General features: G+C 36.2%; 4 protein-coding genes across 5 annotated transcripts; 1 reads left to right on the top strand and 3 right to left on the bottom strand.

Moving 5' to 3' along the window:
- Positions 1–20,365: 20,365 nt before the first annotated feature.
- LOC107782162 (glycerophosphodiester phosphodiesterase GDPDL7-like) lies at positions 20,366–25,716 on the bottom strand. The gene is made up of 10 exons (XM_016603006.2): positions 25,575–25,716; positions 24,809–24,935; positions 24,427–24,723; positions 23,673–23,782; positions 23,062–23,569; positions 22,931–22,972; positions 22,095–22,370; positions 21,668–21,804; positions 21,078–21,564; positions 20,366–20,940 (listed from the first exon to the last, which is right to left on the bottom strand). Exons 2-10 carry the CDS (start codon positions 24,921–24,923, stop codon positions 20,588–20,590), a joined length of 2,325 nt encoding a protein of 774 aa, XP_016458492.1. The 5' UTR covers positions 24,924–24,935; positions 25,575–25,716; the 3' UTR covers positions 20,366–20,587.
- Positions 25,717–29,012: 3,296 nt separating this feature from the next.
- On the bottom strand, positions 29,013–45,154 carry LOC107759482 (formin-like protein 18). The gene is made up of 18 exons (XM_075236569.1): positions 44,875–45,154; positions 42,468–43,168; positions 41,634–41,855; positions 39,199–41,537; positions 38,961–39,093; positions 37,134–37,205; positions 35,916–36,014; positions 35,775–35,816; positions 35,578–35,658; positions 35,441–35,491; positions 35,238–35,319; positions 34,427–34,521; positions 33,313–33,384; positions 33,118–33,234; positions 30,352–30,420; positions 30,188–30,254; positions 29,437–29,780; positions 29,013–29,338 (listed from the first exon to the last, which is right to left on the bottom strand). Exons 1-17 carry the CDS (start codon positions 44,945–44,947, stop codon positions 29,641–29,643), a joined length of 4,455 nt encoding a protein of 1,484 aa, XP_075092670.1. The 5' UTR covers positions 44,948–45,154; the 3' UTR covers positions 29,013–29,338; positions 29,437–29,640.
- Positions 45,155–49,982: 4,828 nt separating this feature from the next.
- LOC107759483 (omega-6 fatty acid desaturase, chloroplastic-like) lies at positions 49,983–56,894 on the top strand. 2 transcript variants are annotated; one of them, XM_016577442.2, is made up of 10 exons: positions 49,983–50,317; positions 50,423–50,477; positions 52,013–52,257; positions 52,922–53,065; positions 53,179–53,330; positions 54,024–54,146; positions 54,238–54,415; positions 54,527–54,645; positions 55,614–55,728; positions 56,460–56,894. In XM_016577442.2, exons 1-10 carry the CDS (start codon positions 50,279–50,281, stop codon positions 56,619–56,621), a joined length of 1,332 nt encoding a protein of 443 aa, XP_016432928.1. In that variant the 5' UTR covers positions 49,983–50,278; the 3' UTR covers positions 56,622–56,894.
- A 1,693-nt stretch (positions 56,895–58,587) lies between these two features.
- On the bottom strand, positions 58,588–60,807 carry LOC107759484 (BTB/POZ domain-containing protein At2g24240-like). The gene has a single exon (XM_016577444.2). The coding sequence runs from the start codon at positions 60,235–60,237 to the stop codon at positions 58,912–58,914; it is 1,326 nt and encodes a 441-aa protein (XP_016432930.1). The 5' UTR covers positions 60,238–60,807; the 3' UTR covers positions 58,588–58,911.
- Between the last annotated feature and the right edge of the window lie 11,282 nt (positions 60,808–72,089).

Below are 72,089 nucleotides of genomic sequence, written 5' to 3'. Positions count from 1 at the left end.
ATAGATGCATCTATAGTTCGTGCCGCTCGACGTTCGACAGTGTACACATTATTCTGGATCGAGCCGTACGACCTTGACATAAATTGTGTGTGTTAATGCTTGAAGAGTGAACATACTTGATATTATTTTTCATGAATTGAGAGATTATAATTTATTTGTTTGTTTGGAAATTTATTTGGAATTAGTATGTGCTAATGGAAGACTCTTGGAGTTTATTATTAGTTAAAGGATTATTCAATCACTGTTGTCATTGTGTTAATATTATTATTCACATATTCTATGTCTATTTAGCATTTATGTATTTTATTGTTAGCCCATAGTAAGTGTCGATGTCGACCCCTCGTCACTACTTCTTCGAGGTTAGACTGGATACTTACTGAGTACATATTGTTAATGTACTCACGCTACACTTCTGCACTAATCGTGTAGGATCTGAGGTTGGTGCATCTGGCAGTCATTCCGGCACACACCCCGTTACCCCGAGGCCTAGTGGTGAGTTGCTCTTCTGAGTCCGTTCTGCAACACCTAGATTCTCTCTCTTTTGCATTTATTTTCTGTCTACTCTATTTCAGACAATAGTGTAGAGTTTTATATATTCTACTAGTTGCTCATACACTTGTGACACCAGGTCTTGGAACACATGCTAGTAAACTTTATGATTTTTGGGCGTTTATTTCACTGCATTTGCTCATACATTGGTTTTCGCCTTATTTTATTAAATCTTCTACTCGTTATTTTTTTAATAAATAAAATTCAACTACTTTGGAGTTATTAAAAAGGAACAATTACATGGTTAGATCACCGTTGGCTTGCCTAGCGGCGACGTTGGACGCAATAACGACCTATAGGAAAAATTGGATCATGACAAGCTTGGCCAAACAAGCTCTAAATCTAATACTCCAAAGGTAATTTTGGCCCTTTTCTGTCCTATCAATCGTTCTAGAGCTTAGCAATTATTTATTTAGTCAATAATAATATCACACTAAAAGGCGTTGTACACAAGTGGAGAAAAACAGAAATATAGTGCAACATCATCTAATGCCCAAATATACACCTTATGAGTTATTTGGTTGGGAAATAAGTTATCTCATCCTCCTATGTGAATAAAAAAAATATTACAATCTCGAAATAACTAATTCAGGAATTAGTTATACCACGATTTTATCCCAACCAAACGTGGAATAAACTTATTTTAAATTTAATCCTAAAATTAATCATTCCTTATCCTCGTACCAAACGAGACCTTATCGTACTTTGCCAGAACATATGGAGACGATGCATATATATTCTGACATTCTCATTAATTGCTTGTCTCTTCTCATATTTGAACTGAAAATGTGTCAAATAGTGAACAATCACAGCTTCAACTCAGAAATAAAGGATTTAGTCAATCATCCCAAAGGAAGATATCAATATTGTTAAAGCAAAATGCAAAATTTCCCAAGCCACGTGGTGTCACTACTACAAATTTAATTATAGAGGGACGTCATTCCGTAACAAGGCTTTACCCGCAACACATCGTCGATACAATGTTTGTAGGTAAATCGATCCTCAGTAAACTCAACCGATAGAGTCTCTCGATAAATATCGATAAACCCTATCGCACACGCATCAGTTAAATATCTGATACAATGTTTGGAGAAAATATATATGATGCACGTCTCTCAGTATATTATTAAATTATATAATATTAATAATATTAATATCGGGAGTTATTCGTCGGTTTTGTAAATGTATTAAATATAATAATTTAAAAATAATGATGGAGTCTCTCGATGTTTATAAACATATAAAAATTGAAAATTTTTATAGTTCGAGAGACATATGTCGATAAGTTAAATGAAATATAAAATATTACTTTGAACATACCGAGAAAATTTTTCGGTAGGCTGAAAATTTGGGTTGACAAATGAGCAATATTTTTGAGGGAGTCCATCGGTAAGTCCCTCGTTATTTCTGGTGTACATTTGACAGGCAATGCCTATTTTTGGTGCACCACCTGCCAAACAGAAGATTCGCTCCTCAATAGAGATAACAATCCAACCACAATATACAATAATTCACCCATTATAAAACTTCAGAACAATCCAAACTTCAAATTTATCCTATCAAACATCAAAAGAATCCAAGCAAACTTCAAAATTATCCAATCAAACATAATCAAAATCCAATCAAACTTCAAAATCATTCAAAACAATCATGTAATATTCAAAATTCAACATCAAACTAAAACACATCCAAAAAATTCAACCAGACTTCAAAATAAATCAAAACAAACGTGTAATATTCAATATTCAACAAATAACTAAAATGAAAATTGGCACCTAATACTCTTCCTCATCCTCTCCATCCTCTCCACCCTCCTTTCCATCCTCTTCATCATGTTCACCCTTTCTATCATTTTTATCCTCTTCATAAAAATACATTGGGCCTTGGGCCAAAGACCTGACAAGTCCGATTAAGTTCTTCACTTGAGCCTTGAGTTGTTCGATGTCATTCTTAGACTTGTCCACCTGTGACTCAAGTGTGGTCCTAAGTCGCTATTCCTGCATGCTTATTGCTCGAACCTCCGCGTAATTCCTAGCAAGTTCCTGAAGCACCCGTCGTATCTCCTCAAGTTGATCATTTGACAAGATGGCGGAAGTCTATACCTTGCAATCTACACTGGAGGCGGTGAAAGTTACACTCAGGGGAAAGGTCATACGCTCTCCCTTTATAAACGATGTCAATTGCATTCAACCAAAAAGTGTTACACCCTATATTTTCGTACGTAAAAGTGCGTCGTGAGCAAACTAATATTGGAAAAAAAATGAGATCATCTTTGAAAATATATAAAGTTATTTAATCATGTTACCTCGGAGGTTACAAATATTGAAGATCATGAACAACAAGTACCAAGAGGGTTGGAAGGTTCAGAAGCTAAAGGAATTGAAGAAAATAATATTTCGTCGAAAGTTGACAAGTTGAGAATGTTATAACATGTACTTTTGGGGTGAGACTAGGGTGCTTAATATGATAAAGAGGTTATGTTATGAGTTATTTTAGTCGTATGATAGTCGTGTGTTATGTTTTGAAGTCAAGCGAGTTATGGAACAAAAGTCGATGAAAGTCATCACAAGTTACGTTCATAAGTTTTACTGAAACTTTGGGTCAAATGTAACTGCTATTTTCTCCCAATATACTTAGAGTTGTGGGGTGTTCCACCCATCAAATTGAAGATCTATAAGTCTATTTTCTAACGCATTAAACCTTTTGTCAATACAATATCAGAGTATAGATATATGGGCATTTTTTTGAGACTGCACAGACTGCTAGGTGACAAGTAGGTGTGTCACCTACTTGCTTAAATGAGATTCCAAATATGGGCCAGTTCGGGTCGTCCAAAGAGGCCTTTTAAAGGCCTGTTTTCTTGATATATTAGACTGATAATAGGTCATAATAACTAGATATAAGCTCTGCAAAAATCCTCCCAATATTTGCCCACAAACCCCAATTGATTTTCTCTCCCTTTCAAGTTCTAATTGGAGGTAAACCCTAGAGTTTGAAGAACCAATATAGAATCTGAGTTATCCAACAAATAAGGTAAGTTTACTGCTCTCTTTCATCCATTTTTTTCTGCTTTAAATGCATAGTAAGTCGTTCTATATTTGTAATAACTCACGGGACGGTGATCGAAAGTCGTGAGTTCGAGTTATTCACTTGTAGCGAACTGTTTTGTGGATAGTTTTGTGTTGCTGTTAGGCTGCGTGTTTTACTACTATTTTGTTTAGTTTTTGAGGAAGGGTGTGGAGAAATACCACATAAATGCAGGGTGGTGGACTGGTCATTCGTTGTAACATTTTCGGGTTGTTTGACACTACTACAGTGGTCGTTTTGTGTATGAAAAGATTGGGGTGTGTTGTGCTATTTTGTAGTATTTTGTGGTGTATATAAGGTTGAAAAATAATGTATATATGTTGTTATTGTTGCGTTCTTGTGTTGTTGGTGCTATCTTGAATTTGGAGAAAGTAAGGATTATAGGGGAGATGCTGCCCGTTTTAATACAAAATAAGCTTATCGTTTGTTGTGCGATAGTTGTACCTTTCGTAACTTAATGATAGTGTTATTATCTTTATTGTAGATTAAGGTGCGAAGAGGCGAGTTCAATATAGTGATTGGAAAGATTGTGATAAGGTATGTCAAGGCTAAGCCCTTCCTTCATTTTGGCATGATATCGTAACTACATGTGTTTGATAACGAGGCATAAAGAGAAGTTCATACTCCCGAATTTATATACATTATCCTACTCTCATAAGTTACCGCATTCTACCTTATCGGGAATTTATATTCAATTGAGTATTGTCTTCTTCCAGTCAAGAGAGCAGAGGGTCTATATATATATACAGTATTACAGTATTTTCACCACCATCGAGCCATAATCGGTGGGAAGGCCCCTATTGGGCAACCTCTGATCAGATGATAAGTTATATACAGAGCCTACTGTGGTCGAGCGCCTATAAGCGAGCCCAGGATGGCCGAGATACAAAGCCTAGTATGGTCGAGCGCCTATGAGCGAGCCTACTACGACCGAGCAGTTATACGTACCGAGCCTTATAGGGCCAGACATTTATTTTACTTATTATATTGAAGGAGTTGAGTCAATATCAGCAGGTAAGTATATCTCCATATCATCTTTGACTCCCACTTACTTTCAGTTATATTATCAGTTCAGTTTCAGCTTTCAGTTATGTTATTGCCTTACATACTCGGTACATTATTTCGTACTGACGTTCCTTTTCTGGGGACGCTGCATTTCATGCGTGCAGGTTCAGATAGATAGACAGGTAGACCTCCTCAGTAGGTGTTTCCCGAGTTCAGCCTGATCGGTAAGCTCCACGTCCTTCGGAGTTGTTGGGTCTAGGGTTTCGTGTACATCTTTTGTATGTATGTATATATGTTATGGGTAGGTCGGGGCCCTGTCCGATCACAATACATCCATCAGTAGACGCTTGTAGACATATCATATCAGTTAATGCAGTATATTGGGCTTGTAGGCTTGGTATGTATATTTTGTTGGTCTGTCAGCTATAGTAGTTATGACGGCCTTGTCGGCCCAGCTTTATATTGATGTTTAGTCAGCTCTAGTTTTCGTTCAGTTTTATATTTTGCTTCGCAAATTGGCTTGCAATGTAGCCCTATGGCAAAATTATGATATTATATGTTCAGAGTCCCTTAGTCTCAAGTTGGTACGCTAGGTTAGGTGAGGCACCGAGTGCCGGTCTCGTCCCAGGTTCGGGGTGTGACAAAAAGTGTCCTACAAAAATTGTTTATAACAAGTCTACATTTAAAATAAAATTGAGTATATAAATAAATCGTGAGAAAGTACGGGAGAAAATATATTATTGATACGTTAACTATAATACAAGAACCCCTATTTATAACAATACACAATACCTACACTACTCCTATTCCATGTAGGACTATGCTTATTTACACAATAACTAACTAACTAACACTCCCCCTCACGCTGTTGCATACAAATTATATGTACTGAGCTTGTTATATATATAACCAATACGAGGACCGGTGAGGGACTTGGTGAGAATATCTGCAAGCTGATCATTCAACTTCACAAATATTGTAGCAATCTCTCCTGAGAGTATATTTTTCCTAACAAAGTGACAACCAATCTCAATGTATTTAGTTCTCTCATGGAACACCGAATTTGATACAATATGAAGGGCGGGCTGATTATCGCACACAAGTTCTATCCGACTGATTTCACCAAATTTTAACTCTTTGAGCAATTGTTTGATCCAGGCTAGCTCACATGTTGCCATAGTCATTGCTAGATATTCTTCTTCTGCATTAGACCGAGCAACTACATTTTGTTTCTTGCTCTCCAATACACCAAATTGCCTCCTACTAAAATACAATATCCAGACGTAGAACGTCTATCAAAAGGTAATCCTACCCAATCAGCATCTGAGTATCCAACGATCTGCTCATGACCTCGATTCTCAGACAATAACCCTTTTCCTGGAGCCGATTTTATATACCGAAGAATGTGGATAGTTGCATCCTAATGACTATCACAGAGAGAATCCATAAATTGACTTACAACACTCATATGAAAAGAAATATCGGGTCAAGTCAGTGTGAGATAATTTAATTTATCAACCAGCCGCCTATATCTTGCATGGTCATTAAGCAGCTCCCCCTGTCTTGGCAGAAGTTTAGAATTCAGATCCATCGGAGTGTCAACAGGTCTGCAACACATCATTCCTATCTCCTCAAGAATGTCTAAAGCATATTTTTTTGTGAAATAACAATACCTGAGCTAGACTGAGCAACCTAAATACCTAGAAAGTACTTTAATCTACCTAAATCCTTAGTTTGGAAGTGTTGGAAGAGATGTTGCTTCAGATTGGTAATACCATCCTGATCACTGCCAATAATAAAAATATCGTCAACATAGACCACCAGATAAATACAAAGACTTGAAGCAGAATGCCGATAAAACACAGAGTGATCAGTTTCACTACGAGTCATGCAATACTCCTAGATAACTGCGTTGAACTTACCAAACTAGGTTCGAGGAGACTACTTTAGACCATAAAGTAACCGGCGCAAGTGACATACAAGGACACGGGACTCCCCCTGAGCAAAAACACTAGGTGGTTGCTCCATATAAACTTCACCCTCAAGGTCACCATAAATAAAAATATTCTTAATGTCCAGCTGATAGAGAGGCCAATGGCGAACAACAACCATTGATAGAAAAAGGTGGACTGATGCTATTTTAGCCATGGGAGAGAAAGTATCACTGTAATCAAGCCCAAATATCTAAGTATATTCTTTGGCAACAAGACAGGCTTTAAGTCGATCAACCTGGCCATCCGGACCAACTTTGACTGCATAAATCCAATGACAACCAACAGTAGATTTACCAGAAGCAATAGAAACAAGCTCCAAAGTACCACTCGTATGTAAAGCAGACATCTCGTCAATCATAGCCTGTCGCCATTCTGGATGAGACAACCCTTCACCTGTAAACTTAGGGATGGAAACAGAGGTCAAAGAAAATATAAAAGCATAATGGGGGGATGAATAACAATGATAACTTAAACCAACATAATGGGGATTAGGATTAAGTGTGGTTTGTATACCTTTTCGAAGTGCAATCGGTGTACTAGAAAGAAACAAGTTCGCAGTAGGAGCAGGGTCAGGTGTAGGACGAGAATCAGCTGGGCCTGATGCTGGGCGCAGACGACGATGATAAGTCAAGAGTGGTGTTCTTGTGGTTGCGGATCTAGTAGGAGAAACACTAGACTCCTCAGCGGTAGGTATGGGTAAGACTTATATGGTTGAAGGTGAATGAGGAGATATAGTAGTAAACTCCTCAAAGGTCAGTATGAGTAAGACCTCAGATATATCATGATGGTCAGAAGAGGTAAAGAAAGGTTTAGACTCAAAAAATATGATGTCAACTGACATAAGGTACCTACGAAGATCGGATGAATAACAACGATATCCCTTCTGAACAGGAGAATAACCAAGGAAGACACACTTGAGAGCATGAGGAGTTAACTGATCTTTCTCAGTGGCTAAGTTATGAACGAAACATATGCTCCCAAAAACAAGAGGGGGAAGAGAGTATAAAGGTGACTGGGGAAATAATACTGAATACGGAATCTGATCCTAGATGGGAGATAAAGGCATCCGATTAATCAAATAACAAGTTGTGAGAACGGCATCGTCCCAAAAATGCAACGGAATACGAGATTCAATGAGAAGTATGCGAGCAGTCTCAATAAGGTGCCTATTCTTTCTCTCTGTGACCCAATTTTGTTGAGGGGTATAAGGATAAGATGTCTGATGAATAATTCCTTGCGAAGTCATAAACAGCTGAAACTGAAAGGATAAATATTCTAAGGCATTATCACTGCGAAAAGTGCCAATAGAAACACCAAAGTGTGAAGTACATCTTGAATAATCATCAATAAAACAAATAAAATAACAAAATACCAAGGTTGAACTGACTCTACTAGGACCCCATATATCATAATGAACTAAAGAGAAAACAAACTCTGTATGACTCTCAACACTACGCGGAAAGGAGGCTCGGGTATGTTTCCCAAGATGACACGACTCACAATCTAATGTAGACAAACTAGATAAACTAGGCACCATCCTCTGAAGCTTGGATAAACTCGGATATCCTAAACGTCTGTGAATTGGGTTTGGAGGATATGTAACTAGACATGTTGTGGAAGGATTAAGTGAGTTAAGGTAGTAGAGGCTTTCTGATTCACGCCTTATGTCAATCATCTGTCCTGTACCGCGGTCCTGCATAATAACATAATCATAAATAAAATATATACCAAAATGGAGGGCACGAGTCAAATGACTAATAGATGCAAGACTAGAAGGACAACTAGGGACATAAAGAACGGAATCTAGAGCGACAGAAGATAAGGGATTAGCTGGTCCAACTCCTTTTGCTTTAGTTTGACACCCATTGGCTAAAATAATAGTGGGAAGATACTGTGAATATACAATATTCAACAAAAGTGATTTATTATCAGAGATATGATCAAAAGCGCCTGAGTCCATAACCCAGGGTCCAAGAGTACTAAACTGGAAAACACAAGCAAAGGAATTACCAGCAATAGAAGTATCAGTCTGAGCAACCGAGGCTACTTGTGGAGATGTCTGCTTACTTGCTCGATACTAAAGGAACTCAATATATTCCCCTTCTGATAAACAAAATCCTTGGTTTACATGTAGTCTTGGTATGGCAACATAAGCATTTTTGGGTGGACGACCATGTAAGGAATAACACACTTCACGAGTATGTCCAAAATTTTGACAATAAGAACACTTGGGTCTAGATCTTCCAAAATGACCTCCTCTTCGTCTATTCTCCATAGTTTGAGATGTCCGATTGTCCACTGTTTGGGATGCGAGAACAGAGGAGTCAAGTATCTGTGATGAGATTACTGGGTGACTTGGTGTTGCAGCAAGGCAAAGTAATCGAGAGAATAATTCATCAACTATGGGAACAGTCGGACTAGCCAAAATCTGGTCGCGTACTGAATCAGGATCATTAGGGAGTCCATCGAGGGTAATAACTAGAAACATCTTATGTTGCTGCTCTTGTTGCTTTTCAACACTAGTAGAAACTGGCATCAGCTTCTCAAATTCCTCCATGATTGCCTGTACTTGTCACAAGTAAGTAGACATATCTAATTCGTATTTCTTTAAATTTATCATCCGTGATATCACATCATAAAAATGATATATGTCATTAGTGTATAAAGTGCGAGCCTTTTCCCAAACCAAATAATATGTCTGGAATGGACAAAATAAGGGCATCAACTTGGAATCAATAGATCGCCACATAATACTACATAACTGAGCATCGATCTTCACCCAAAGTGCTATGGCATTTTCATCTCCTTTGCTAGACTTTTTGATTAGATGATCTTGAATACCTTGACCTTTACACCACAATTGTACAGACGAATCCCAAGCTAAGTAATTTGAACTTCCCATTAAAGATTCCGAGGTAATCATAACACTAGAACTTTCAGAACCCGTATTTTTAGACCCAAAAATATCAAATCCCAAAGACATCGTTGGATTGAATAGAGGTCTAGCAAATTATTACCAAATAAGGAGAATCAATTGCAATCCACTGAAATAGACGAAGGAAACATTGTAGTCCCCAAAAAAATTTACTATAGCTACCAAAACAATCGGTGTAGTCGCCGGAAAAAACTCAAAGTGGTTGGAATAAAACGAAAATAGTAAGGGTGGGGTCAAAATTAGTAGACGACCCAATTGTCCTGAAGAAATCTTTTCTAAAAATGGTCGGAAGTGGTAGTAGGCGCATGAGCTCGCGCGCTCACCGGAACCCTTACTTCTGACGATGCGTGAGAATGCTGCTGCTAGAGATGTTCAGTGAGGTTTGGTCGCCATATGGTGACGGATCTTGTGGTAGTGTTAGATTTTGCACAACACTGATACTTGTTCCCTAGACGGGTTCACTTCTTCTTGGGTCTCCTCCACATTCTCATCAATATCAATTCTCACTTCTTCATTAGCTTGAACCACATTGCTTGGAATCTTATCTTCTTGAACCACTACATCACCATCCATAATTCTTCTTTGATTTGAGGTGGTTGCATCTCCACCTCTTCCACTCCTTGTTATTATGGCCATGGCATGTCCCGTATTGTTCCCACCCTTCGGGTTTACCACCGTATCACTAGGCAGTGACCCATTAGGACAAGTGTTTAAAGCTTGCAAGATTTGCCCCAATTGAACTTCCAAATTGCGGATTAAAGTGTTGTGAGAGGCTAATTGAGCATCGGAGTTGGCATTTTTCTCCATAATTTGTTTGAACATATTTTTGAAGAACTAGAACCTTGATACGGATAAGGAGGCGGGTTGTTTGGTTGTTGATACATCGGGGGCCTTTGAGAGCCCGGCCCTCGATTCCCTTGGTTACCGTTCCACACCCCTTGGTTGTTGCCTCCCCAATATCCTTGACTGTTGCCACCCCAATTGCCTTGATTGTTCCAATTGCCTTGATTATTGTTATTTTTCCAATTACTTTGATTGTTGGTACCACCACTCCAATTGCTTTGGTGGTTTTGATTGTTCCTATTTCCTTGATTTCCTTGAGACCGCCATTGTTGGTGATTCGGGCCTTGAGAGTTGTTCCTTTGCCCTTGGTAGTTATTCACATATTGAACCGGGTGACTCTTCCCAACGATGGATGGCGTGACAACCTTCTTAAGGGATCGAGTCAGATTTTGATGATTAGGTAGAAACAAGTAGTATTAATGAATAAATAAGGGTCAAGCATGCTTCGTTTGGTACCAACACACTTAACTACGCGCTTATGGTTAAAAATAAGTTTTTGTAAAGAAATAGCCCTAGTTAGTGACCTTGTGACTCTTGTGTTGATTTTGTGGCAATCATCGGGTGGTTTAGTTGAATCATTAGCGATTTTCAATCTTGAATACAGTTGTTGTGGGCCCTCGACTCGATTCTCTTTGTCAATCCGGTTGTGTGAGAGGTGAGGTATTTTGTTACAAGTCCAAGTACCCGTGCGAGTGGTCTAGAACTTGCCCCGAATGTGTTTCTAGGCGAAATTCTACGTTAGCCTCGCTTGAGAAGTGATTGTAGGCTTTCCTTGACCCGTTTTGAAACCTTTCATGGCCCACCAATGATATCATCCTTAGTAAACCCTTTTGAGCCTAAATACGTTTTATTCGATAACCACATTACAAGCCTTTACCCGTTTTATAGTGACTCTCTCTTGGCACCCGAACTTTCTTTAGCACTCGTGTGATTCAAATGGAAAAAACATAAGTTTGGGGGAGAGACGAGGGGTTTAAAGATGGTCTCAAGGAACAAAAATAGAAAAGAAATGAAGAAAATGAAAGGCAAAGAAAGAGAAAGGAAGAACAAAAGAAAAACACAAAAAGAAAGTGAATAATGTGAAAGGGTTGAAAAGATGCAAAAGAAAGCAAAAGTTCAAATCATGGAGATAACAAAGAAGGAAAGTATGAATAGCATGACAAAGAAAGAGTGATGTCAAGTCTCTCTAATCCCCCTAAGGGAATAAAAAATGACTCAAAGAGTCGGCAAAGTAAGAGCCAAAAAGAGAATATGAAGTGCTAAAGGAAAGATGAACCAATTCCATTCCGATATTTCCCTCCTTAGTCCAAAAGCCTTAATTACATGCCAAAAAAATCCCTACATGATTTCAAGCCAAGCGAGATTATATTAGATGTGATCCACATGAGGGGCAAGCATATGGTACTTAGAGCCGGGCTTGTGACATTCTTTTGAGAGCGATGAGCAAATCTTTCTCGAGTCATTGAATTGAATTCTTCATTCGTGAGTGAGATGAGCTTCCGGAGAGTATAGGAGGAGGAGTTTGGGTGTCATGCATGAAAGTGAGAGCTTCCTTGATAAACAAAGTCAACCCTTGATACTCAAGTGTCACATTAGAGCCATTTGTGTTTTAACATTCAAATCATAAGCTTGATAATTATTCATGAGCGTGTGGGTAATTGTTGGTCCCAATTGATTTGTGTTTGATTCAACTTAGGCCAACTAAAATAGCCATTTTCTAATGGAGGTGGGAAATTGCCTTAATTGCTTGAGGACAAGCAAAAGCTTAAGTTTGAGGGAGTTGATAAGTAGGGATTTTGACCGCTTATTTGCTCTCTTTTACTTACGTTTAGCTCAAAAATGCTTAAAAGTATTCCCGAGAACTAATGAAATGTGATTTCTTGCAGGAATATTGGGAAACGAGCCAAAGAAGTAAAAATCAACACAAAAATGAGTAAAAATTGGACAAGAACCAAAACAAAGCAAAAAGGCTACAATGCGGCCGCACAATACTGTGTGCGGCCGCAAACTCTGAAGATGCACTGATAGAATTTCTTCACAGAGTGCGGACCGTACAATTATTGTGCGGCTGCAGAAGACTAGGTTCAGAGACTGTAGTTTGGGAGCTTGAAGATGTGCGGACGGCACTATTATTGTGCGGCCGCAGGATGCCAAAATGCGGCCGCACTCATAAAAGTGTGGTCTGCAGAATGAAACCTAGACCCGGTCCAAGAGCAAGAGTGCGGCCGCACTCAGAAATGTGCAGTCCGCACAATTAGAGGAAGTGCGGCCGCATCTCACTTTTATGCGACCGTAGAAGTCAACCTGGCTAGTCAATCTCAAAGTGCGGACCGCATACATATTCGTGCGGCCGCACAACCTTCGCAGGGGCAATTTTATCAGATATTTTCAACTGGGTATAAATAGATCTTTTTGTCATTTTTAGGTTAAGTTTGGTGCACCTGAACACAGAGAGCTGTTTTTATTTACTGTATTAGGTAACTTTGTATTAGTGTAGCATTTAAACATTAGATTTTCTTTCCTTAATCAATTATTATGCATTTTATCTTAGTTTATTCTTTAATTTCTTCATTTTTCATGAGTAGCTAAACCCTTAGCTAGGGTTGTGACCCAATCCTAGTATGTGTACTTAATTGATGATTGATTTAGGGCTTATTTATGATTGTGTATATGATATTTAGCCTAGTTCTTGCTTGAATTTGAGAATTGATGGTTGCAAATGTTGATTCATGCCTAATTGACTTAGTCTTTACTTGAGGAAGTGAGACTAAGTCTAGGAAAACTTGGCTAACAAGAATTTGGGGTGAACTCAAGAAATTGATAGCCCTAATTAAAGGGTCGAATCTAGAGATAGTAAGACCCGACTTGAGCATTTATCACTTGATTCGTGAGATACCCATTTGAACTTGAGAAAGCCAAATTGGGCAAAATCACTCAAACTACCGAGAGGTATAGAGTGAGTAATTGAGTATGATTGCTATATTGTATCCCGATCAACCAAACATGCCCTAAAGCTCTAAATCCGTTAGGTAAATAACTAGGCGGAAGTCGCAACTCTAGACCTTTTATAACTTGAAAAACAACCAAAACCAAAAACATTGTCTCTTAGCTTTACAATTACAAGCATTAGCGTAAAAGTAGAAGTAGAAATAACAATTGAAAATGTGGAAGTGTAATCTTAGGCACGTCATACATTCACACTAGGTATATACCTAATCCCACATCAAGCTCCCTGTGGAATCGACCCCGATTCGCGTTGGGTTTTTATTATTGCATCGACCGCCTCGCAACCTAAATTAGTGTGTGACTTGTCTATTTTTTCTTCTGGGTTACTATCTCGTCATTCATAGCATGTCGCCATCCTAGATGAGACAACGCTTCACCTGTAGCTTAGGGATGGAAACAGAGGACAAAGAAGATATAAAAGCATAATGGGGGGGATAAAAGACGATGATAACGTAAACCGACATAATGGGGATTAGGATTAAGTGTGGTATGTATACCTTTTTGAAGTGCAATCGGTGTACTAGAAAGAGACAAGTTCGCAATAGTAGCAGGGTCGGGTGTAGGACGAGAATCAGCTGGACCTGATGCTGGGCGCGGACGACGATGATAAGCCAAGAGTGGTGTTCTCGAGGTTGGGGATCTAGGAAGAGAAACACTAGACTCCTCAACGGTTGGTATGGTAAGACTTATGTGGCTGAAGGTGAATGAGGAGCTATAGTAAACTCCTCAAAGGTCGGTATAGGTAAGACCTCAGATATATCATGGTGGTCATAAGAGGTAAAGAAAGTTTTAGACTCAAAAAATATGACGTCAACCGGCATAAGGTACCTACGAAGATAAGATGAATAACAACGATATCCCTTCTGAACACGAGAATAACCAAGGAAGACACACTTCAAATCATGAGGAGCTAACTTATCTTTCTCAGGGGCTAAGTTATGAACGAAATATATGCTCCCAAAAATAAGATGAGGAAGAGAGTATAAGGGTGACAGGGGAAACAATACTGAATACAGAATCTGATCCTGGATGGGAGATGGAGGCATCTGATTAATCAAATAACAAGCTGTGCGAGCAGTCTCAATAAGGTGCCTATTCTTTCTCTCTGCGACCCCATTTTGCTGGGGGTATAAGGACAAAATGTCTGATGAATAATTCCTTGCGAAGTCATAAACTGTTGAAACTAAGAGGATAAATATTCTAAGGTATTATCACTCCGAAAAGTGCCAATAGAAACACCAATTGATTTTTGATTTCAGCACAAAAATTGTAGAATATAGAAAATAACTCAAAATGATCTTTCATTAAGAAAAGCCAAGTACATCTTGAATAATCATCAATAAAACTAACAAAATAATGAAATCCCATGGTTGAACTAACTCTACTAGGACCCCATATATTAGAATGAACTAAAGAGAAAACAAACTTTGCATGACACTCAACACTACGCGGAAAAGAGGCCCGTGTATATTTTCCAAGATGACACGACTCACAATCTAATGTAGACAAACTAGATATACTAGGCACCATCTTCTGAAGTTTGGATAAACTCGGGTGTCCTAAACGTTTTTGATTCACGCTCTATGTCAATCGTCTGTCCTGTACTGCGGTCCTGCATAATAACAGAATCATCAATAAAATATATACCACAATGGAGGGCACGAGTCAAACGACTAACAGATGCAAGACTAAAAGGATAAGCAGGGACATAAAGAACGGAATCTAGAGTGACAGAAGATAAGGGATTAGCTGGTCCAACTCTTTTTGCTTTAGTTTGACACTCATTGGCTGAAATAACAGTGGGAAGAGACTGTGAATATACAATATTCGACAAAAGTGATTTATTATCAGAGAAATGATCAGAAGCGCCTGAGTCCATGACCCATGGTCCAAGATACTACACTGAAGGAATTACCAGCAATAGAAGTATCAGTCTGAGCAATCGAGGCTACTTGTGGAGATGTCTCCTTACTTGCTCGATACTAAAGGAACTCATTATATTCCCCTTCCGATAAACAAAATCCCTGGTTACATGTAGTCTTGGTCGGGCAACATAAGCATTTTTGGGTGGACGACCATGTAAGGAATAACACACTTCACGAGTGTGTCCAAATTTGTGACAATAAGAACACCAAATTTGTGACAATAAGAATACTTGGGTCTAGATCTTTCAAAACGACCTCCTCTTCGTCTATTCTCTATAGTTTGAGATGTCCGATTGTCCACTGTCTGGGATACGAGAACAGAGGAGTCAAGTGTCTGTGATGAGATCACTGGGTGACTTGGTGCTGTAGCAAGGCAAAGTAATCAAGAGAATAATTCATCAACTGTGGGGACAGTCGGACTAGCCAAAATCTGGTCGCGTACTGAATCAGGATCATTAGGAAGTCCAACGAGGGTAAGAACTAGAAACATCTTCTGTTGCTGCTCTTGTTGCTTTTTAACACTAGTAGAAATTGGCATCAGCTTCTCAAATTCCTCCATGGCTGCCTGTACTTGTCGCAAGTAAGTAGACATATCTAATTCATGTTTTTTTAAATTTGTCATACGCAATATCACATCATAAAAACGAGATATGTCATTAGTGCATACAGTGCGAGCCTTTTCCCAAACAAAATAATATGTCTGGAATGGAGAAAACAAGGGCATCAACTTGGAATCAATAGATCACCACATAGTACTACATAACTGAGCATCGATCTTCACCCAAAGTGCTATGGCTTTTTCATATCCTTTCCTAGACTTTTTGATTAGATGATCTTGAATACCTTGACCTTTACACCACAACTCGACAGACGAAACCCAAGCTAAGTAGTTTGAACTTCTCATTAAAGATTCTGAGGTAATGATAAGACTAGAACTTTCAGAACCCGTATTTTTAGATCCAAAAAAATCAAATCCCAAAGACATCGTTGGATTGAAGAGAGGTCTAGCAAATTATTATCAAATAAGGAGAATCAATGGTAATCCACTGAAACAGACGAAGGAAACAATATAGTCCCCGAAAATTTGCTGTAGCTACCGAAAAAATCAGTGTAGTCGCCGAAAAAAACTCAAAGTGGTCGGAATAAAACGAAAAAAATAAGGGTGGGGCCAGAATGAGTAGACGACCCAACTCTTCTGAAGAAACGTTTTCTAAAAATGGCCGAAAGTGATCGTACTCGCCGGCACATGAGCTCATGGGCTCGCTGGAACCCTAGCTTATGATGACGCATGAAAAGGATGTTGCCGCAGATGTTCACTGAGGTTTGGTCGGAGATGGTGACGGATCTTGTTGTAGTATTGGATTTTGCACAACACTGACAGAGAGCAAGATGACGCAAGACATCCTTGAAAAGTCGCCGAAAAATTGAGGCATGGTGACTTCTTGCTCTGTATTCTAGTTCCCGGATGTGTCTCACCACCACAGCTCTGATACCATGTGAAAAAAGTACGGGAGAAAATATATTATTAATATGTTAACAATAATACAAATACCCCTATTTACAACAATACACAATACCTACACTACTCATATTCCATATGGGACTATATTTATTTATACAACAACCAACTAATTAACACAAACAATATAAAAAATTTTTTAAGTAAATCTTGAGCTTACCCAGGTATCTCCGCATGTGGTTCGGCCCAAACTTTTTTGTCACTTTTAGTTTTCGTGTGGGTCTTCTTCAATACCTCATCACGAGTCTCTGGTCTCTTATGCACAACATCCTATAAATGAAATAAAAGGAGTTAATAAAATCAAGTAAAATAGAAAAAACAAGACTAAGATCTTTAAATAATTACAAAATTCCACCTAGCAGTCCCCATGGACACTGAACTACGTGTGCAACGAGGCACCCTGGTCAGAAATTCGAGCGGCCTTTCCCTGGGGGACCTTAAGAAAAAATGGCTCAGGAGCTCAATCTAACCAGGCTTCTCATGTTTTTGGCGAGCATCAGAGAATATGTCTGACAATCATTGACGGCTCCTCTTTGCAAAATTGATTCTAATAAAAGGATCCTCGACAGGGCTCCATGTACACTTTTTTTACAAATAAATGTATAGCGTTATTAGTTGATAAAAACAAAGTTAGGTAAATTCTCTTTGAGGAGATTTCTAACTTGGAAGTCAATCCTTTTGCCTTATAGTAATTATTAGGTATCTCTAGATTCAGGTTAAGTTATTTCATAAGCCCAATCATAAAGTTCGTGTCGACTTGAGAAACACTCGTATTTGATTTAATATTTAGTAGTTTAACCGCTACAAACAATTCAGAATGCGACATGCCTTAAATGAAGAAAGATAGAACATGCAGTAATGGTGAACTAGCAACATAAGATTGTTGGGATACATGAAAGGTGAAGAGGCACGCACCCCTATATCTAGACAACAAAGAAAAACAATCAGAGATAAAAATACAATCACCACCACCATTGAGAATAGAAAACAATTTAACTGCAAGGTTTGACTTGCCTTAACATATTGTTTGCAGTTTGTATCTTCTTCCTTTCTCAAAAGTTTTGGTTCTTGCCTGCCAAATAGAAGGGATTGAATAATGAAAACAAGAAAAGCAACTTTGCAAAGTCTTCAAAAATGTACGATCAAGTTAAAACTTACTTGTTTAACATGTTCAAACTTTACACGCCTTCTAAGAGAATCTGGGTTTGTTGGCTCCTCCTTCACTTTGCACTTGGTATTGTCTTCCTTTTTCAAATCATTTGGTTCTTGCCTGCCAAATAGAAGGGGCTGAATTTTAAAAAGCACCCAAGGTATGATGTAGTAGTCAATAGAAGAACAATGATATCTCAAGTTTAAATTTTATTGGTCGCAAATAATATTAAATAATTTCTTCCCGCATTGTCTGGTATCCAGACGTGCACAAGCTGACTCGGACACCACGGAGGAAGGTGGAGTTCAATAAAAAAGTTACTATACAAATAGAGCTTGTTTGGATTAGCTGATTGTAAATAGTTGATAAGCTTGAAGTGCTGAAAAATATTTTTAAGTGCTAAAAGTGATTTTTTGAATAAGCATTTACATGTTTGGATAGACGTGCTGAAACTAATAATAAATCGTTGATGTGTTTGGTGAAAAAAAGGCTTATAAGTTATTTTTTTGTTAAAATGACTCAAATACCCTTAAAAATTATAAATTAAAAAGTTTCTTTGTAAAAAAAAAAGATGAACAACGAATATGGAATGAAGAGAAAGTTAGAAAATTTATTTTAGGAAAAATATTTTGTGAATTAAAAATATCATTAAGGATAAACTACTAAAAGCCTTGGTCAAACTAAAAGTGCTTATAAACTAAAAAAATCATAAGTTGGGAATGACCAACTTATGACTTATGAGTACTTTTAGCTTTTAAATACTTTGAGTGTTTGTCAAACGCGTAGATAAGTCAAAAGGTGTTTATAAGCTTAGCCAAACACCCTCATAAACATGATAGGTATCGTACAATATATTTTTCCAACGCGATGAGTTATAATTAGTACCAATTAAAATTCTTTATAAGGAAATAAAATTGTTATTTTTATTATTGAAAGCATAAAAAGATTTAGGAAAATTAAAGTGGCAAATTCATAGTAGACTTCAAAATAGTTCATCCAAAATATTAAAGAATTAAAAGATTAATTCTCTCTTTCTTTAATCGGATGACCCGATCACAATTTCGTTCAAAATTAGAATATTGTAGATTAATGTAATTTTCGAAAAATATAAAAGACGACCTAAGACCTAAACACAGAGAACTGTAAACGTATCAAAGATACAACACATGACTCTCGATCCCATAAACTTGTATTTCATTGAAGTTCCTAGCTAGTAAAAAAAATGTTAGAATCACTTGAAGTACAAACTCATTTCCAGGGCCAGAGCTTCGGATTAGGCTTGCAATTAAAAAATATGTGGATTAGGCGTAAGAGTACAACGTGCAATATGTGGATTAGGCGTATATTATAGATTAATATTCTATCATAGACAAAAGTTTGATATTTAAGTAACGTAACCAACATATAAATTAGTGTATACATATGCACTTACAGTTACAGATACAGAAGGCGCAATCCATGTTGATGCTAGAAGAGCTATTCCGGCCGAGAAGCGTAAAAGGGCAATCACATATCTATTGAGTTTCCCTCGAGCATTTCTCGATAAAAACTTAGTTCTAAGTTGTCATTTTTTTGATGTCCCATCAGGTGTCCAATACTCACTTTAATGCTTTAATAAATCCTTCATTTGAATGAACGAAGGATTCACATTTCATTAAAAATTATATCATGACTTCCTGGTATTAGTTAGTCGAAAATTCTAAATATTACAAATTATCTAATATAAAATTATCTTTTGGAAGGAATAATGTTTTTAAAGGATTTTGAAGTCTATCAACATTTTGGAAAAAATTTCATCGATGACATTTAGCGTTTTGACATTCATACCGACTTAATTGGGAGCCTAAATTTAGTTATGTAAAGGGGAGTGTCATACCAAATATTCAACTCGACAGTTTTCTTGCTTTTTATGTTTCAATAACATATCATTTACATGTGAATATGAGCAATGCTGATCGTTGTAAATACTTCAGGTGTAGATGTTTTGCCTTTTCTTTAAAAAATTGTAGCCTTCTTCTTTTTATATCCGTATACATATAAAGAAGTTGTTGCCGAATGAAAGTAGTATTTTATAGAAGATGTATGAAAATTCGATCAGCATAAGTCTTCCTTAGGATGGCTAGTATATCATTGTCAATTTCATGGTGTAAAGCTGCAAAAAAAAATAGTAGTTATTTGTGATAGAGATACTTAATAGAAATCTAATATCAAAAAAGTTTTATTGATTTCATAGTTGGCACGTACATGAACCACTTATCTTATTCAAAACTATGACTCCTTTCATCTGTAAATTTGGCAAAACAATTAATTATATAAATATAATTGTATAACTAAATATAACACACACACACAAAAAAATAAACTGATTAGATTACATGATACCTAATTAAATTCGCTCGTTAAATCTTCTGGTTGTAACAAATCCAAGATGAAGACAATCAACTTGTTAGTGCGGAGCTATGTAGAGCCAACGGGTAAAATTACATTGTGAAAATAAGTCAAAGAGAATTTTTTCGGTTATATATAAGTTGTTGAATTCCTACTATATACTTATTCTACAAACAGAAACAAATCCTAAATTTTATAATATACTAGTCCGAGCATGGTTGCAAAGAAGAGAGCAGCACCATTAATTGTGGGAGCTGTTGCGCTACTCGCGGCTTGTGCAGGAGGAGGTGGAGATGAAGGTGAAGGAGCGTCGGACGTGTTGGCATTGGACGTGGAGTTGGAGGTAGAACCGCCGTCATCCTTGGCAATATCAGCTACAGGAGGCAATGGTGGAGTGACAAAGTTCTTAGTCTCAAAATGCACGGGCGGAGGCGGCTTGTACTCTGCTACTTCTTTTGGATCAAGCATAACTGCTATAACATCCCCTGGATTTAAGTCTTGTATCTTATACGCGTCCGGATTACCAGTGCACAAGTTTCCTGTTGCAACCAACATATGAAATGACTCAATTGTGTAATAAAGTACCCGACCTGGTGCATAAAACATCCCGCTTAGGGGTGTGACGTAGACAGTCTACCCTAATGCATACAGTTAGATCTAAGCATTGATTACTTACGGCTGTAAGCACTTGCAGTGCTTGGATACTGAGTGACAATTCCATCCGCGCCATAGTAAATAAGGTTATGGATCAGAAGATAAGGATCAGAGCCAAAATCCATGAAAATGTCTTGGAATTCATTTATAACATTTCCAGCGTAGACGCTAACATTAGCCCAATGCATACGGTCAATAAGGTTAGTGAGGTTGAAAGTCAAACCCTCCTGTCGAAATTCTGAATATATTGAATGCTTGTGTAAAAGTACTGCGTCCGCGTACTTCTTGACTTCCAATGCAGTCTCGTTCGTTACAAATCCCACTTGTTCCTTAATGTGAAGAACTTTTTGGTAAGTCGGGATAGTTTTGAATTTATCTAGCACTGAACTTTCACTTGACATGATCAGAACTTTCTGAGTCAAGTTCTTATCAAGTGTGGCATTGCTCAAAGCAGTTGTGACGGCGCCAACAATGTCAAGACCTTTGTTTGTTGCAAGGTAGGCAGCATTCTTGAAGACAAACCAAGTTCTCGTTGTTAATATCTCTCAAATTCTTGATATATGTCTAGACAAACACATGATCAAAATAATATAGAGTAGAAAACAAACTTACTTCAATGTTGATCAGAACGCCAGGAACTGCTTTTGCCTTGGCGAATTCCAAGAAATCAGAGAGTGTTACAAACTTGCCCACATTTTTGCGCGCTGGATCCCTTGCCAATTCTCCATTAAATCCACCGGACATTTGAGCTGCAACGGATCATATATACATACATATATTTCAGAAAATGAAATTCAAGCTAGGATTAATACTACAGCCAGACCTCTCTATAACAAACATCCTCTATAACAATACTTCACTATAACGACAAAGTTTTCTTTAGAACCAATTTTTCATGTTATGTTATAATAGTATGTTTTCTATAACATCATTTCACTCTAGCAGCCAAAAAATTTCAGAACAAAGGAGGCTGTTATAGAGAGGATTAACTATATTTGAAAAATTATTGTGTTGAGAGAGGTTGGTTGGTCGCGCTTACGTTTTAATGATTGAATTTCCTCCCACGTAAGGTCGAAAGAGAAAATTCCCATGGCCGATTGAATGGGATCGATCTTAGCTGCTCGACTCATGAAAGGTCCGGCTGCTGTAGTGGATGGCATGAGATCAATTGAAGGCAAACAAAGTGCAACTCCATCTTTTGTCATTTGAACAGAACAATCGATTATGTCAACACCATCTTCTACTGCTTTCTGATAGGCAAGATCTGTTGCTCCCGGATAATCTCCATTTGCTCCATTTGAAGAAATGATCAGAGCTGCCAATTTAAAATGCACAAATGAATTGAGATGTTATTTTTTCTTTTCTTATCTTAAAACAAAAAAAGTTATAGGAATACTAAGTACTACTCCCTCCGTCCCGAAGTTCGAGAGCCAAACTTCTTAACTTTGACCTTGAATCTAGACATAGAATTGTTTAGTTTTTTGAAACAAATTTACATATTTAGAAACTACATAAAAGTAATATAAGTCACAATAGTTAACTACAACAACAACAAAAACCCAGTGTAATCCCACAAGTGTAGTCTTGGGAGGGTAGTGTGTATACAAACCTTACCCCTACTTTCAAGAAGGCAGAGAGGTTATTTTCGGTAGACCTTCGACTTAGAAAAGGTAAAAGGAAGAGCAAAAACAAGCACACCAATCAGATAACCGAAAAGTCACAATAGATAACAATTTAAAATATTTAAAAAGCTTATGAAAAACTTCGGTCAGAAAAAAACTTGTTTACTCTCAAAATCTAAACTGCATCACATAAATTGGGACAAAGGGGTAGTTTTTTTCTGGTAGGAAAACGAACAGAGATAAATTTTCTTACTAGGGACTTTCCTGGAAGCGTTCCGACTTCCTGCCAAGCAAGCTGCAGTTCAGAAAGAGCAACTGTGAGCTACATGAATTGTATGTAATAAACTTATATTTCCTAATTAATCCTAAGAACAATATTCTCACCAATTGCCATAGATGCAGACATAGTGAAGTCCGTGATCACACCGTCAACAGCAAACAACGAGTTGTCCACGAATTGCAAATACTCTCTTTGTGGATCATAGGTATAATTGTAAGGCAAATAGTTGTCATTTGCAAATCCATATGAGAAAACTTCAAGGCCTAGTTTATGAGCATCGGTGACTAGATTAGTACTGGAGTCTAAATAGCGAGCTTTATTGACAGGCCATATGTACTCTCTAGGCACAACGATCCCCGCAGCAAAAGTCTTGATCATAGAGAGCTTTGTTAATAGTGAAGCATATGTTTCATTTGTTGTTGGTTCGACTGCATTTTTATCAGCAGGAAACTTGAACATCAACTTTGTTCTTAAACCGCGCACAACTGGTCCCACGCTTTTCAAGAAACCGATCTCTGGAGACGATATGTAGGAGATATCCTTCTTTATCTCCAAAAGTTGTTTAATATGATCCAATAAACTCAACTTGTGTTGGCTGTAGAATGTTGCGTACTAAACAATTCGATGAGAAAAAGTTAAGTTATTTTATCGATAATATGAATTTGCATTGTATCAAATATTTCAACGATGAACGAAAGAAGGTGAGTGATAGAACCTCGGCATTGAACCACACTAGAGACTTCATGTTATCTTCTAAAAATAAGTCTGTTGGAGTTGGTGGTGAAAAATCAAATAAATCTGTTCTGCTGAATATTGATTGTGTCACTGGAGATCAACAAGCCAACAATGAGAACAAAATCAGCTAAAAATATGCAGAGTTTAATAATGCAAAAGTCTCAATCACTAACTTTTACTTGATCTTATATCAGGGTTGTTCGATGAATTAGGAAAAAAACACCATGATTTTTTATTTGTCGCCCGATGAAATTCCAATGGATGTGCAGCCAGACCTCTCTGTAATGATCATCCTTTATAACAGCATTTCATTATAACGACTAAGTTTTCTTTGAAACGGATTTTTCATGTAATGTTATATACTTATACTATATATCTGTACAACAGTATTTCTCTATAGCATCCAAAAAGATTCTCGGATAAACATTGCCATTATAGACAGGTTTGACCATAGGCGGACCCAGGATTTGAAAGGTGGCGGGGAAACATGAGCGGACTGCTCAACCAGTGCCCTATTGGACTTTTGATCTTAAGGGTTAAAGACAAAACATATAATCGTTTTCAACATATATGCACATATATATTTAGAACTTTTTGCCAAGCTTAACGGAATCCAGTGACCCCTCTTCTATGTACATAGATCTGCCTCTGGGTTTGACAGTATCATTGTATATTAAAATAATTGTATGGCCATTTAATTTAGGTAACAAACAAGTCCATAAGTTGTGACTTACCTTGCAATTTACTATAAAGCTCATCAGCTGTAAAAACCAGTGCAAACCATCCTTGAATTTCTTTGCCATTAACAATGTATGTTTTTCTACGATTCGGAAAAGCATCAGCTGCATTTGTTGTATTCTGAAGGTTTAACTGTGACAAACAAAAGCCCTGTCCGTCGCGACTCATATGTAGATCACATAGCAAGACAGTACCGCGCTTTCCTAATACTTTTGCTTGAGAATATGCAATATCTGTTTGCGCGGGAAGAAGTCCTGAATATCCCCCATTCGCAACGACAATTGGCTCATCACCTGCAGAGATGGATCCAGGATTTTAATTCTATGGGTTCATGACTCGGGTTTCCCAACAATAAAATAAGTAAAGTAGTTGAATTACCATGTAAAGTTAACCATGTTCTCTTAGGAAGAGGAGGAGAAAGAGGCTTTCCACCTTTTGGTTGAGCTAAAGTGCAATGGATTAGCAAGGAAACTAATAAGATATGTCGAATCATTTTCTTCAAATCCTGTTTCCACACAGAATATAAATGTTTAACCAAATTTGAACCAATAAGCATCATCTTTAATTAGAACAAACACACACACACACACACACAACAACCAAAAAAAAAAAACTTTTACTATATGTTAAATTTTATATGTTTGAAATCCATCCCAAAATTATATAGGAAAAATAGCAGTCACGTGCACAAAGCGTCTTGTGTTCATGAAGGGTTCAGGTAAGGGTCGCACCCCGAGAAGGTGTGACGTAGGCAGCCTACCCTGATGCAAGCATCAGTGGCTGATTCCACGGGTCGAACTCGTGACTTATATGTCACACATAGACAACAGTCCATCCGGGAAAGGGCCGCAACCCAAGGAGGTGCAATATAGGCAGCCTACCCTAATGCAAGCATCACAGGCTGATTCCACGAACTCGAACATGTGACCTATAAGTCACACAGAACAACTTGACCGTTGCTCCAAAGCTCCCCTTCCTCAAAATTATATAAAACAGAAAATATCCATCATAAATGTAAATGTGCAAAGATATATATGCAATGACATGCATAAATTACATAAATGTAAATGTGAAAAGATGTACATGCAATGACATATATAATATCAAGAATTCAGAAGAAAGGAAGAAATCTAATAATACTCACTTGAATCTTGAGATCAGAAAAGGAAGAAAGAAGTATTCCCCCTTGAGTTTCAGAAGGAAATAATAAATAAATATAAAAAGAAAAAAAAAGGAAAAGAAAATATGAGGTAAGAAACTCTCAAGGGAATGGAGAAATGCAAGAAATGAGGGATGGAGAGTTTGAAAGAAAATAGAGAGAATATTAGAGGGTTTTAATTAATATTTTCTCTCGCAAATCTCGGATTAATATCTGGTTATTATTATTTTATTTTCCTCTTCAATTGGTTTTACTATTTTTTGTTCCTTTCTTTTAGCTTTTCGGTTGAGTTGATTTACCTAATTTATTTCCTTTTCCTATCTCCATACATTTGTTTGCACCAAAAAAAATTACTCTCATTTTGTGCTAGTATTTGCTCATGCATTACGTTTGGCTGGAGTTTATGAATCCTAGCATAAGGGGTATGAGGAATTAACTAACTAATTAATTAATTAATTAATTATGACAGACCTTTAATATTTATCTCACTATTCTGAACTACTATAGAATAACAATGTTTGATTGATATAACACTTTTCTCGCTCTTAATTTCTCCCTACTAATGACTTACACTACAAAAAAAATCAGACCTAACTACAAACTTTCTCGCTAATCTGTTACTAAATAGCTAGTAATTAACTTAATTTTTTGATAATTTTTTGCTAATCCGTCGCTAATTTGACCGTGTGAATTGCTATCCAAGACTAATATTTTGGGGCTAAAATAAAAATATAGTCTATTGGCAGAATCACTCACAGAACAAAAAATGCAATATTAGACCTTGAAAAGATGGCAAAGGGGGTTTCCTGAAAGTAGTTGTCTATAACGTCAAAGTATAAAGGTTATTAATATGCAGCATTAATTTATTTATAACTCAAAGATGTGAATCGCAGAATTTAATTTGGAAGCGTTATGACTTTTGGACTTCTCAAAATACAATGAAGGAAAATTTATCTATATATGGCGAAGTAACAGATTGTGCATTAAATATGGGTTCGGGTCGGATAATTTATCCGTTTTTTTTATTACTCGTTTTCGATCAAGTCCTGTGTCCGACCCGACCCGCCGTTTGTCACCCATATCCTTTAGGGGATTTTTTCCTTCATATACAATATTTAAAATTTATTTACCAAAATTGTCCTAGTTTTGTATATTACCCGCCCTAAACAAGGATTACTTACGAATTATATGCAATCCATTATTAGTGCCTTAAATTAGGAGATTTAGTTACACATTTTTCCTTTTTTTCCTCATATCCTCTTTCCCTATTTTCTGCCTCCTCTCTCCATATATAATTCATTATTAGTGCTTTAAATTAGGGTATTCAATTACACTATTTTCCTTTTTTCCTCCTCTCCTTTTTCCCATAGTGCCTTAAATATAGTATTTACATAAAATGAAAAGGAGGAAAGTATTATTTAAGAATCACTTCCTCTCTAAAGAAAAATCGGAAACATTGAATCTCTTAAAGGAAAGATTCCGAATGCCGAACGTCCTTACGGACATATTTTCACAGACAATCCAATTCAATTTCAAATTGGAGGATTAAGTATTTACTAATATTTTATATACAATATATATAAATATAATTGTGAGTGCTAAATATATTTCACATATATACTTCAACCAACATATATAATTTAATTTTCTATTTCAAATAGAAAACTTTAATTTGTCCACAATATTAATTATATCCTCTGTGCTAGCAAAAAATATAATAATATTTTATTTAAACTAATAATTTAATTTATTTGACTAATTAAATTCTTTAGTTTAATTATCAAAAGGAACTCTGAATGCCAGAATATTTAGTTTTGATACATCTATAACAATATATAAACTAAAAACAGATTTTATACGACTAATTATATAGTATACAATTTTTTTATAACTTATCTATAACTTTCATACATTATTTTTACCCGGTTAAATACAACTACAACATCGTACAACTTAAATACAATTTTCATACAAATTTTATACAATATATCTTTTGTATGTATTTTGTATATATTTTGTATGTGGTGCGTTCTTCTTCCTCTCGGAAATTTCAATCAAAAATTCCTTTCTTAATACAATTTTGATACATATCAACAACTTTATGTAAAAGGATAGTATTTGTAAATTAAATACAAATTGCATGCAATGATTCATACATTATACAACTATTTTTTCACTTTCATACAATATTCAAATAAAAAATATACATAAGTACAACAGAATATAATTTAAATACAATTTACATACAACTTTAATACAATTTTGTCAGTATATTGTATGTCATGTCTTCTTCTTCTTCGAGTTTCAATCTGAAATTCAACCAAAATCAAGTCTAATCTTCACCAAACACCCTCAAAATTGAGATATAAACTCCAAAGAATATTTCAATTGTTTGCAATAACACCAAATCCAAACAAACAATAGTTTTTGAAAACCAAAATTCGAATTCAAAACTTCAGAGCTTTTTAATGGCTGTCAATGGTGGAGAATCAAATACCTTCAAAATTTATTGATTGACAATTTCAATTCGAACACAAATTGTGCAACATGAAAAGGAAATTGCTATGTTAAAACTCTATATTGTAACAATTGAAATTCATCGATGAATTTCCTGGAAAAAAGAAGAAGATGAAAAGCAGAGAAAAACGAAGGAAGAAAATTGGGAAAAGATCAAAGGAGAGAAAGAGAGAGAAACGGAGAGAGAGAGAGAGAGAGTAGGAATGGAGATTCCCTGCTCAATTTCTAATATAAAAGGATACTCATTTAATACTATTTTGTATATAATTGGTAAATTGTATATGTCTATGTAATTAAGTTAAAACTTGATTAGGGATAATAAAGTTTCATATATAGTATAGGAATCCTTTTATTATTTAGTACTTAACATCATTTCCAACCAAGCTCCAAGCTTGTTTCCGATACACCATCGGCTCACTCGCTCCAAGAACTCCCCACCTTGCTCTTGGAGTGACTCGAACTCACAACCTATTGGTTGAAAGTGGAGGGTGCTCACCACTAGAGCAACCCACTCTTGTCCACTAGTGTATCCATTCTTCAAAAAACTACCAAATGCTCTAACTCTTCTTCTTTCCTTCTTCCCAAGAATATCTTTCATAATATTCCACAAAGACATTTGCTATGGCACATGAACATGATACAGCCAAAATCTATTACATAAGAGCTGTTTGATTCATAAACTCAAATCGTCATCAACGTACAATCTTGGAATATAATTACAAACTACTAATAAGCAATTACGCTCATTTGTTTAGGCTGTTAATGTATATAACGTATACCCTTTCAAAAGTCGGATACATCTCATCCTCGAGGCAGGAGCACAATAAAGAATTTGAAATATCCGAGTCTTGTATTTCAATAGAGCATAATCATCAGAATGATACACGAGGGAGAGACAGGCGTATACACAAACAAAATGTCAAAAAGTATATGACTTGACAAAAATAAGATGGCTATCAAGGAACTTAACATGAACAACTATTTATATTTTGAACAGGATGATGACCACAAAACTAAGATTGAGCTAAGATCATCAGCATGAAATACAGATAATAAAGAATGAAACTGAAAACAGAAAAGAAATGAAATAAACAACAATTTCTAGGTTAACCCCCCCCCCCCCCCCCAAAAAAAAAGGCATCTTCTACAAGAATTTCTACATTCTTTTCCTAGGTAAATATGTACATTTAGCCTACCGCCCCAAAGTAATTCCATCTGCAAGTTCTGAGATTCTGCAAGAAAGTTGAAACGAATTAAACCAGAAAAACCGGAGTTAGAAAGGGTCAAAAACAGAAAAGGAGCAGCAAGAGCATACTGTTCTGGGGATTACCTCTCTCAACAATAAAAGAGGAACACTGTGAGAAGCATTCAAACCTACACCAACGTATCTCCGGTTTTTCCACAGAAAATGTACATCGTCTGTATACCGTCAGATAACTGATTTCTGGCTCCCCAGGATCTTCAATCTCGGCCAAGCTTTGCCATGATGATGCTTTCATAGAAGAGTACATTATTTCAGACTATGCAGAATGGGTCAAGTTTTCTCTGAATGACTCGTCTTCTGTCTCTCCAATGCTTCCTTCTCTGCTTTCTTTCTTTCAAACTCAATCTGCTTGCGATTTTCCTCTAGGGCTTGATTGAACATCCTTCGGAAGTTTAGTAACGTTGAGATAACTAGGGGAAAAAATAAATGGAGTTAAGCTCACATGATAATAGGACACACTTTGCCTAGTCTGTTGTATCTATCACTGTAGAAGAGTATAATTCAAAAAAATTGAAGTTCTACAAACGAACAACACCACAAAGGCAGTGAAGAAAAGCATCAGATAGCTGTGATAATGGTGCAGAAATCTGAAGCACAGAGAAAACAGATTAAAGCTAGGAAGTGGACACGTCATTTAATCAACCGAGCTGTCTATCAGTAAGACAAATCAATTTTTTTCCTTAAAACAGGTTTGTATTAAGGAGAAATTGTTGTCGACAAATGAGAATTAGAGACAATTAACAAATGACCACTTAATCAACATCTTTATTGCATTCAACTTTTCTTAACATAAGGAGGATGACTGATAAAACGCTACCTTGTTCAAATGGGCAACGAGCTGGGTCTTCTCCAAAGTAAAGAATCAATGAATCAACATTTCTACCCTGTTGGGTACGGAGAGAAATCACGCCATTAAGAACATCTCAATGTTGGAATAGACACCAAAAGACCAGAAATGTTTCTCTTACAAATAACACCTACCACGCCGGAATAAAGCTGAGCCAGGGACCTCACTTCACCTTCAGCATGACAAAGGAACTCCTTCAAAGCCTGGCAAATGGGCAATTATACTAATCAATGAGAATATTCATCATCTATTTTCTGATTTCTATAGTTCTCCCGCCAGAACATGTACAAATAAAATGTTTCAAGATTTCTTTTTTATTTCCCTTGGCTATCCTAGTGAAAATAAAAGGAATAAGAAAAGTTAATAAGAGGATACCCATCCCCATGGCAAGGATGCGTGACTACTTTTCTCCTCGTCTTTACCAAGAAAGATGAAAACGGATGATCAAGTTACAATGCTTATACATGACATGCAATAAAGTTAAAGAAAGAACTTCCATATTTTCATCTCAAGACACGCAATTATCTTGGACCAATGAGGAAAAGAACCTAAACTATGCCTGTGACATCAATGACCTGGAATCGAAGTTCCAAGTCAATTAGGGCTTTCCACATCATACCCATTCACCATCAGAAGACTCCCTTGAAATACACCATGCTAGCAACGATACAGGTCTAGCACTGCGCCTTATGGGAGCAAAAGTAAATGGCTGGCTGTGTCAGGTCTTAACTTAAGCAAAAGATTGAGAAAAGGGAGGAGCTGGGACGAAAGAGGAGTAGAGAGCAAAGAAGGTCAGTGTCAAAACGTGATTTTTTCCCTTTCCTTTTTAACATGTAAACCTCTTCGAGAGGTGAAACAGACTCAGATTGAATACCGCACAAGTATATAGTAGCTATGGTGGTTTCTAGTTTCTACCGAGAGTTTGAATATTGCAACTAGACTTAGCTCCCAGAAGATTGCAACTTAAAACTCACTTCCGAACTCTTGACAATATGTTGGAATAAAATTTTCCTACGTAATTTGCCAGATGAATTCCATTACTCTAATTCATTAGCTTCCCACAAAATCAAAAACTAAATGGGGAGGGGGGAAACGACATCCCAAAGGTCCAACAACGACATACCCAGTATATCCCACAAGTGGGATAGTGTGTAAGCCCTTACAAATCCAGCAATATTGTGAAGTTCTGGCTGATAACTGTTGCATATATTGAATACCGCAAAATACAAACTGTTTTATGCTCTCAAGTAATTCCTCTTCACACCAAAAGATAAATAACACAAAAGAGAACTCTTGCATTCAGCAAATAGATTTTTCATATATTGCAAAGTCATTTTCATACATTGCAAAGTCAGACAATTCACTCTCTACTGATATTAACCAAGTGATGCAAAAAGCAGCTGTCCTGCAAATCCCTCTCTTTAGGGACCAAACCCATTTTTATCCCACTTGTCATCACTTGGAGAACCACTTAATGCATATTTTCTATTTGAATGAATAAAAGTGAAATAGAGCTTTCATCCTAGAAGAATATTTTCAGTTCTGAATTGTATATAGTGCAATCAAGGAGGATTCATCTATTTGAATTGCGCCAATACCCTACAACAATAACTACTTAGGAGCAACACCGCCGATGCCAACATCACGCTTATTTATTTTCATTTTTTATCTTTAGTGATGCAATGAGTAGCTAGCAGGAACGAAGACTGGTAAGAACGCACTGGAGAGAGGAGAATCAAGGAAAGAACAGACCAGTTGGCACTGCTTCTGGAGTGGAACATACAGCATGTTTGGCTATTTTCTTTAGTACAAGCATTTTCTTTGCACTGGTTTCGTATTCCTTTACTTTTTTTTTGGGGGGGGTTGAAGCTTCCTGCTTTTGTCTCAAAGCATTGAGACCTATGACAGAGTGAAAATTAATTTTGTTCTGTGTTCAATAAGTATTTGATGACAGAAAAATTAAGAGAAGGACACGCTGCATGGAGGGTCATTTTGAGTGAATGACTCGTCCAGAGGTTGAAGCGGCACATCTTTGCAGGAAAAGAGCTTGAATAAGCTTGTTTTCTAAGGAGTCGCCATTTTCTACCAGGAAGGCAGGAATCAGTGGCGTAGTTATCTTGTATCAAGGGTGGTCAACTGAAAACCCTTCGCCAAAAAATTGTGTTGCGTATATAGGACGAATATCACTTTATATGATCATATATTATATTTTGAATACCCTTAATATATGTGCAAGAGGCCGCCCAATGGTCGAGGGTGTTCAAAGTGAGGAGGAGTTCATGAGTTCAAATCCCTGTGCTAATATTTTTATCTGCCCTTTTGTTATCCAAAACTAAATAAAGACCACAGTGTTTGGTCTAATTGACTCTGCTTTTTTAATCTATTTTTTTCTAATAGATACCTCTTAAATAAAGCTTGAAATTTTTGTAAAAACAAGCAACCAATCTTGTAGTTTTTTATTATAAGTTTCTTATTAAACAAATCTTAAGGCTACAAACCCTCTTAACTCTCTCATTCCTTTGGTTTTATGCTTACTAGAATTTTTTTAATTGGCTTTTTTAGGTTAGGTTTAATTTATAAAATTATAGTTTTATTATAAGTATTTTATGATTTATTAGTTAAATGTTACTTAGTTTGATATAAAATTTTTGGTGCACCCACTCATAAAAAAAAAATTAATTTCTTTAAAGACTGAACACCCTTAGAAAGATTCCTGGCTATGCCACTACCAGGAATACTAAGTCATTTTAACCTCCAGCATATGTCTCACCAATTCTTATCCTATTTTCTGTTTCTCCTCTTGGCTGAGTGGGTAGAATCGCGCAGAAACGAGAAGAGATCAAAGAATCTGATGGTGTGTAGAAATCAGCATTATTTAGACCACAGTAGTCATAGATTACCTTACGAAAATTCTCAGACACAATTCCGTCATTTTCAGACATGGACAGTTCTTGTACAACTTTCTCCAGTCCTTTGCTAATAGCTTGCATTTCCTCTGCAAGGAATTTCAGTTGTATCTGCAGAAACCTTTTTAATCAGACAGCTGCCGGTCATATTTCTACAGTGAATTTGTAACTGGGTCCAAATAACCATACCTTTGCTGCAGGTTCCAAGCTAGACAGATCATTAGAAAAATCTAGCAGTTCAGGCAATTTGTCAGCAAGTACCTGGCAGAGAATTTCGTTAAGCATCTTGTAAAATATGCTGGTTGCTAGCATAAGGAGAAGTCCAAATCAAAGGCATTTTGCAAAAATTATAAATAGTTTAATACCAGCACAATGACATGAAAAAAGTGAATAACAAGACAATAGCTACCATTAGCAATTTATAAAGGAAAAGGTTCATACTGGTCAGAGTCTCAGTGCTAGAGGAGAATTTAACATCAATAGGATAAGAAATCTGAAAGTACCATGCGGCATGCAATTTTTGAGGATGGAGATAATTCTAAAAATTGATTTGACAAATGTGAGGAAGCTGATAGCAACACGAAAAGATCGAGTTTTGTGATTGAATGCATGTGGTGACGGCTGATTCATGTCTGTGCATCTAGTCGTTGCTTCTTCTTTTTTTCAAATAAGACCTCTATTCTGCATTTCAGTTAAGCTTAATATAATCAAGTGACAAATGCAAAAAAATCCGGTTAAAGAGATAATCCCTGATTTGAAAAGAATTGGGCTCCAACACACTTCAGACACTAATTCCTTTTTCTCAACCTGACCAGTTAGCGTTGAATTTATAGTTTGTTTTTACTAACTTCGGATATAGACACTTTTAGCTAGATAAATTACGATACAAAAGAAAGTCACAGACAATCCCTAGGATACAATTGAAAAGGACCTGATTACAGAAGGTGCAATCAGCTGATCTGACTGGGTAAATTTAGGCCACGGAAAAGAGAGATTTTAACTCATGCTCAGTAAAGATGATTCCTGCCTAAAGAGCAAAAATCCTTGAAAACTGGGTTTAGCTTAATGTGCATTCTACTAATCACTGTACAAGCATCACAGATTTCTATGTTAGCATTCCCTTTAAGAAATATTATGACTCAAATAGCAATGATTTATTTCAGAAATGGATGATTGGTTACTTGTTATTTTTCCCTCACAAGTTGGACAGCATTCCACTAAACTAAAGAGCATTAATGGCCGGCCACGGAAAACCATCATATCTGCCAAGCTCATCAAGAAGACTACCAAGCAAAGACCATACCTTGCAAAGATAATGCATGAGAGTCATCTTATTGTTCCGTGCACGTGTCTCTGTTAGTTTAAGGAGGCTATCCAATCTGAACCCAACAGCAGACCCTACACAAAAGCATCAAGAGACCATTAGATGAAAAAACAAATTGCTCAAAGAAGAAACTAATTTGTGAGAACTGCATTATCACAATGAAGCAGGGAATTGTTCAATAATTTCAAAACCAGAAAAGCCAATGAAGATGACAATTGCGGAGATCTATCATCTCGCAATAAAAGCTTTGAGAGATACCCAGTTTATTTATTTGACAAGTTTTCCTTATCTAGAGTTTAGATTCTACTGCTGAAGTTGTTCTCGACTTGGAAATATCTTAGTGGGAACAGATTTCCAAAATGCTCATAAATAGTTGGGAGTTCACAGATATAATCTTTGCTGTAACTCTGTAAATCCCCAAAAGAATTAAACCTAGTCAAATAACAGACATGCGGGCAGTGATTTCCACCCTACAGCGGTTTGATAAAAGCAGGTTAGATGGTTGTTAACAGGAACAAAATCAGCTAATCCTCTATAGATAGCTGGACCTGATTATTTGCTATGGTGCACTTTAATTTCTCAATTCCATACCCCCATAGATTGTGTAATTTCTTTTGTCACTTACCAAATAGGCCATTCCTTCTTTCCTTTGGTTTTTTTGTGTGTGTTGTTTGGGGGGGGGGGGGAGGGTTGAACTCTTCAACTCACTCCAACAGAGAAAAAAAGAGGTAACAGTGAAGAAATCAATAGCAAGATAAATGCTTGAACGGAAAGAGATTGTTAACCCAACCTCTGGCGGTTCCCTGGTTCAAAGCATTCCCGAGAGAGAGAATTGTCTGCATAATCCTTTTCAATTTTGATGAACCTTTGATCTGATTACAACATCAAAGGAAAGATGAAATCAAGGACAGTGTCAAGAAAGCAATCCATAGTCTTTTCTAAAAGGTGTAAAACATCAATAGTTAGAAAAAGAATAAACAAAAGAAAATGTGCCTGATCAGCTGCCGAATTCACAATATTCAGACTCTTCCTTAGCTCAGAAACCTGAAATTAAAGCAGAACAAATACGCCGTCAGCGAGCGAACCTTTACCAGTGCAGCAAGGAGGCAGCAGATGTGCCATCTTCTCACCTGAGATTCAAACTGAATCTTAAACGAAAAAACTCGCAGCTTGGACTCTATTCGTGGTACTTGCATCAACTCTAACATGAACTGTGACAACGAATAGGTCTTAGAATTAGATGTCATTACATAAATGGGCCAATCAACTCCATGCAGGAGAAAATGGGGCAGTAAACCAAAATAACGTTAATTCACAATGGACAGACCTGTTCACATCGACCCAACTTCTCCTTCTCTCCTTTATAACCCTGAAACAGATATGTTAAACAAAGCAACGTTGTTCACATGGTCCTATATACATCAAGTTATAAGTGTTCCCCCTTTTTTTTCTCAAACAGATCTTTCACCTTCAGAGTTTCCATCTCCTCCTTAGTCGGGCAAAACTTAATCAGATTCTCCACCTGATCCACATCTAATGCTGAATCTTCCAGTGCAAGCACTGAGCTCTGTTGAAATTATTAAAAGTGGTAGCTACCAATTAGAAGGATAATTCAACTTTTAACAAAACATTACACACACACATTGACATTTGTGTGTGTGTGTGAGAGAAAGAGAGTGAGTGAGTGAGAGAGTGTATAAATATAAAAATATGAGTGTACAACATTCATGGAAATAATCACGTTTCAGTATAATATATGCATGAGTATATGGTCCAGGGAACATCACAAAGAAAGATAACAGGAAGACGGGTGGAGGAGGTTAAAAGTCAGAAAAGCATCTGACATGCAAAAGGTGCACAAACAGGACCAGAATTTGTGATTACAAGATTCAACACTTGGAAGTACAAATACCTTTTATTTTCGGATAGGTGACACTAGAATAGTTTTGCTTTCTTTAAATATCAGATTATATTTAACTCAGCAGGGAACATTGGTTATATACAATAAAGTGTGGTCTTAGGATAGTAAAAAGCGTGAGTTTTTAACCAATACAATAAGCAGTAGAGAGTCCAAATCAATTGTAAGCCCCCATTTAAGCGTGAATATTGTTATTACAGAGGTTTATTCAGAAATTGAACATCTCGCGAGAAAATCACCAATAAGGTCCACAATGTGATTGTCAATCCTATTTCTGAGAGGTAGTTTAACACAATAATGGAGAAAATAGGAAGGGAGTGAAATTATAAAGATGAAAAGATCTTGGAACAATGGGAAAAGATTTACCGTAATTTCTTATTAGGAGCACAAAAATCAATCAAACACTGGCAGCCTATGTTGCTCGGACTCTCCAAAAATATCGATGGGTGCGTGTCGGATCCTTCAAAAAATAGTGTATTTTTGGAGGATCCGACACGGATGCGGCATCTATTTTGGAGAGTCCATGCAGCTATAAAATCATGGGACAAGTAACGTGCTTTAAATTTTAGAATTTGAAATATCAAGTGAATCATTGTGATAATAGTGCCACCCTATTGCAGGTATAAAGAGGTGGATAAATAAGTACTCAAGATAATATGGCAGAGATGAAGTTGAACATTTGGTACAACCAGCTATAGGTCAGAGATTATATTCTAGAATAACCAGATTATTCAAAGAGAAAGCCACTTGTATATGAGTACAGCTTACCAGCATGTCATGCAGTGGTATTTTCACCTTAGAAAGCATGATTTCACAATTATAAGCTCGTCTATGATCAACCTGCCAAAATAGAATTCAGGTAAAATCTCTCTTAAAACTTGGAAGAGCTGAAATAATGCCACAGTTCCATCTTTCCTCCACAGCTATATGTGAAGCGAGAAAAGGCAGTGGCTTCCACAAAGCTATACGAGTAACAGGTGCGGATGGGTTATATGAGATGTTACTCGTGAAAAGAAGGATTTTCACTGAATCCTTGACTAAGAAGAAAACTTAGATAATTTGTGGAAAACAGACTTGGGAAGCAGAATTAAAAGATATTGTTTGTCCAACTAGCATGGATATATAACTGTAAAAGATCCCAATCTACTGGCATAAGAAAAGGAATTTATTAACTAGGTTTTTTAAGGTACAGATACAATGTAAATATTTGTTAAAAGCAATAGCTTTCTTTTTAAATGATGGTGGTCTCCGGGCTAGCTTGCGCATACCTCGACTACCCCACGGGCTACCTGTGGATCTTCCACCAATACAGGTATCGGTTAACTCTATCCACCGAGGCTTAACAGATAGAAAGAAATCACCTACTGTTTTTTGCATCCGCTGGGATTTGAACCTGAGATAGTTCACCTCCCACTTCGTTGACCACTAAGCCACACCCTTGGATGCAACAATAGCATATATTTTACTGACCCTTGATTTAAATAATTTGATAAAATTACACAATCGATATCTAACGAACAAGCGGCCTCCATTATGAATATGAAATATTGACCCTTGATTCGAACAATGTGAATAAAAATCATAGAGTTATAATCCAATAACAGGGCTGCCTCAGTATGATGATTTAGGGAGTTCCTCTTTTCCAATAATTTTCTTTTAAAGAAAGGGCCTAACTGCCATAAGGTTTGGCATCCTAATGCAGCTACTATTCCTAGTGTCTTTAATTTTGTGTTAATTCAATAATTTTAGGCACAGTTCTAAATGAATAACAACATGCACATCACATAAACATCTAACAGCTTTCAGATTTGGCATTCTTGACAATCCAACCATGGTTCATTGTGGAACTAATATTTATGATAGTATGGAAAATTTAAGTATGATTTTAAGTTACCAGTATCACACTCCTATATAAATATTTATTTATTTTTTTGATGACCGAGAAATCCGTCTGGGGCCGATCCTTTGGACCAACCGCAGCCTTCGAAACTTGGTGGATAATGGGCCCGCCCCTCTACCCTTCTCCACTTAAATACCAGGCTTTGCTTTGCATGGTGTGGGGGCTTGAACCTGTGACCTAAGACACAAATCCACCACCCTTTGCCACTTGAGCTAGGCCCTGGGGGCGTGTCATGTTCTACTTCATACGCAATAATATCTGGAAAAAATATAGCCTAACTTTGATTTATTATAAAAATACATTGTGCTCCTCCTTTTACAAACTTAGGTTCTTAGGAATGAAACTCCACCGGATTTCAGCCAGCATTTCATACCAGAAACCCTTCCAGAAACAAATTTTCTTAAGCTGAAAACTAGCTGAACTAAAAAAGAACCACTTGAAAGAACAGAATAGTGTCAAGAAAGAGGATTGGGAACGAGATGCACTAAAGGAAAATAACGAAGTACAAGACCATGATCAGAAAGTGCATATATTAGAATCAGACTGTTCGTATTATTTAAGACTTTGAGAATTATGTCAAACAATGGAACACCAGGAACAGTGCAAATGACTTCAGCGACATAAAATGAATTCAGGGAAACTTTGCGGGTATATTTCTAAGGAACCTCAGATTGCATGCAGAAATAAATGATTACCAGCTGCACTTTCTCTGGCTTCTGCCCCATTGAGGTCCTCGAATTCCTTTTCCCTCCTGAACCACCTTGTCCTGAAGTTGGAACTGCAGCTGAAAACAGAGATTCAAGCTCTGATATATCAATCTCTGGTGCCCTATCAAACAGAAATCGAATGACATGAGACGTTGTATCTGAAAGAATCTAAAAACACAAAAATGATTGACTGATGGCTACTTTCACACTCAGAGTTAGCACCTACTTGGGAGCATCACTACATTTTTGAGCCTCCGCCCACAAGCTTCCTGAGACTGCTCTAGATATCTTTAACCAATGTAATGGCTTCAGTTTCTTCGATGACTGGCTTCTTGAATTCATGGTACGAGATAATGGTCCTCGGCCCTTTAGTCCAGGCGGAGGAGCAGAAGGTGGGGGCGGAGATGGAGAAGAAGGGAGATTACTACATTTTGATGCTGACTGTGTCAGACCAGAACCTGGTTTTAGATCTGCCTTAAGAGAAGGGACTGGAGGAGGGGGAGCGGAAGGAACATTCTGTGGAGAACCCAATGCAGGAGGAGGAGGAGGAGGAGGCACTGCAGATATATTCGCAGGCTTAGAAGCTGCAGCAGGCAACGGAGGGGGTGGTGGTGGAGAGGGTCCACCACTAAACGAGGAGCTCTCCTTCATAGGTTGCCCAGGAAGAGGTGGAGGGGGAGGTGGTCGTACTCCACTTTGGGAAACAACTTTTTCCTTCAAAGGTGGAGTGGGTGGAGGTGGAGGTTGAGGCGATCCACCAATAGAGGCAGAATTTGCGTTCAATATTGGGGTTGTAGTCAACTGGCATGGGGGTGGTGGCACTCCACCACTGAAAACTACTTTTTCCTTCAAAGGTGGCGTAGGTGGAGGTGGAGGCGGAGGCGGTCCAGTAATAGAGCCAGAATTTGCGTTTAATATTGGGGTTGTAGTCAATTGGCATGGAGTTGTAGGTGGAGGTGGAGGTGGAGGTGGAGGTGGTAGTGGCTTATCTCTAAAAGCTAAACTTTCCTTCAAAGTTGGAACTAGTTCAAGCAGCCCACTGGTACAGGCAGAATTCTTGTTCAATACTGGGGTGACAAGTAACGGGCATGGATCTCGAGGAGAAGGCGGTGGTGGAGGTGATGGAACACCTCTGAAAGCTGAATGTTCCTTCAAAGGTGGGGTAGGAGGAGCAGGTGGTAGAGGTGATCCACCAACAGAAGCAACATTATCATTCAATAGAGGGGTTGAATGTTGTAGAGGTGGCGGTGGTGGTGGCGGCTGTGAAACTTTACTCCTATGGATGACTGTTTGTTCTACAGGTTTGACAAAGGGAACGGCAGCTGATGGAGAAGAGGAACTAGGAGAAGGAGCTAGGGATGGAGGACAACTTCCAGAAGGATGAGGAGGTGGAATAGGTTCCCTTTTAGCAGCTTCATCAGCTGGCCGCTGTGTTGTTACAGGAAGTAGAGATGTATCAGGTTGAGGCATAGTAGGTCTGTCATCCTTCAATGATACAATTGGAGGACCTCTGGGTGGAGTAGCTTGGGATGCAGAAGGTACAATTCCTGTGACTAATTTATCCTTCACGGGAGGAGTGTGCGGTGCTGGTGCCACTGATGGAGGAGATAGAGATAATCCAGTACAATGAGGAGGTGGAGCAGATTCCCTTTTAGCAGCTTCATCAGCTGGCTGCTGCGCTGTTAGAGGAAGTAGAGATGTATCAGGTTGAGACATAGTAGGTCTTTCATCCTTGGAGGATTCAATTAGAGGGCCTTGGGTTCTGGGTGGAGTAGCCTGGGCAAAAGGTACAGTGGCAGTGACTATTTTATCTTTCACGGGAGGAGTAAGTGGAGATAGAGATAGTCCAGTACTAACACCCTGATCCTTTCCAGGTAAGGGTGAGGATGGAGGTGGAGTTGGAATACTGGTCTTAAACGGCGGAGTCTTGGTTTCAGGTAGGGTAGGAAAGGTATTCAGCTTACCACATTCTGGTATATGAGGATCCAACTCTTTTATAAGTGTAGGACGTTCTGACGTTGGCAGAACACGTGGAGATGGTTGTGATGACACAGAAGAAGCACTAGATTCTGTACTAAGGTCAGGAGGAGAAGGTTTTAAAAGAGGGATTGATGGCTGCAATTTTGACACCTTCATCTCACTTTTGGTCCCAATAAATTGAGATTCATCTTTCTGTTGGTCACTTTGGTGTACTTTGGAGGATAATTTGATGGATGACACCGACTGCTGCTCCAACATAAATGGTGACGAGCCCTTAGCAGTATTGTCCGGTGGTGCAGGTCCCTTCCTCTCTCCAGGCTTCTCCAAAGTTGCTTGATCGACGAGCATGCCAGTGTCTACAGACTGTGGAGGAGTAGATTCCAACTTTTCCTGGATCAGACCTGATGTGGTTATTTGTTGGATAACATTACGAGCAGCAGCTCCCTTCGGACTTACCCAATCTACACTGTTAAAGATCTCCTGAACTTTGGCAAATGCCTCCACTGGTAGGCCATCCTTCTCCTCAAAACAGGACAAATCTGCAGGAAGAACAGAAGCAGCAGTGTCCATCTCTGAGAAAAGAACCTACATCCAGAGCACAACTTTCATAAAATTACAATATGCTTCTAGCTGGAGAGTATCAACAAAACAAAAACATGCATTTTATACGAACAATGATACCTCTGCTCTGAAGTCTTTTGGAAATTGATCTTTAGCATCCCATAAAGTATCAAGTTCATCACGATTAAGTATCAAGATGTTTGACCTAACAAAAGCTGTATTAAACATGGTCCTAAACATCATCTGTTCCCGCTCCAGGTCATCGTGCAAACAAATACATTCCAATACAACATCTCCTTGAATATGGCAATTGATATCAATCTTAACTAATTCACATTCTGCCTGAAATGACATTATAAAGATGTCAGATTGATAGTCAGCTGTGTCCTAAGTAAGAAGTTACGCACAACAAGAATGGGAAAGAGGGGGAGAGGGAGAAAGCCCAGATATAACTTGTACATGCATTTTCGAGCATGTGCATATAAACATGGCCAAGTACAACCTAATTCAACTAGATTCTACTTGAGCAAAACCATAAGAAGAATGCAGGTCGAACAAAATGTCAGAAGCCTCATTAGAACAACTTGTTAAATAGTCCAATTCTCTATAAATCAAACATCTCAGGAAAAACCGTAAGAAGAATTGCTCCTCCGGGAAGATGTGAAGCTGTGGAAAAACAAATATTAGATAGCTGATCCGCTCCAAATCAAACATATTGATCTCATTGATAGACCATAAGTTGTAATATCAGAGATAAGTTCCCCATATGTTCCTTGCTTCATTTTCATATTATTTACACGTGTTTTTTTCAACTTTAGATGAAGTTGACAAGGTCTATATTCCTAGAAACAAGCATGTTTAATCAACAAAACAGAATAAAGATACCCTTCCTCAAAGTTAGCAGAAACCCTTAGTGAGTAACATATGTTTTTAGTATAGGATAAACTATATTACCTGCTTGTAGTGACGGACAACTTTATTTTTCTTTGGAGTTGAGAACAAAATTTTTGGCGATCGATCAGAAACTAGAAATGGATCCTGTCCATAGATACGAAATATAGGCCGGCAACCACCCTCGCCATCAAAATTAGGTATCGCCCTAATAATGATGCAATCCAAAGTGAGTGCTCTATCCAGTGGAGGCCACTGCATGTTCACATTCCTCCTCGCTACATACTGTAGGTATCTTAGCTGAGAAGGAATTGGATTCAGTGGCTGCAGCAAGTACAAAAGCTCACGAGGAGCCTGCTTATAAATCATGTCTAAAGTCTTCTGCTCTCCAGTGTAATGTTTCCTGTATATCAATAATGCAGCCAACATAAATGCCAAAACTGGCCAACCACCCCGTTCACAATGCATTAAAAGCACGTTTTGCTGCCCAAGTGAGAGCCAACTTTCACTGGATCTTAGAAAATGGTGTATCACCTCCATTGAAAGCAAGGGACAACCCTCATAGTGCCGAGGGTAGTCCATTATTGTCAGATCATACTCAGACAGAATATTTGCCATTGGGCTCTGTGATTCCCCTTCACGAAAATTAAAAACCAATATTGAAACGTCAGGGTAATGATCCCGAAGTTGACTAATCACACCTCCTACATAGCCTTTGTAATTTTCTTCCTCCCAAACATCAGTGGTGAAACAGCAATCAAACACTGCATATAAAGTAGAAGCAATTATTAGCGAAACTGATATACAACAGGCACTACCATTTTAAAGTCTCAAAGATTTTACTTTTATGCTGATAAAACAGATATGATATGAGTCAGCTGTAATAATGTCGGCCTCCTACATTATATCAAGCTCTAAACATAAACACATTTTCTCTTGCCATATTAGTGTTCCGTTTTTCTCCTTTTTTTAGAAAAAAATTTGGTTTCTGTTGTCGCAGTACTGTTTGAAACACTATAAGGAAGATTGCCAAGTTGTTTCCTGACAGCTTCTCATGTACTTATTTTTATGCATTACTTGTCCAGCACCACCACCCTTCGAACTAAATGTCCATACTTTGCAAAAGCACTATCCTGAGTTAGTAGCATAACATTAGAAATTCCATTTTTTTTTTATAAGTAACATCAGATATTTCATTAATTATACTAACAAACCACAAGCAGGCTTTGGATTGTCTTAACACATTTTTCTCCCTCTTATTTTTCCGATGTCTCAATGAGATCCCTATATAATACTTGAGTATGTTGGACGAAAGAGTTGAGCTGATTCCTCTGCCAGTTAAGCTGCTTATGCTTCAACTCAGCTCAGATAGCATGCCAAATATTGTCAAATTGACAGCACTCGATATCGTCATCACAACATTAACATAATTACATCACTTTCCTAGTCCCAAGAGTACAAAGGGCATTGAGTTGGCCCTTCAGCTTAGTTGAATTAAAATCTTAGACAGTTTCTTCATTGCAAGAAAACTTGCATTGTGCTATAACTCACCTCGTCCACTCCAACTTAACATTCCCGTATTGCAGTGATTCAAATTAAACTAGTAACATACACTAGAAATATTCTTAATCAATCAAAAAAAAAAAAAAAAAAGAGCCAGAGGCGGTTCTAGGATTTGAACTTTATGGTTTGACTTCGAAATTCTACCACAACCCACTTGATTTACTAAGTTCGGAATCTGTTCTTAATAATTATTTAGTGGATACCCATAACTAATGCACTAGGTCCGCCTCTAGCTAAAGTCTAGTCTTAATTGTATTAAAGGCCAAAATACCTTATTCCGCAATTTCAATAACAACAAAGCTCCTTTTCAGCTGGCACACGGTTCAAAACTCGGTGGATAATGAACCCACCCCTCTACGTATTGCAATACTTCAAATTAACTTAGTCGCATACATTAGAAACATTCTTAATCAAGCTACAAATAGTTAATCTACTGATCTAGTCTTAACTGTATTAAAGACCAAAATACCTTATTCCCGCAATTTCGATAACAATAAAGCTCCTTTTCAGCTGAAGCGCGGCTGGAAATTCGGTGGATAGTGAACTCGCCCCCCTACGTGTTGCATTACTTCAAATTAATTATTACCACACTGTATAAATATTCTTAATCAATTCCAAACTGCAGTCTAGTCTTAATTGTATTAAACGCCTAAATACCTAATTACTCAATTGCAATAACAATAAATATCCTGTTCTATATGTTTCCATTTCCGCATTATAATTACATATTTCACAAATTTAATTATGAACCAAAAAACTCAAAAACTGGTAAATTTTATACACATTCCAGCTCGATCTCAACAAAGCCACAAAATTTACAGAATTTCCCAGAACACACATTAATTAAAACAACACAGCTCCAGCAAAAAAACAAAAACATAAAAAATAAAAAAAAATAAGAACGTACCGTAAACTCTCTCGCAGATCTCCAATAGTCCATCAGGCGGCTTCCTATAAAACAATTTCCTTAGCAGTGCCATTGCCGCTTATTTTTCAATTCCAAAAAACCTATCTATATATGTATAATTTATATATATACAATATATGTGCGTATATATATATATATATATATATATATATATGTACGTATATGTGTGCGTATGTATATTTTTGTGAATCTCTCTCCTTGTGTGTATTTGAAATGAAAATTGTTGAAGAAGAAAAGTGAGGGAAAGGAAGAGAAGCTTAGAAGCTGAGAGATCGGCTAGCGAATAAACAGGAAGAAATCTGAAATCGACAGTGGACACGTCAGATTTTATTTAAAACGTGTACGTCGTGAATACATTTAGGACAAATTTAGAACTAAAGGCAAACGTAGACTTTGGGAAAGAAAAATTTTATCTCCTATTTCAGATATATATATATCATATTGGAAATTGGAAGTTTGTCATAAAATGGGAAATAATCTTTTTAAGTTTATCCATATTCGAAGTCTCTATTTTCTGTTTTTTTTTTTTTTTTTAATCGTGGGTTAGTATTCGTTTTGAGATCTATTAATTCGAATTCGTGTTTAAAGCTTCCATTTTTATATTCATTTAGTACTGGAACTATGGTTCCTACCTAATTTTAGGTATACTTTGTGACCATGAAACAATATTATCAATCTTCCAAAATGATTGATGTTCACTATTTCTTCTGTCCTAATTTATCTAATGCAATTTAAACTTTTAGAGTCAATTTTTTTTACTATAAATTTTTCATAACATTTTGAATTATTAATGATTTTAGTAGTTTTATATAAATTTTAATTCGAAATTTTCAAAGGCTTTATATTCGAATTTGTGATAAAAATTAAAAAAAAAATCTTGATATCCGAATTGTGCCACATAAGTTAGAACCGAATAAAAGCTAGTAATCAAATATCATTTGTTATTGCCTTTTGCTAATTAAGCTTTTTGGTATAAATTGATGTGACGGGGTGAATGGGAATGAAACAAATCTGTTTGCCTGGATTTTTTTTAATTTTATTTTTGAAGTGTGGGACATACTTTGGTGCCATATGCTAAACTTTTGGTACTAAAGTGGCAACACCACTAATATAGTGCATCAAGATAAATTGATTAACACGAAGGATTGTGTTGGGTCATATACCTCGTCTTTAATTAGATATTTCGGGTTTGAGTTCTCTAATTAAAAAAATCTTGATATGGAAGAACATCACCTCTTTTAATGGGCCTTCGTGACGTTAATCCAGAGGGCGAAGTGCTGCAATAGTCACTTTTAAAACCGCTATTTAAAATATATCCATAGTTTATAATATATTTAAAGATTAGCCAATTCACCCAAACTTTAGGATTAAGTATCCTGAATTTAGAAATTCAGTACTTAGTGTTCTGAATTTCTGAACCACTAATTTAAAGTTTAGGACATAAGATTCGAACTCTAGGACACAATTTTCGAACATTAGGACACGATGTCCTGAAATTTGAATTTTGAGGTTTAAACTCCAGGACGTCGTGTCCTGAAATTTGAGCGAAATTGATTAATCTTTAAATATATTGTAAACTGTGGATATATTTTTAAAAACATGCTTAAAAATGGCTACATGATGTCATTTTCACGAATCCATATTAGTGAGAATGGCGGAAACGAATATCAAATACTAATGAGAAACTAAGAAAAAAGAGATACATTAAGTAGGCGTTTGGACATAAGAATTGTAAAATTCGAAAAAATGGTGAAAAATTTGTTCAAGTGAAAATGGTATTTGAAATTTAGAGTTGTGTTTGAACATAAATTTCAGTTTGGGTTGTTTGTGAAGTTTTATGAGTGATTTAAGTGAAAATTTTGAAAAATAACTTTTTGGAGTTGGAGTTATTCAAATTTTTGAAATTTTTCAAAATGTATATTTAATTGAAAATTGAAAATTTTATGAACAAACGCTGATTTCGAAAAAAAATGATTTTTTTTTGAAAAAAACTTCAACCAAATTTTAGTCCAAACGGGCCTAGTAACTATTTGACACAATGACGTTACAACCTATGATACAATAATAGAGCATGACGAGTTTGTAAGGATATATTGAGGAATATTTTATTTTTGTTCACTTGTGTAAATACTAGAGTATTATCTTTTTCGAGCATTAATGAACTCTTTTGTATGCACTTCAATTATTCGATCACGTACTTGTAACCTTTTAGTTGTAAGGTAGTATGAGTAAATTTGTCCACCAAATATTCGGCAAATACAGAAAATCACCTAAAAGATTTTTTTTATTGAAATTTGAACCTTAATCCTCTATTATTTTTCATCCGACATCATTTATTACTAACCCACCTCCTTGGATCCAAAATCTAAAAATTTTACACTAGGAAATAGATACAAAATGAGCCTTTTCTTCCTATTTTCCCTTTCCTTGCGAGCTATTTCATGTCGTAGATTTATTTTCAAGGAATAGGGAACTTTTATTACCTCAAGCAAAGTTCCAATATTAACATTTTACATTATCATCTGTGTACACATTTAGGAAAGAAAACAAGCACTTACTAGCCTACTTTACCATTCATAATTGCCAAAAATGGTCCTAATTATGCAATCTTATAAGAATGAGAAAAGAATACTAATTATCAAATAATAAATACTTTCATTTGGGCACAAATAATAACGTATTAGTAGCATCACTGATTATTGCAACGTATAGTGATACCACTAGCATATTCTGGTTATTATTCATTTTTAGGGAACGAAACTAGACATATAGGGGTCATTTTGTCAACTTTTTCTAGATATTAACACAAAATATTTAATATTTTAAAGACTACATATGTATATATCACTTTTATACCTGTATGTGCTTTATACGGCTACAGGATTTCTTTAAAAAATATTCATAAGTAGATTTAGCCAAATGTAAAAGGTAAAATCACATTAGGATTACTAGAAGAAAAAGATTTTCAACTATTCAGCTTTTTAATATGGTTGATGCATAATTCTTATAATAAAAGGTTGGAGTATGATTGCGCTACTAGTTGGAACATAACATATCTAATTTTGAGAACATACCTATAAATATTCATTTCATATGAGTTATTTGAAGCAACCACTTCTAATAAAGTTGTTGGTCTTGTTGAGGGTAATCGCGCTTTGATAGATTTATTACTTCGAGTAGGACAAAATATGGACGCAAGATAGAAGTTGGATTTGTATTTTAAAAAAAAACATACTACCTCGAACTCAATCATTTGAGAGTTGTTTTTTTAGAAAATCGTAATTAAACAGTATTAGCAACAAGAATAGGGCATTGTAGGACACAATATCCCTCTCTTTTACCGAAGCTACTATAGGAGAAGCCATATTCAAAAGTAGGGCGTTGTTTGATTTTTTTAACCTAGAGAAAAAAGGGTTTGGCTTTTTACCAATAGCAAAAGGGAGTGTACTACGTACACAAGAATTGGTATAAGTAAAATTTTACAGTGGATGTAAAAGGCGATTTACACTTGTACTTCAAATATTTAAGTCAATAGGAACGATATTTTCCATGTTAAAGATAGAATACATTAAAGACTCAATATGAAATGATTATTTAAACATATAACACCGACACGTCCACAACTAGAGCTAGAGCCCTAACAATATTGAGCATTTCATAGTTTAGTGGTGTAAAACTTATTGTCAATTGAATGAGAATATCTAACAATTATAAATGTGTTGAGCACACGATAAATGTTTGTTTAATGAATCATGATTCTAATAATGTATCATGGAAACACCACCATAAAGTAACTCAAATTGATGTGTTAACTATTCAATTAAGGTTCAAATTTTAACAGAGTCGAAAGATGATACTAGGTAATTTTTTATTAACGTAAGTCTTTATAGATAAAATTATTTAGTGCTCGTACTAGTGAGAGACATCATAAATATCCGAAAAATTAATAGGTGTGTGCAAGTTGGCCGAAACGTCAATGTGTTAGCATAAACAAAGAGTCAAAATTTGGTAGACAAATAAACTCATGTTCCTAGCAATTTGGAGAAAGATAGAAAGTTGGGAAGATGACATAGAATATTATATCTTTGATTGACTCGTGTTAATCTGCACTTTTACAAATTTCTTATTTCTCATTATGATTAGAGGTTCTAATACGTTACAATTCCAAGTATGATAAGTATATAGTAACCAGAAAAAAAAGGTATATAATAAGATATATCAATAATTTCTTTTTTCAATACTTGTTTAAGAATATGAATTTGCAACAAATTAGTAGAAAAATATAGCTTGATAGTTTTTAAATTTTAACAATATTTACCTTGATAAAACTCTTAAATATTTCTTATAAAATACTTTTTAACACGGCAAATATGTTACTGCTAGATGTTACTACTAGTAATCCATTCGTTAGCATTTATCCGCATTCAAGAGTGTGGTCTACTAATTAGCAAAGTGAGTCATATGAAAAATTAGGTTAAAATCCTATCACAGACAACATTTTTTAGGTGATTGTCATATGCCTAATTGTTGGTGGGAGTAGTTTGCCCGATCTGAAGCTCGTGAAATAGGGCAAAGTGTACTAATAACCACTTTTAGGTATTTAAAACATGTCAAAATTTATAAAGTTTTTAAATTTAACTGTCTCTTCAAATTTCAAACTGTGCAATTTAAACTTTAAATTTTTGGGTGTGAGATTAGGTTATGATATTTTAAAATTTTTGGGTGTGAGTAGAAGGTCGAAATAAGAACGAGAAAGAGGAGGAGGAATAGTGTGACATTTGTCAAATCTTAGTTAAATATTATATAATTTTTAAAAAATTTAATATATTTTAAACCGGGCTTTTAAAATTAGCTACATGGTGCCAATTAAAAGGTGCTCTAAAAATTGGCAAATTGATCATATTTGTACGAGAAATAGTCAAGGTATATGCAAACTGGCCGACGCCACGTTTATAAAAAAAGAAAATATTAGTAATATTTGAACTTTTCAAAAAATTTGTGAACTCTAATGAACCAAGGAAATAGACAAATTACAAATTGACCACAAAAAGTCTGCAAGTATAGCAGCAAGGGGTCCGCAAAATCCTATCCACACTTGGTCCAAGCAGCCATTTTCCGTCCAATTGATTTGTTGTAAAACCTCATACCTCAAACTCAAACTGCTATAAATACCCCCATGTGAAATTTTTTATAGGCTACTACTGCAACACAAATAAAGTTCTTGATCTTTTCTCTACCCTTCACCCTTTATCTTCAAAGAACCAATTTTTTATTGGTTATTTTGGTAAGGGGTGAGGAAAAAAAAGGGCCTAAGAACCATATTAGCTAAGTGGGTTTTTGATTTTGTGAGTTCTTGAACTGCAAATTTGCACTATAATTAGCTATGGCTTGTAGTGTTGCAGACTCTGGTTTCTTATTCTTGGTACATTCCCATTTCTTTAATTCCTTTTTTCTTCCAATTGTTGCTATACTGTTGAATTTTAGTTGTAAGCTTTTTTTTTTTTTTTTTTTGTTTCTAATGTCTCAGGCCTCCAAGAAAAGACCAATTCATAGCACTAGAATTACCCAAGTTGCTTCTTCAGGTTTGTATATATATTGAGTTATATGCTTGACATTGTTTTATTGAGCATGTAATTTAAGAAAGAAAGACTTACTTTTGAAGTTTGTGGTTAGACATTTGTAAGGTTATAAATTATTTTATTAAGAGTAAATAAAAAGTCTAAAGTTTCTAAATATAGAAAATTGTCATTCTTTTTGGGACAGAGTAACGTCTTATTTTGGATGGTTGTTATGTATCGTTTCATAATGTATTGTATCGTATTGTACTGTATCGTTTTGATGTATACAATATTTGGATAGAATGTATTGTTTGCCGTCGTTGTATGATGTCATGCACCAATAATATGAAGAATAAAGCTGTAATATTACAAAGAAAAAGTACGAGGTAGAATTATTATATAAAAAGGTAAACTAAAGTATAAAATAGGATTATCTAATAATAAGGACAAAATGAGAGGAAAAAAATAAGGTAACGAGGCGACCACACCAAATCCGTCGTTACATAAAGTGACACTTTTAACATTGTATTTATAGTATCAGTACGATACAATACATTAGGTAACAATCATCCAAACAAGCTGTAAAAGATAAAGTGTGTTCTTGTGGATTGCCTTGTTGCTTCAACTGTGAAATTTATTGGGGTTGGGGTTGGGGTTGGGGGGGATGGTGTTTGTGTTTTACTGAGTTTCTTGAATTGAAGCGGGGATTTCTTGATTTGATAGTGGAACACATAAACAACAACTACACCTCGTTCCCAAACAAGTTGGGATCGGCAATATGAATCCTCATTCCTTTCATTTAGCTTAACTCATATCATAGTGGAAGACATAAATGTATTTTCTTTGAATCGTATTTTGCAAGGTTACTTATCGTTGGATTTAATTGTGTAATTGAACACTGAAAGTTAGTGGCTATACTCTGAGGGTTTTCATATGTGTATGTTTCCTCTATGGCTGTTTTTGCTATGAAGGAAAATGTTCTTCAGGAAGTATGTCATTTTCTGGCAACTCGAAATAATATTTTCCTTTGAAATATATTTTCCATTTAAAGGGGAAAAAGGACTTTCTTCACTTATGTTTTTATCCAATAGTCCGTTTGAAATAATTTCTTAACTTTAGAGAGTGTTGGATAGTGAGACAAAGTTTCTTCCGGTATGAAAATAGAATCACTAAAATAAAGGCCATATTTCTAATTTAAAATCTATTGACTTTCCTTATTTTTATTTTTTTTATAAACATCTTAACTAATTTGCTTGTTTTAATGAAACAGAAATGGACGCCACAGTATCAACCTAGAAATGTTAATGTTAACAAACATATTCATTATGTATCATGGTTCATCTTGATATTTCTGAAAAGATTTAAAGCAATTTCGCATTTAAGATTATGAATACTGAGATTCTCATGTATTGCGGTTTCAGGCCGAGTTTTAGTAACTACGCTGAAAACCATAACAATAACTAAATCCTTTGATCTCTGTTCTTGAAATTATTGAAGCCTTGCATGGATTCTGCGTTGTGTCTGACCAGCTTTCTGTACGATCTTATGTTTGTGCATAGGAACAGGAACATATTTTTTAAAGTGGGAAAGTCTACCTCAGATAAGATCCAAACAAAAAAGCTGCTTAATTTCTTTGAGAAAGACAAATGTTGTACGAGCTGTTGCAGTTCCGATAGCACCTTCTCCGTTAGACAGTGCAGAGGATAGGAAACAGTTAAGTGAAATGTATGGCTTTAGACAAATTGGAGAACCACTACCTCATAAAGTCACAATGAAAGATATTACTGAAACTCTCCCAAAGAAGGTACTATTATTTCCTCTGAAAAAGGCTTGTGAAAATTTACATATTGCGCTCATTTCCTTTAGAACCTGGTGATTGGCGTTAGTACATTAACTGCTCACACTTCTTTCTTATGAGATGTACTGTTTATGTAAAAGATTACACAAATGAGCATCCAGTCCCTTTTGAGCTAAGTTGCTCTGACTTGGGTGGGGTATCCTGTACGAGTGTGGATCTAGAGGTAAGATCCTTTATGATCTAAAATTTAAGATTCAGGGATAAACATCCGGGGAAGGATACGAGTGTGAGGATTCAGCTATATCTAAAAATAGAGTTATAAAAAGATGTCTAAATTATGAGACATTATATGGTTTACGTACATATAGCTTGTATAGTGAAGTAATTCAAGCTTTTATTCTCAATTTGTAGGTATCCATCTAAAAATCTACAATAGCTTTTGTCTTGAAAAATCAAAATGCGTAATCTTCTCTCTAATTTCTCCGTAGTTTATGGTCAAAGTACCCAATGTTGATTGACCAGATCGGGTATGTGTCCCACACCCATACTAGTGTCGGTGTTGTGTCGACACGGGTGCGGCACCGTAAATGAAGAGTCCGCACACTTTCATTGTTTGGTAACTTGCTATTGATGGCACAGTTTTCATTTTAGATTGTGTTTACTGCATCAGGTATTCGAGATTGACAACGGGAAGGCATTGAAGTCAGTTTTGATATCAGTAACTTCATATACTCTCGGGCTTTTCATGATTGCCAAAGCTCCATGGTATCTACTTCCACTGGCTTGGGCTTGGACAGGAACAGCAGTTACAGGGGTACGTTCTGTAAATCTTTGATTTGTTCTTGCCATTATTTATTTTTTATTTATATCGTTTGCTTAACCATAAAACTCCGACTCATCTTTCTTCTTTTGGTTTTATTTGTGAAGTTCTTTGTAATAGGACATGATTGCGCTCACAAATCCTTCTCAAAGAACAAATTCTTGGAAGATATAATTGGAACTCTGGCCTTTTTGCCGTTGATATATCCCTATGAGCCATGGCGGTTCAAGCATGATCGGCATCACGCAAAAACAAACATGTTCGTCAAATGACCCTTCTCCATTTATTTTTCTTCAAGTTAATTACATCTTTGTTTGTGTCATGAGCTGTGAAATGTCAACGTCTTATTCCATTGTGTTTAGCTGTTCCGGAGATAATTCTGCCTTGCTCCTTTAATACTTGCCAATATTGGAATTCAAGATTTATTTTCTACATTATGTGACCCAAAAACTTTTGCCAACTGATCCTACACAAGTCAGATAATAGGTGTAAATGTGGTTGACAGCTTCAAATAAATGGAAGTCAGCTTCATCGACGTTCAAATTTTGCCTTCGTGTCTAAAAGTGGTATAAAAGTAGTTGCCAATTTGTAGACTAATGTAGTATGCCAGTTCTTTCCAGTAATGGTAATTAAAAAACAACCACTTTAAGAAATCTTGTCTATCAATGAAAACTTCCCTTGCAATTGTTTAGTATATTAAGACTCTGGCACTCTGTACCCATTATTCATCCACTCACTCCTTTATTTCTGTAACGTAGTTTTTGTGTGGCTATAATAATTTCTCATTAAGGGTAAAATGGGTAACACGAAAAGTTTAAAGTTAAATTGTTTCCAAATATAGAAATGCGTGATTTTTTTTGGAATGGACTAATAAGAAAAGTGTGTCACATAAATTGAAACAAAGGGAGTATGTGAAAACTGTAAATTTCACATTTTTTCCCTCTATTTCCAGGTTGCATGAAGATACAGCTTGGCAGCCTGTTTGGAAGGAGGAGTTCGATTCGGTCCCTGCTCTGAGGAAGGCAATTATATTTGGTTATGGACCCTTTCGACCTTGGATGTCTATAGCTCACTGGTATGCTGCTGTGAAAATTGCCATATTTTCTAATTTCTATGGTTGTCTATAATTTCCTGATTCATATCTACTATATCAAATCTTGATTTAGGTGGCTCTGTCATTTCAATTTGAAGAAGTTCAGACCAAATGAAATTAACCGGGTGAAAATAAGTTTGGGTTGCGTCTTTGCTTTTATGGCAATTGGCTGGCCATTGATAATCTGGAAAACAGGGATTATTGGATGGATTAAGTTCTGGTTAATGCCGTGGTTGGGTTATCATTTTTGGGTAATGACAATTTCTGCTCTCCTGTGATTACTTCTTGGTACGTCATTCTTGAAGATTTGCTCGTTAACACTTCCAGTGCTAATAATTTTTTATTTGATTTCAAACGATCAGATGAGTACTTTTACAATGGTTCATCATACGGCACCTCACATACCCTTCAAAAATTCTGATGAGTGGAATGCTGCTCAGGCCCAGCTGAATGGCACAGTTCACTGTGATTATCCTAGTTGGTAATTGATCTTTCTTATCCTCTTTCTTGTCATTACCGGCAATTCTTAATCTTGCATGAATTAGCTATAAATCTGCAAATACTTTTGTGAGTTGAAGGTGCAAGATAGTTTGTGTATATACTATATAGTAGGTTGAGTGACCCACATTGGAATATATATATATATATTGTGTATTGTGTACTGTGTAGAGTATAGATATAAATAGGATCTCTTGTATTATAGTTGAGTAACGCATGTCAATAATATATTTCCGGTGCCTTCACTTCTCACTTGGTCTGAGAGCCGGATCCATTCTAATTCTTTGTTTCACGAATGTTGGATCCTCATATATGTTGTTAATTGGCAGGCCTAGGTGTGTGTGGGGTGTGTGGGGTGGGTGGGGGTGGGGGGGTGGGGGGGTGGGGGGGGGGTTGAGTCTCCCACATCGGCTAAGAGATGTGGGACTTGGTCTCTTTATATGGCTTGGGCAGTCCTCACCTCATGAGTGAGCTTTTAGGGTTGAGTTAGGCCCAAGATCCATTTCCTTTTTAGAAGGTTTTCTCAAATGTAAAATCCACACTGCACCTAAGGTGTGACCTATGTAATTCAAGCTGAAAGGGAAATCATGGGAGTCAGGGTACGCATCCTAGTATAAGACAAAAAAACTAGGTGGCCTTTTCTTATCTGCCTAAATCTTGATGAACTGAGTTACCTGATACCTGTGCTGGTACTCCCGTGGAATAATTGAGGTGTGCAAACACTGCCCTTGGTACTCTCACGCTCACCCGATTGGGTCTACAATTTGAAAATCCTGAGAACGGAGATGGAATTAGTCTAATTTATTAACCTTTCATAGTTGATTGCGTATGATAATGCTTCTCCTATTTGTTTTTTAAAGTTTGCTTTAAGGAACTGTTCTCTCTGCGTTTCTCTTCCCATTTTTGTCTTAGATGTTCATTTGTCTGCTCTTTGCTCTTTCTTTTCTACAGGATTGAGGTTCTTTGTCATGATATCAATGTTCATATCCCCCACCACATATCCCCCAGAATACCGAGTTATAATCTACGGGCAGCTCATCAATCTCTCCAACAGAATTGGGGAAAGGTATTATGAACCAGCAATTTTCTCTCTGACAATGTTTCATTTCTTTTATTGACGTTTTAATCGGGTATCATTTTTTTACTTAGTTCGTCCTTGGGACATTGGGGGGTGGAGGTGGGGAGGTTGGCAGTGGTGGAGCTAACCTATTCGATACGGGTTCGGCTGAACCGAGTGACTTTTACTTAAACTCTGTATTTACAACAACAACAATAACCCAGTATAATCCTACTAGTGGGGTCTGGGGAGGGTAGTTTGTACGTAGACCTTACCCCTACCATAGGGTAGAGAGGCTGTTTCCGATAGACCCTTGGCTCCCTCCCTCCAAGAACTCCCCACATTGCTCTTGGGGTGACTCGAACTTACAACCTCTTGGTTGGAAGTGGAGGGTGCTCACAACCCACTCAAACTCTGTATTTGTATTAAGAAATTCATTAACTATGTATAAATATTTAATCACGAACCCAGTAACTAAGACGAACTATGAATTATGTGGCAAATTCAGAACCCACAAACTGCAAATCCTGGCTCCGCCTCTAGAGGTTGGCACTTGACATTTTCTGCAATGTGCTTTATGAACTTAGACCACCTGTTTTCCTTAACAACATAAAATTCGTCAGATATCTATTAAATATGCGCAATAAGATGTGAAAGCACTGTCACCTCTGTGTGTGTGTATTTACAATCGTTTTGTTTGGTTATTGACAATCTTGTGTTTTGTTCTTGACACCTAACAGTACCTGAACGAGGCTTCATGGAACTGGCGTCTAATGAAGACAATACTGACAATATGTCACGTGTACGATAAGGAGCAGAATTACGTTGCCTTTGACGAAGTTGTCCCTGAAGAAGCCCAGCCGATTACATTCCTTAAAAAAGTAATGCCTGACTATGCTTGATTTGTGTGAGGTTAATTTTCACTTGCTTCATTCTTTGGGGAAGGTATCCTTCCAATTTTTTGGGTCCGGTTAAGCGGTCCGGACCCAAATTTCAAGTTCTCACCAATTTTGGAAGACTTGTTTTAACACATCAGAGTGAGAAATATCTTCTCAGGAAGTTTCTTGGTAGTGTAAGTGTAGTATAGAGTAATTTAAATTTCTCAAGGAAATCACATTTTGTCATCTTTTATTAATAAGTACCCATGAATAACATGTTGCTTATTTAATACCAAAGTTTCATTATATTCTTCTTTTCGAGGTCGATTCAATAGATGGTTGACAGTGATTTCTCTTAAAAAAAAACATGTTTCACACAGTCAAGCAAAAATTCACGTCCTAATTTGGGTACCTCATTGTGTTTATTGCTTCCTTTTCACTGTTCTTGAACCGAGGGTCTATCGAAAACATCCTCTCTATCTTCATAAGGTAGGGGTAAGATTTGCGTACACACGTTATCCTCCCCAGACCCCTGTATTTGTTGTTGTCTTTGTTGTTATTGAGTTATCTGTCTATTGTTATTTTGCATTTTGGACATCTAAACCTCATGCTAACAGGTTGTAAATCTGATTTACTTACATTAAAGTATTGTCTTAAACAGGAGGAATCATACATTAAACAATATTAGGAGTTGTTTTGTTTAATGATCCTTGTTTTGAGATAATGCTTTTCTAGATTGTCGTTGAAACTTGAAATAAGCAGGCGAAAGTCAAAAGAGTGCAGGAATTTTCATTTTGTTTGTGGGGTTTCTTAAATGGGGATTTGCTCCTATTATAGAAGTTTGAACTTAATTTAATGATATGCATTAATATAATTTTGAAAATTTTTTAGCGGCGTGCCATTCGATGAATATTATTAATCATAAAGAAGTGATTAGTGGTTACATTAAACAAATAATGGCAGAGACTAAAAGGCAAGAGTCAGCATTTGTTGATATGATCTGTTTTTACAGTAACCTCCCCCTTTTTTATGCTACAGTTCCAGCTATCCTGTTTTAACTGCAAAAGAGGAAAAAGATGTTCTTAGCATATGTGGGTGTAACCTAACGGTCAATGAAGGATAAAAATCCTGGGAAATCAGAATCCAATTCACGGCAAAAACAAACTTTAAGTGATTTTTTTTCATTCGCTTGAGCATTAGTGGGTAGAATTACCTGGTACTTGCGTGTTGGTGGGAAATAGCAAATATCATATGAAATAGTCAAGGTGCGTGCAAGCTGAACCATGTAAAAATCAAAAAAGGGCAGCCTAGTGCACCCAGCTCCCACTATGTGCGGGGTTCGGGGAAGTGCCGGACCACAAAGGTTTATTGTTCGCAGTCTTATCCTACATTTCTGCAAGAGGTTGTTTCCACGGCTCGAACTCGTGACTTTCCGGTCACATGGCGATAACTTTACCAGTTATACCAAGGCTCCTTTTAGAAAAACAAAGAAAGAGAGAAAAAGATGCCCTTATGTTTCAAAGAACAGATCAACAGAGACTGAAATACCCTCTGATCCGGAAAAACAAAGCAAAAACTTTAACCTCCTTTTCTTTAGATGAATCACTAATAAATAATCTGCAGTCTGGCTAAGTAGTTACAACTGCTCACATGCTAATGGTATACCCCCCCACCCCCACCCCCCAATTCTTTTAAGTGTGGGAAATCTGGAATCTTGCTAGTAACTTTAAGTTACACTGTATTGTACAACTACATAAAGAAGAATAATCTTTGTTAAAGCTTAGGTCAAAAGAAGGTTGTTGGATAGGGTTTATGCAAAAGAGATTTGGTAGTACTTTATCATAAGGTGGTCCAATGAAGATAACAAAAATGAATTGAAGTTTTCAGTTTAGCCTGAAATTGAATATATCTACTGACAGGTGCATTAAAAATTGAAAGAATGCATCTATTAGAAGCAAGGCAAAGGTAAAGTTGAAATATTGATTGTTAAGCAATCAGTTTCCTTAATATGTATGTCAGTTTCAAATGTATACACAAACTCACAAATCTAAATAGTATTACACACTGATTTCTACTTAGTTTCTCTATCCTAAAAGCATCTGTTGTAGTTTCTTGATTCATCACTCTTAACAATCTGAAGAATAAAAGAGAACAAAAACCACTCATCTATAGATAACAAAACATAAATATCATAAAATTGGTGGAGGTCTGTCGGAAATAACTTCTCTACTTTCTCAAGGTTGGATTAAGATTTGCGTACACACTACCCTCGACAGACCCCACATGTGGGATTTCACTGGGTTTGTTGCTATTGTTATACAATTGGTGGAGGAGGAGTCTCCCATATATCAAATACATTTTCTTCACTATGAAGAGCGAAAAGACGATCACCCCCAATTGAGAAATCACAAATTGAACCACCATAGCTACGTCGAAGCCTTGATGTAAGAACATAATCAGGGCCACAGAACACAGAAATGCAATCGTTCATCGACGATAACAATTGCCCCTCGTGCAATGCCAGTTTAGGATAACACGGCTCATCCGGCATTTTCCCCTTCATCAACCTACTTCTTGAGCTCCACCTTACACTTCCAGCACTCCTCCTCAAATCCATAAACCCCAAATCTTCATACTCATTCACCACACAAATGGAGCTTGTTTCCTCCATTGCTATCGCATCCCTAACTCTTCTCTCATCCGTTATAGGCGCACCTACATCAGACCATGACCAAACCATACTCTTGTCCCTAAAATCCAACAAACTAATGTAACAATTATCCTTCCTTGGAAACAAAGTAGCAACCAACAAACAGTTAGTACCATGTAACCATTGTAACTTGTCAGCATCACCAAGAGACCAACCAGGTGGCTCATAGAAAAAATCTATCTGTTTTCCAGTAACTTGGTCCCATACACCAATACCATACTCATTGCTTCTACCTTTACAACTAGAGAACAACTTATAATCTGAGCTAAAACTCAATGCACCAGCTGTATAACTTTTCACTTGGTTTTCATGTTTGACATGAAATTTGTACCTTAGCTCCCCAGTAGATGCACTAAACAAACCCATGCCTCCATCCCCTTTACCTAATCTTTCACAAGCACTTAACACTATGTTCTCAGAATCAATCCAACCGGCATCATTCACCCTTTGGTAATCAAGATTAATTGCAGGGTGCTCTTCTAACATCCAATCATAGACATGAACCATACTACCATGAGCCACACAGCACCCGCCATCCGGGCCAGCCCGGATGGCTGTGCCATCACCCGGAGCCTGGCCAGTTACTGACCTGGCCAGCCCGAGTCTGTTTCCATCAAATGGACCCCACTTAGCTGACCTGACATGGTCTAAAAGACCATAATACATAGCCTCTCTGTATAACAACTTTTCAGGAAGATTTTGTGGTATATAAAGCTCTCCTGTTCTGAGTAGGTCAAGAAGGACTGAGAAACAATCAGGGTTCCTATCAATGAAGTGTTCAGTGTTTGTGGCATCAGAATTTAGGTTCCAATCATCATCAAACATGGCTCCAAAGAGCGAATTCCGGCCAGCATTTGCCAAAGTTGTAGCTGTAGTTTCGAAAATTCTACCACCAACATTGAATTTCACCCTGTCTTTCTGAATCCCCATCAATCAAATATCAGTATCTGATACTATGAGTCAAGTAAAAACAGGGGACTTGAAATCCAAAGTTGAATTTGAAAGCACCTAACTTGGAAAATATTCAAACAGAGAAAATAAGGATATAGAAGCAATAACTTCAAGAAAAGGATTAAAGTAGGTAGTAATCAAAGAGGAGTTTTTAAGAACAAACAATTAATTATACTGAAATTTTGAATTCAAGACTCTATACAATTAAGAGGACACAGCCTCAAATGCCAAATCACGTGGAAAAGACACCTATCATAATGATGATCACAAAGAAGAAAAAAAACAGAGGAAAATGGTGGTTAGAGAGAAATATAGAAGAAAATATCCAAATTTTAAAAAATCTATGATCTGGGTATTGAAGATTGGAAGATTTTAGAGATGGGTTTTGAATATTTTTCGAAGATTTTTGGTCCAGAAATGGAAAATGAAGAAGAAAAGTGGAATTGGAGGGTGTTGGGTCTCAAAAAAATTGAATCTTGTTGTGTTTCCTTTTGATCTTTTTCTTTTCTTCTCTTTTTTGAGGTCTTGCTAAGTCTGAACACAAGCTAAGCTTTTTATAAATTCATTGTCTAATGTAGGTCCCAGTTATCCTTCTTTTGTTATTGGCCGTTGATTATTTGGATTTTTGATCAAATGATCAAGAAAAATAAGGTTGTTGTGTACTCATAAAAATGGTTAAATGTGGTTTCATTAATTTTACTTTTTTTTTAAAAAAAATTTTTGGTTTCCAATCCGCTATCCGGTACCCTCTTTGTATCTCGCCTAATTCTAATGGTGTCTATACAGGCAACAATGAACTCACTTTGATCCCGGGCTTCCCTTTCGTTCTTTTAGACAAGATCACAAGAGAGGAGATAACCCGCTAAAAAAACTCCAAATTTATGACCAAAACAATCAACGATAGCCGACGAGGACGCGATTTATGCCCGTGGCCGTATGGCCGACCATGTCGAGGTGTAATACCAAGAGACCCATAGCATCCCACAAATTTCCACTTTGGTGGGGAGAGTGGGATAAAGTATGCATACCAAAGACGACTCTATGTCTAGTTTTTCAATCCGAGTTCTTTAATTAAAAATAAAGAAGTACTTATCGCTCACTTTGATGGTATTTATTTATTTGTTGGTTGGTTAGTTTTAAGTCTATATTCTTCAAAAGAAAAGTCAGCTCTCTTTTGGGAATAAGAAGAAGAGAGCGTGTCTTGTGCGTTAGGTATTTGTTTATTTTCCCCAATGGTTATTTTTTTTATGGAATAGAACTTTTAGGAAGTTGTCATGGAAATTGGAGATTGCGACAATTATTAAATCTTGGAGACTGTTCAAACTATTTGTGTACTAAATTATGGTTCCAATTAGTCATCACTCTAATCACCTTTTTTTATTATTCATTCTTATCTTGTCCTTTTTTTTTTTGAAAGTTTAGATAATTAAGCACCTCTCTTTTCTTTTCCTATTTTTCTTTTGAGGTTGTTAAGATACGTGTTTTTCGTTATTAAGTTCTTACCTTTTAATTGTTTATGAAAAAATAATACTAGTTTGTCTATTGGCTTGTGAAATAGGCTTTTAGGAGTCTCTTTCCTTTGTAATTTTATTTTATTTTATTGTGTGTCTGTTGTCTATAAGCTTATAGCCTTATACTCTTCGCTCTTTTGAAAAACTCTCCCCCCCCCCCCAAGTGAAGATATATATGTTAAAACGGATAAGTTGGGTCACCTTCTTTTTGGCTTCGGCCAAATACTTTTTTTCGCTGGTCGAGCTTTTTACTAAAAAAAAAAAAGAAAAAAAAAGCTATGTTGTGCATTAGCTCCCCCCATCATAGATGGTTCAATGACGTCGGGTGCCATGAAATGATTAAGAACTATGACGGGTCGAAATGAATTTTGTGCTTTATAATTAATAAGTATTGCATGAACGAATAATTCAAGGAAGGGCGGACGACAAAGAGGGTTCTTTTAAGTAGATGACTCGTCGGGCGGTTAGAACGGGACTTTTTTGGAAAAAAAAAGTTAAATAAGTTTATTTTCTGAAAGAGCTGTCATTTTCTATCAGGAACGCTATGTCATTTTCAATCCCAACATAATTATCAAAATGTGAGTGAAACACATAAAAAAGGGACTCATTCAAGTCAGGTAAGATGTCATAGAAAGATGATTTGGAGTAATAACTAACTAAATGTATAGGTCAAGAACTCGTCTCTCTAGTTTCGTCTTATTTGAACCGATGAAATAGAAATTTAAATATTGCCATATGCCATATGAAAGAGGTGGAATGAATATTGAAAAGCTCAGTAACTACAAATCAATATAAACAAAACTGTATAACAAACATTTGAAGGAGACAAAGAAAACACAACTGTACTATAGAATCATGAACAAATTAAATCTGTCATATCTATTAATTGATTTACTTATATAAAAGTCTTACTAAAACTACTCACCAAGTAATGACAAAGTGTAAGTGTTCCTTATTGGATCAGTCTTCCAACTAATAACTGTATTGAATAAATAAAAGGTGATGTTGGAGTTAACTTGCGCACATTTTAAGTAGTGATTTCTATTTTGGAGGAAGAAATAATATCGACTAGTTTTTTTTTATGATAATAATATTCGGGTTAGCTTGTGCGCATCTTGACTATTTTATTGAATATTTGTTTCCTCTGATCCCATCATGACATGTACCGAATATTTCTGAGATAAAATGAAATTAAATCACATAATATTTTTAACTCCGCTATCATTTGAAAATGAGGTAAGTGACACCTAATTAGTAGAATACTTCAAGAGGACGCAAACCTCTAAAATTTTCTTGTCTGGCTACTTTAACATAGAGAAAATACTAAAAGATCTCTTCACTTTTTTTCATTTCTTAAAAACCTGAATCCCCATACTACCTTTAATTTATTTTAACTTGTTTCAGTCTTTGAGATAAGGATATCAAAACTTCCTTCCTTTTTATCCTGTACCCTTATCACTTTTGAAGTGTTGGGCTGTTGGCAGTTGCGGATCTAGTATGTAATATACGGGCCTAATGCGAAAACAAAAAAATGAGGTCTTAATTTTTTTTGTACTCTTATAATTTATCGAAATCTAAAGATGATATAATCAGTTTTAATTATTGTCAATGTCTAACCAATTTGTTTAATCTCTCTTGTGTTATTATGTTAAACTTTACTGATTTAGTTTTGAAAAACTTTTTCAACCGAGGTAAGTGATATAGAAATTGGTAACGGTAATTGAATTAACACTTTTTACCTGATTGAGTTTTCAATTAGAGTATTCTTCTACATATACAATGTCTCTTAGCACTTTTAATTCTAAATATAAGTTGAAACAAATAATATTGTAGTAACTGCTATGTCTCAAGATTCATTCAATGTTAAGGATGAATTTTAATAGTTGCTTATCAAAGTAGCTTGAAAAATATCTAAAAAGGCACTCAAAAAATTAAGATTTTTTTTATAAACTAACAGTGTAAGAAGATCAATTTAAGTTGGGATGAATTAAAGACAGGAAATAACAAGTATCTACAATTTAAGATGTGTATAACTTTTAGCTATAACTATTTTAACCAAATGATTTAAAAAATCTATCAATATTGCATAATTATTAAATATTATATATATTATTTATAGATTTTGGGGGCCTAAGGCCATTGCCTTAGTGGCCTTAGGCTCCAGCCGGCCCTGGTAATATATGGATTCACGTAAATTTAATAATTTTTTCTCAAATTGTATATACGAATTAAGAAATTCATTAAATATCTATAAATATCTGACTATGAATTTAATTTTATTATATATTAATTTAAAATAATTGTAGGAACCTACAAATTTTAAATTCTGAATCCGTCTTTGCGTGCTGAAAGATTAGGATATAGTTACAATTGGAATTTGTTGCAACTTACAACTGTTCCTTTAGAGTTAAGTGATTTTATTGTTCAACTTCCTTTTCTTGTAAGTTCTCCCATCACTTTTTTTTCCTTTATTAAAAATAAAATAAAATTTGAGCATGTGGTCTTTGTTTTAATTAGATGGAGTATACTATTTTATATCTTTTGAAAATTTTAAAAAGAAAACTTTAAAACAAGAAGAATGATTTTCAACTATTATACCTTTTGATTTCACAATATTTATTCAACGTGATTATTATACTTTGTAAGTAAGTAAAATGGAATTGGTAGATGCAACTGTTGTATCTCATAATTACAATTGAAGAATTGGTAGCAAAGCTAAAGTAGAATTTCCAATTGTATAACAATTATACTATATGGTTTGCTTAATCTTGAATCCAAACAATTATGCTTCAATAATTCATCATTCTTGATTTGATGGCTTCATCTTTGATTTGAAAATATGTGAAAATTTTTATTCAAAATATTTAATGACACTTCCAGAAATAGTGCTGTTTGGTAAACCAAATAACATTCTAAGGGGACATTTGTTAGATCTAATTAATGAAAAATATTTCATTATCATTGCCCTTAACTACTAAAGTTCTCATAATGGCCATAAACATTCATCTTGTTCAGGAATTGCGTTATATTTTAATTTATTGTGGCTTCACAAATATGTAATTTGTGAATATGTGTCCTTTTTTTTTTTTTTTTTTTTTTTGCAATAACGTAATGATAGTATTCAGATAATTAACTCACGAATACTTCGTATTTTATCAAAATACCTGCTATCCCACCACAAAGGTATGTACTTAGTAACTTTGTAATGTTTTTGTCTATGCTGAGATTCGAACCCTAATCTCCTATGATAATTTCATTCCATTTTATTGACCACTAAATTATATCCTTTAATACATACAAGTTTGTACACAAGGCCGAAACTAGAACTTGGGACAACTTGCGTATTAATTCTACTACTATATGTATATAATTACCGATAATAAGAGCTATAGTCTGTTTTCAATACTCATCGATTTTTTTGTTTTTTGTTTATGTAGAGAACGAAGGCTTATCAACCCTTTATTTATAGAGTGTATGGCAATTCTTCCAATGCTACTTCTTTTTGTTATTTGTTTATTATCAAATTAAATAATTTTTAATAATCTTTATTGGCTAAAATTTGGGAATTTAATTGGCTAGTAACATTAAATGTGTATGAGGTTAGGTCTTAACTATAGTGCTTGTCAAAGTTCACTCGGTTTTCCAAGTCCCTTATTGCTACTAGCTAGTCAATGTAAAAAAAAAAAAAAAAAAAAGACCAAAAAAAAAAAACCAAATGTTTTTGACTTTTGACCCCAAGTGAGAGGAAAGAAAGTTTTTTCTAAGTTGCCATCGGTATATAACGAATTTTTGGGTAGAAATTGTTACAATCTGATATCTGAAACAACATGCCCAACGAATTCAGATTCGTGTTTAATAGGTTCATTAATAAGCAGGTAAAAGCGCTCCCTTCTAAAAAAATTTTAATTCTCAGAATTCAAACCCGATAACTCTAGTTAAATATTGATGGATCTCGACCGTTCCACTATATTCTTTGGTGATAACTAAATTAAACTCTTATTGGGCAGAATTAGATAATTAGGCTATAATATTAATTTAATATGAGTAATCTAGCCAACTTTCTTCCACCACTACCTGTTTTCTTTTCTCTTTCAAATTTTGTGGCTGCTTTTCAGGTTGGAGTAGGGTCATCTTGCTGGGAAAGAAAAATAATTCAAAGAGGTTGGGCCTATAATTATATATGAGCTTTCCTCTCAGTACTAAGAAACTTTGAATTCAGATTGGATAGTGATGTTTATGATAAAATTAAAAAACAAAAATAAAACCAAGAACACGAAAATAGTAAAAGGATAAGAATGACTTCCAATTTTGACTTGGTCTATGGCAATTGGAAGTTAGGCACTATGAATTTATATTTTTTTTTAAATATATTTTTCACCCGATGTCTGCTTGTTCAATATCGATATTTTTAAGGTCCATTAAACGGAAAAACGTTCCATATAAGTATTTATATATTCAGGACTCCAACCCGAGACCTCTTATTAAGGGTGAAGATCCTATTCATTTCACCCCGACTTTTGATAGTAACACTTTAAAGTTACATAGTCACTGCTTTGACGGCTTAACAACTGCCAATGGAAATAAACTTTCCTATAATCATTAGAATATATATAACCTGTTGAGAAGGGTGCTAGCTTTATTTGTTTGAACTAAAAAATAATCTAACATTGCCTTTCATGTTCTCGCCGTTACAATTTTGTCTTTCGAAATTGCCCTTAAACACTCACAAACAAGTACTCCTATTATATATGGAAAAGGTTCAAATTTAGTAATTTACCCTTGTGGTTTGGAACCTCAGAGAGTTGGTTGAGTAGTCAAATATCTTCTAAGTTCAAACCAACAAAAAAGCAGCCCGATACACTAAGCTCCTGCTATACGCGGGTCCGGGAAAAGGTCAGATCACAAGAGTATATTGTACGCAGCCTTATCTTATATTTCTGTAAGAGATTATTTTCACGACTAGAACCCGTGATCTTCTGATCACATAGCAGCAACTTTACCGATTACGCCAGTTCTAACCTAACACATTTCCGATTTCTCAAATCTAAAGGAAACAAAGAATAAAAGACTTTTCATGTATATACAAGGAACGTTGAAATGTCTACAACATTATTATGAGCAAAGTCATGCATGCATGTTTAACGTATAATAATTGCATTGAGAACCCTCCATAGAAACCAGTACGCACGTCAGTTTTTCAAAATAATTTTAAAGTCTGAGAAATCTATTTTGTTTTTATGCACGATAAGAATAACGTTTCATTCATCAAAAGAATTTCTGTTTGGATTTGGGAATCCCTCTGCAACGACCCCACCACTCGTTTTGAGCATTTACGTTCCTTTCAACTATTTGAAATCTTGAATAACTTCCTACGAGATATTATGACTTGTGTGAATTGTCGGTTTTGGTTTTAAGGTATTTCGGAGTTAGCTTGGAAGAATGAATTTTCATGTCAGAAGCTTAAGTTGGAAAAGTTGACCGGATATTGAATTATGTGTGACCTCGAAATTTAATTCTGATGATTTCAATAGCTCCGTATGGTGATTTTGGACTTAGGAGCGTGTCCGATTTTTTTTTTTTTGAGGTCCGTAGTGGAATTAGGCTTGAAATGCCGAAAGTTGAATTTTTGGGAAGTTTGACCACGAGGTTGACTTTTTGATATCGGAGTCGGAATTCAGTTCCGAAAATTTTTATAGCTCCGTTATGTCATTTATAACTTGTGTGCAAAATTTGAGGTCAATCGGACTTGATTCGTTGGTATCGGCATCGAATATAGAAGTTGGAAATTTCATAAGACTAAAATTTCAATTGAGTTCGCACAATACCTAATTTCAAACGAGCATACCTCTCTTGATATGAAGAGTTATAAGATGTGTTACCAATTAAAAGAAAGAACTATGTGTCTAGTTTCAAACGCTTCAAACCGTTCGTCATTTGGACATTTCTACAAGAAGTTATGACTAAATTACCAAAGGCTAAAAAAATCTGATTCTGCGGTCAGATGTGCGACCGCAGAATCATTATGCGATCGCATAATGACACATTGTGCGACCGCAAAGTGGTCGCCGATATGCCCAGCGCAGCCCAATTTTCGGCAGTAATTTTGCGGTCCATTGTGCGACCCGCATACCCATTGTGCGGTCTATTGTGCGACCGCATACCTGTTTTCGGAGGGGTAATTTTTCTATTTTCATAACCCGACCCCATTTTGATAAATAGGTTTTGGAGCATATTTTGGGGTAATTATCTGATGATTTTAGAGAGAAGTGGGAGTGTTCTAGAGAGAGGAAGTAGATAAAGTGTCTTGTTCATCAAATTCTTGTCCAAGCCTTGAAATCCAACAAGAAATCCCTCAAGTTCTTCATCAAAGAGGTAAGGTTCTAACCCATAATCTTCAATTTCGAGTTTGGCTAATGATGGGTGATTAAGAGTATGATTCATGGGTGTAAGAGTATTATTTATACGTATCAATAAGGTTTATGGAAAGAGTGTTGAGTTCAAATGGGTAAAGATTGGGTTGAAAATGGTAAAAATCTTCAATGACTTTAATTGAAGATTTGAGGGTTAAGTTGATGTCGGACTTTAGTGAAATTTGTATGGTTAGACTCGTGGTTGAATGAGCTTCCAGATTTTGTAACTTTTGTTGGATTCCGATATGTGGGCTCCACGGATAATATTTGAGCTAAATTTCGGATTTTTATGTGAAATTAGTATTTTCTTATGGAATTAATTCCAATAAATTTTATTGACTGAATCGAATTAATTGTGGATAGATTCGAGGCGTTTGGAGGCCAATTCATGAGGCAAAGGCATAACAGAGTAAAGAATTCCACGGTTTGAGGTAAGTAACACTTCTAAACTTGGTTCCGTGGGTATGAATCCCCGAGTTTGGTATGATATAAATTGTTGAAGGTGACTCATACGATAAGTTACGAACATGTAGACGTGCACCACAGAAATTGTTTTGAATAAATCATGTGAAGTTGTAAAATTTAAGAATCATGTTATTATCTGAACATGTGGCACGTGTTAGAGGAATTGAGCCGGGGCTTGTGATAAATATCGTGTTTAGGCTACGTGCCGATATTTTAGGACTCATGGGGTCGTGTTGTCGTTGAATTAACTGTTCAAAAAAAAAATACATTTCACACTTAGTAATAATTGTCCATTGTAATGATATTTATGGGATTGAGCTGCGCAACACAGCAAGCCTTATTAGCTTTACTATTTTATGGATCGGGGCTGTCCGCCTGCAGCAAGCCTTATAGGATTTGTTATTATACAGATCGGGACTGCCCGCCTGCAGTAGGCCATATTGGCTTTGTATTACGCTTGGATTGAAGGAGCCCATACGGAGTCTGTACACACCCCCAGTGAGTGTAGATGATCATCGATATTCGGGATGGACTTCCCAGAGCATGGACTTGCCTTACTTACTGCTATATATATATATATATATATATATATATATATATATATATATATATATATATATGAATTTTCACAGGTCATGGACTTGCCTTACTTATTTGTATTGTAATGAGTTATCTGGATATGGATCTTGTCAGTATCATTTATATATAGGGATAAATTATCCTAGGGCTGGATTGGCCTTATACGGTACTGAGTGACTGACTGTCAGTCGATGTATATTTATATACGGGTTGGAACACCCCTGGGCTGGATTGTCCATAAACGGTACCGAGTGACCGGATAGCTTGTGACCAGTATTTACATGAGGTCTTTCTACTGAGATGTCATATTCCTCATATCATGCAGTATTGATCTATTTCACTTGTAATGAGTTTAACTGTTGAACTTGAAAGCATGCCTACATTTCTGTACCATTACTTTTACTAGAATTTACCTGCAGAGCTCATCATTTCTTTCAGCTCAGAGGTTAGTCTTGTTACTTATTGAGTTAGTTGTACTCATACTACACCCTGCACCTCGTGTGCAGATCCAGGTACTTTCGGACACGGAGATTGTTAGATTTTAGAGTACTATCAGTTGGAGACTATCAAGGTAGCTGCTTGGCATCCGCTGACCTTGTCTCTCTTTCCTTCAGTTATTGTACTGTTCTATATTTTTAGACAGTGGTTTTTATCAGTCAATCATTGTACTCATATTAAATGCTCATGTACTCAGTGACACCGAATTTTGGGAGTGATATATTTGAAATTGTGAGATTTCTTCCGATGAATTTAATTATTTATTTTCAAATTTAAAAGATATGGTGGATTATTGAGATTTTCGGCTTACCTAATATTGAGATAAGCGCCATCACGACAGGTGATATTTTGGATCATGACAAATTAGTATCAGAGCCTAGGTAACATAGGTCTCACGAGTCATGAGCAGGTTTAGTAGAGTCTTGCGGATCAATACGGAGACGTTTGTACTTATCTTCAAGAGGCTGCCAAAACCTTAGGAAAAAATTCACTTTCTTGTTTTCTATCGTACGGAATTGATTCAGCTTGAAACATAACTCTTTGAATTCCTTCCACGCATTCGTATGCGCACATGAGCGCTCGGTATCAGCTGTGCATCGCCGGCTTATGATTTTATGAACGAGGTTCAAGATGTGTATTCTGTGTTTTGGTGATGGGCCAGTCTGGAGGACTTGAGGTCAGGTTTAGACTGCAGCTTAGGCTCGATAGCTTCGGTTGTAACCTGTACATTTGGACTCATATGTACGGTAATGTCCCTATGAGTGGAATTTGTGGCTCGATGAACGGTGGAATGGCTTTGTGATGAGTATGATGTAACTGCGGGATGTGTTAAGACGATTTGAATGTGACGAGAAGTGTTTCCTTGAAATGTAAAGGAAGGCCATTAGGTGCTTTATTTTCATTTTGATGTGACGTACAATCTCGAGTGTGAATGTTTTGAAAGATCTTTCACGTTGTTAAATTTTGGGGGAAATTAAATTCTCGTGTCTGGTTAATGAGTTTGGACTCAGACAGATTAAGTGATTTCATAGTAATTGTGGCTGCGAAAGGGTATAACAAGATGTCAATTTGAGACTAAGCAGGTGGATTATCTCATGCAGAGTAATTTATGTAGGTGTGGTCCTTATCATGTGAATAAAATGTTTCTTTTCTGCCAGCGGGGTGTATGTGTTGAGACTCGAATTTGAATATGGTTGAGAAAGTTGACTTGAGTGTTAAGAGAATGAATGCGAGATTACCGGATGATTGAGGTATTTTATGGTTGGTGTGTCTTGAGCTTGAGAAGAATTTTTGTTGAACTGATTGCGGTATTAAGGCAATAATAAAGTATGGGTATTGTGAGTTATCAAGTATTTTAATCTATGACTTTGAGCCAAGTGGGGGAGCCTGCTATTGACAATTCAATTCATGGTTATGTGTCAAATTTATTTTGTTTTGTTCTGAAGTATACTTCGGAATCAGTGATGACTTGCAGAGGTGGAGTTCGAGAATGACTCGAGTAAGGAAATTTCTGGATACGGGTTATATTGCGCTTTATGAGTATATAAAAATCGTGGGATGAGTGGGTTGTTATTGTTGAATGATGTAGTGCGCACGGAGTATGAATTTGATAGGTGGTATTAAAGTAGAGTTACTTCCTTGAGTATTGTTATGCTAATGGGGCACATGTCTTTTGGCCCATTTGGGCGGTGTAATATGGATTTGAACAAAGGGGGTGACTCTCGAGAAAGTTCTAATGGATTCGAGATTAATATGTAACAATTGAGAATTTTTGGCGGATTTGTTTATGGCTAAAATCTGAGATTTAATTTGGATGGTGTCGAGACTTGTGGAATTTTCGTATATCATTATGGATTTTATATTTCGGTATCAGGAAGGTAAATGAAACGGCCTTAGACTCAAATAAGGTATTTTCAGAGTAGGTGTTTCAGTTGCGGTATTTATAAGGGTAATTATGATGTGGTGAAACTCTACAGATATTTTGGTGGCAATATTCTTGGGTTTTGGTGACCTACGTAGTCTGGTCGAGTTAGAGGAATTTAGTTCTGATAGCTTAGTTATGTGCAAATGGATTTCAAAATATTCTTAATGGTCTCTACCATGGGTTGAACCGGATATATTCTACTAGTGTAGGGAACGTGTTGTGTATTATGAATTCCTCCTGTAAGGAAGAAAGATGAAGGTTACTGAATGACCGAGTATGTAATTTGCTGGTTACCCATAGTTGATAATGAGATTCTCGTGCTTGTCACATGATGGCATGATAGATATGGTGTATAGTGCGGGATTAAGATTTACATGTACAAGGTGGAAGTTCATTCTTGAAAGGAAGATCATGAATTTTAGACAGAATGGTCAATTTCAGATA

This window comes from Nicotiana tabacum, chromosome 18, assembly GCF_000715075.1.
Source record: "Nicotiana tabacum cultivar K326 chromosome 18, ASM71507v2, whole genome shotgun sequence".
Classification (NCBI taxonomy): Eukaryota; Viridiplantae; Streptophyta; class Magnoliopsida; order Solanales; family Solanaceae; genus Nicotiana; species Nicotiana tabacum.
This window is presented reverse-complemented; position numbering and strand designations above follow the sequence as displayed.

Coding starts and splice junctions, on each gene's coding strand:
- LOC107782162 (XM_016603006.2), bottom strand. CDS start 24,923: ATGATTCGACATATCTTATTAGTTTCCTTGCTAATCCATTGCACTTTA. Junction 22,371..22,930: donor CGCTTCCAGGAAAGTCCCTA/GTAAGAAAATTT, acceptor TTAAATTGGCAG/CTCTGATCATTTCTTCAAAT. Junction 21,805..22,094: donor GGAAATTCAATCATTAAAAC/GTAAGCGCGACC, acceptor GATCCGTTGCAG/CTCAAATGTCCGGTGGATTT.
- LOC107759482 (XM_075236569.1), bottom strand. CDS start 44,947: ATGGCACTGCTAAGGAAATTGTTTTATAGGAAGCCGCCTGATGGACTA. Junction 37,206..38,960: donor AGCCAGAGAAAGTGCAGCTG/GTAATCATTTAT, acceptor CTATTTTGGCAG/GTTGATCATAGACGAGCTTA. Junction 35,320..35,440: donor TGAATTCGGCAGCTGATCAG/GCACATTTTCTT, acceptor TGTTGTAATCAG/ATCAAAGGTTCATCAAAATT.
- LOC107759483 (XM_016577442.2), top strand. CDS start 50,279: ATGGCTTGTAGTGTTGCAGACTCTGGTTTCTTATTCTTG. Junction 54,147..54,237: donor TGGATGTCTATAGCTCACTG/GTATGCTGCTGT, acceptor ATCTTGATTTAG/GTGGCTCTGTCATTTCAATT. Junction 54,416..54,526: donor GGTTGGGTTATCATTTTTGG/GTAATGACAATT, acceptor TCAAACGATCAG/ATGAGTACTTTTACAATGGT.
- LOC107759484 (XM_016577444.2), bottom strand. CDS start 60,237: ATGGGGATTCAGAAAGACAGGGTGAAATTCAATGTTGGTGGTAGAATT.